The sequence below is a fragment of the Lepidochelys kempii genome, chromosome 3 (genome assembly GCF_965140285.1).
Source record: "Lepidochelys kempii isolate rLepKem1 chromosome 3, rLepKem1.hap1, whole genome shotgun sequence".
In the NCBI taxonomy this organism is placed as follows: Eukaryota; Metazoa; Chordata; order Testudines; family Cheloniidae; genus Lepidochelys; species Lepidochelys kempii.
Window position 1 is genome coordinate 68,830,370 of NC_136382.1, and position 72,089 is coordinate 68,902,458.

General features: G+C 41.9%; 1 protein-coding gene across 1 annotated transcript; it reads left to right on the forward strand.

Annotated features, from left to right (window-relative positions):
* Positions 1–12,834: 12,834 nt before the first annotated feature.
* SPACA1 (sperm acrosome associated 1) lies at positions 12,835–38,567 on the forward strand. Its single transcript, XM_073335144.1, has 7 exons — positions 12,835–12,991; positions 19,411–19,467; positions 23,597–23,698; positions 24,088–24,194; positions 25,597–25,732; positions 37,766–37,886; positions 38,191–38,567. The coding sequence occupies exons 1-7, from the start codon at positions 12,835–12,837 to the stop codon at positions 38,501–38,503; spliced, it is 993 nt and encodes a 330-aa protein (XP_073191245.1). The 3' UTR covers positions 38,504–38,567.
* Positions 38,568–72,089: the final 33,522 nt, after the last annotated feature.

Sequence of the window (72,089 nt, forward strand, 5' to 3'; positions counted from 1 at the left end):
GGAGCTCTTTGCAGCCCAGTCAGATGAGCTAAGAGACAGAATCCACTGAGAAAGGGGAAGGAATCTCAGGCAGGTGTATTAATGCATGCGTTTGTTTGTTTTTATAACTTACTGAACAGCCTTGAAATCTTCACCCCCACTCCACCACCATCTCAATATGGGAGCCAACCACATGCAGGCAGGGAATCAAGCAATTGCCTTTTAATGTAGCTGGTTTATTTTAAGTGCATGCATTGACCGTAATAGGTAGAAAACAACACATAGAATACACTGAGCATTAAAAATACATTAGGAAATGCGTATTTTTTGTCAGAAGATAAAATTTCTCATAATACAACAATGCAAATATAAATCAGTGCATTGCGAAGAGAAAAAGAAGCCAATCAGCTGAGCATGCAAATGAAATATTTTTGAAAATACAAAAAAATCCATTGAAGCAATCCAGTAACTGGGCATTCAGAATACAGGATGTTATAGGAATAACATTGTAAGTTAAACATGTAATATAAAAATTAAGAACAGTATTTTGGTTTTCCAGTCCAGAAGTCCAACACAGATTTCTTGCATGCTGTGCTTAGATTCACCATGTCACTGGCAGCCACAAATTTCAGCAGTTGCGGCACATTCCTGTTCTTCGGCCCGATACAAACTTCCGAAACATACTTGCCCAGGTGTCATTATCCTTTCCTACCTGCATATTAAAGAAAAAATGTAGGCCTAAATTGACCCAACAGTGACCTTTTTAATAACAGTGGTCAAAATAAACAGGCAAAGGATCATGCAAATGATTTGATTACTGTAAATCGGATCAAATAAAATAGATAATCTAATTAGCTAGGGATTAAATTAAATAGAAGTCACCATACTGAGTGATGGATTAATTATATTTACTTATTTTTCTTGTACTGCAGAAGAAGGCACATCTCTGTCTTTCTTTTCTTTCAATGCAGCCTTTTAATTAAACAAAATTATTCTTAATTTTTTACACCGGGTGGAGCATTCTTTAAACAAGGTAAATTGGAAGGACAAAGACAACAAATATTGAGATTCAGGTTTAGACCTATATTACCAGGTAAGAGCTTGCCAGAATGGGCAGACATAGGACCTGATTTGCAGAGGTGCTAAGTACTCACTGCTCCAGCAGGCTGCAATGGGAGCTGCAGATGCTCAGCCCTTCTGAAAATCATGTCCTTATGTTTCCAGTTTACCCTTGGGAAAAACAAGCAAACCGGTTAAAGGCAACTCCTAATTTCTGCACCTGAGTTTATCAAGATTCATGTTTATCAAGCCAGATTCACAGTGAAGAATGCTGCAGAGCTGACTGGCATCTAAAGCAGAGATGCATCCTACACTTTTAAAATCTTATCAGAATGTGATGTGGCAGTTCTTAAACCCAGATCACACAAGGGGACATCCTGTTGATTTTAATCTTTTCCTTTAAGATTTTTGATTCTGGAAAATTGGGGGGTGTTTTAGCTTCATCATTATTATCTGTTAATTAAAAAGATTATTGATTGCTTAAATAAATGTCAACGTCCTCTAAAAATAGAGCTTGTCAAATAGTAGATGCCGTTTTTATTTTTAAAATGTTTTATAAATTTCACAATATTTGCAAGGGCTTTGCAGTATCCCACAGTACTCTGTCACAGCAATCAGTATATTTGTTCAGCATATACACAAAGTTGCCTTTTTATATGTTCCTCTGTTTAAAATACCTACTAGTTAATTTAGCGAAAGACCTGCTACCCCCATTTCTCCCACAGCTGTGGGACTACTACGGACAGTCAATCTGTCTAGGGATTTATACTGCACTCATTACCATGGTATATTGATGCCTCCACAGCAGTGGCTATCTGACCAGATATCCAAGGGGGAATTAATGGGCATTAACTCTTGTTAGGTCCCATGCTTTTCCCAACTGCAAGGTACAGCAGCCAACAACAGCATGTCTCTTAGATGCAATGTGCTTCCTGAAGAAGGGAAGCTGCTAGGCAGTGTGGAGGCTCTGGCATCAATGCCTTGATGTGCATTTCTGGCCAGGTGGCAGCATGCTGATATGATGACTTGTGGGCTGGCATTCTTCTTGCTGTACCAGAGAATGGAGACAAGCAAAGCTAGGGGTATTGCAAGCAGTCTGGTAGTGAGGACGCCAGTGAGCACCCATATGAAGTTGGGTGACTTTCAGTCAGGATATAGAGAACAGGGAGATGGAAAGAGAGGACTCAGGCTGAGGCTGGAGTGCTGTGGTGGGTTGTGGGAAAGGACTGGAGGGCAAACAACAATTCATTATTGGGGGGAGCTTGACCAGTATTCTCAATTAGCAAACAGCAAGGCAACCTGACTAGCAGTCTGCCCTAGACGTCCAAGTGAGATAGCTGCCCCGTTATGTGCCATGACTAGAACATAACTAGTGGGGACTTAATGTCTGAACGGGGAGCAAGTTAACAGGAACATCTGAGAGTAACAGCAACAAAAGAGATTAACAGCAAGTTAATTCTCTAATGAAGTCTGTGAGGCTGGAGGTTTCCTTGAGGATTCCCAAGGCTCTGAGGTTTTGCAGGCACACGTTCTTTGCTTCCTCCTCTGAGGTGAACATGTGGAGGAAAATCTGCAAGGTGGTACAGAGTTTCCTGGGCTGTCTGTTCACTTGACAGCTTTTCCACAGGAGGGTACAAAATGGTTGACAGTTTGTCCGCTCATGAGAAACAAAGACAATACAGTTTCAGCTACTTCCTCTGTGACGGTAATCAGAGAGATAAAAACTTTATATAGATCATGAAAACACCCACTGTTACATTAAAAAGACAGGTATTTTAATAAGGGATATAAATCCTACCTGGGGCAGAGACCATCTGTCATTATGTCTGTGCACAGTGCCTACCACAAAGTGAACCTATTCTTGATTTGGGCCTTCAGGCAACTACCACAATGAAAATTAATAATAATAATAATTAATAGCCAAGCACTAACTGACTGAATTAGGAAAAAACTTTCCCTGTGGGTGGATTATTCCATACTTGTCCATTATAGGGATTCTAGCAGCTTCTTCCAAAATATGTTGTATTGGCCACTGTCAGACAGGACTGAGCTAGATGGGTCACTCCTCTGATCCACTTAGGCAATTTCTTGATTCTTAAGGCCACCTCCTTATGCTTTGTCTGAGTGGCTGGGCTTCAATCAGAGGGAAAATAATTTATTCCACTTACACTCAGTGGCCTAGTGTGTGAGCTGTTCCCAGGATGTACATGATCCTTCCGTGTAGCTTTGGGATGCAGGATCCTCTGGAATTAATTTCCTCACTGCCTTTTCACAGTGGAATTCTGAAGGCCTGCTGGTGTTCTGTGTAAATAGTCTCCCTACATGTTCAGTTTACCAGTATTGATGGTAACATTATCAGAGTCAAAAGGTCAGACTCTCTCGTATCCAAGGGGACACCCAATACATGCACATTTCTTGAACTGATCTGTTTTTCAAGATACTCCAGATGTTGTTCTGCCACAGGATTTCCCCTTTAACAGTATTTTAATTGAATAGGCCTGTTCTATTACATATCCCTCAGCTGCTTAATTGATAATTTTTAGAGATATGCAGTCAATAGATTCTTGTTCCTGAAAAAAAATTTTTACAGGCAAAGCTTGCCAAAAGAGTCTTGAGAGCCCAGTTGTCTTGAACTGTTATTGTGATGGTGGCTCTAGTATGATAAAACAACTAGAAAGCAAGAACTAGTCCAGGGATGCACTTTTAGCACTGCTGTAAACACGATTTAAAGCTAGCAGACTAGGCGTTAACACAGTCATTTTGAACAGCTAGTATGTGCATCTGATATGCAACCGTACATGCCAGAAAAAATGTATTTTAAGGCCATAACAATCATGAAATGATTGAAAATCTGTGTATTTCCCTTCACATCCTGCAAACCCTGGCATTTCCTTCATAGATAGGGCCTGAGTTTCATAGGTGCTGAGTACCCACAGTTCCAGTTGAAATCAGTGAAATCTGCAGCTGCTCAGCACCTTTGAAGGTCCATGGCCTTGCTCCCACTGAAGTTAGCAACAAAACTCCCGTTGACTTTTAAGTGAGCAGGATTAGATTATGGGGACCAAATTCAGCCCTCACTTACACCCCTGCAACCCTGTTGAGGATAAAAAGGCTGCACAATTGTGAGAGCAAAATTTGACTCCTAGTTTATGAAGACTTGCAAGCAGTTTTAGTCATGATTTCCCTAAGTTATTAATCTCTCATTCCTTATATGAAATAATGATCAACCTATTGCTAAACTGTCTTTCCAAAGCCAGTGTTCAATGTGCTGATATATTTAAAATATGAAAGTCAGTGGGAATATATGGAAAAGTCTGAAAATATATATGGATACGGTGATGTTTTGGGCCTTTTTTTTTTTAAAACAATTGTTTTTGTTTTTAAAAGGATCGTTTCAGGAAGATACAAGTAGCCAGTAAATAATATAGACATAGATAATCAAATGGTTTACATTTGATTTTGCAACTATAATGCATGACTTACTGAATTAATTATACTGCCCCTCATGGAAAAAAATCTCACTTAAAGTCCACCAAAAGCCACCAAAGCAGGAAGTGTGCCAGCAGTAAAGAAGGAGCTGTGGAAGATCAGTGATAGCTACTCTAGTAAGCAGGGGCAGGTGAGCAGAGTGATTGCCCTGGACACCAACTTCCAGGGGGGCACCATACTACTGTGCTGCTTGGCTTCCCCCCCGCTCCACTGATTGTCCGGCTCTTGGTTTTTTTGTTTATTTTTCTACTGGAAGTGGGCAGGGGGCACCGAAAATGTTTTCCTCCCTGGCCAGAAAAATGGCTGTGGCTGCTCCTGGTAATGATAGTTGAAAGCAGGGATGTGAGAAAAGCAGCAGCTAAGAAAAACTGTACCCATCTGTGGCAGGTCAAGCAGGTAGCTGTCAGAATAGAGCAGGAGGGAAGACATTGCCTGACTTTTGCACATCAGATGAGGTACTACATGCTGGTTTTAGTCACGTGAATGGGGCTTTACTCTTTGAAAAGTTTCCCTGAGTTTTGTCTATAGTGCTGATTATTGCTGTTCAGAAATAATAAATTTGTATTTTTGGTTTTGTGATGTCTTGGGCAGGCTATGATATATTGGTCACCATTAAAGAGTCATTGCTTATCAACAATTACTATACTGTGGCAGGATACCATGTTTTCTTCCTGTTCTCAGTACAGCGAAATAACTGTAGTATCTCATATACCACAGTGTACCGATTTCTGATTTTTGTAAATGACAACAACCATACATAAGACAAAAAAATGCATGGCAGGTCTGACTATGTTAGGATTTGAATGTAAACTGCAGAAGGAACAGAACTGCTCTCCCATGAGAGGGAATCTGAGCAGAATCTCAGATACTTTTTCCTGAAATGCTGCCAACAGTGTGTTCATTAACTACTTATGGATCTGTAAAATAAGTAGAGCAATTTCCAGCTGAGAAAAGCTTAGCTCACGTTTTTAGTGGCTTGGGGGAGATTTCCATTTAATTCTCCTGCTAAAGCCTACTGACCTGTCTGAGTCTCAGCTATGGTAACATATATAAAGTACGTGCAGAGCAAGTCCAATGACCAGCGGCCAATTCTTGCTCCCATTGAAGTCAACTGAAAAATTCCCATTGAGTTGGGGATGGAACTAGGACTGTGTCCTGAGGTGTTCTGTGGTCTCTCAGTGCTTACAGAGCATGCAAAAGCTCTGCTTTATTCTGTGTATAATTTCAGCTGGCTGTGCATAACAACAAGAACTTCAGGCAGTGCCTTGCCCAGACTCTATGGCTGGAAAGCTCAGTCCTTAAAGGCACAGGCTGCACCACCACATCTTTCTTTCCTAGTAAAAACTTATTAACAATAACAATTAAAGAACCAATATTAATATAACATGCGGTTACAAATACTTATAACTAATCTAATAACTACACTTACTAATAACATTCAGTTAGTCATTGAGGTGCCCTGTATTTGGACCTGCAGTGCGCCCCTGGAACCTCAGAACTACTGCTGTCAGGAGGTGGCCAAGCCACTTAAGAACATAAGAATGGCCCTACTGAGTCAGACCAAAGATCCATCTAGCCCAGTATCCTGTCTTCCGACAGTGGCTAGTGCCCAGTGCCCCAGAGGGAATGAACAGAACAGGTAATCATCAAGTGATCCATCCCCTGTCACTCATTCACAGTTTCTGGCAAACAGAGGCTAGGGACACCATTCCTGCCCATCCTGGCTAATAGCCATTGATGGACCTATCCTCCATGAATTTATCCAGTTCTTTTTTGAACGCTGTTATGGTCTTGGCCTTCACAACATCCTCTGGCAAGTAGTTCCACAGGTTGACAGTGTGAAGAAATACTTCCTTTTATTTGTTTTAAACCTGCTGCCTATTAATTTCATTTGGTGACCCCTAGTTCTTGTGTTATGAGAAGTAGTAAACAACACTTCCTTATCTACTTTCTCTACACCAGTCATGATTTTATAGACCTCAATCATATCTCCCCTTAGCCGTCTCTTTTCCAAACTGAAAAGTCCCAGTCTTATTAATCTCTCCTCATATGGAAGCCGTTCCATACCCCTAGTAATTTTTGTTGCCCTTTTCTGCCCTTTTGCCTCACTTTTTCTGGTTGTTTTATGTCCTTGGCCTCTGTTGTCTCAATCTGCTGTAGTTGTTGCCTGTCTGAGACTCTTTGGGCAAAAAGGCAGGTCCAGTGCCCAGTATCATCCTCCTTTTTGGGATTTGGAGAAGGTGTCACCATAGTATGTATCCACCTAAGGTGAAAACCTCATATGACTGTAGGGCAACCTACCTCTTGTGACCCCACTATTGATTGCAACCATTGTTTCCCAACATAGAGACACTCATCATCATTTTCATGAAGTGGTGGCAGCTGCCAGGACCTCAAATCACATTGATTTTTTTTGTTTGGCCTTATCTATCTCTATACAGCTGCAAGTCCCCAGAGACTGACATCAGTTTCTAACAGTGCAGATGTTCTTGTTTTCTGTCCAACAAAATTTCAGCAGGTAACAACCCCTGCTTGATTGATGTTATTCTGTAATTTAACAGTGCTAAATACAGCTCAGTGTGACTCCACAGTTTTTTTCAGTAGGTGCTTTATTATTTTGATACTGCTTCCCACCAACTCATTGGATTGGGGATAATGGAGACTAATGGTTATATGTCTAAACCTGTACTTCACTACAAAATGCTTAAACTCATTCCCACTAAACTGTGTCCCATTGACTGATACTACTATGCCAGGTATACCATATACTAGCAAAAACAGATTTGATAGGCACAATCACCTGTTTAGATGTAGTATCTTCTAGTAGGACTATCTCAGGAAAGTGAGAATAATAGCTTAGGGCAAATACATAGTTTTTTCTAGCCAACATAAACAAATCCATGCCTACTTTGCTCCAAAGTGCCATTTTTTTCTGTGCCAACAGTGTGGTCTCTTTCACTTGACTGGGCCTGTATTTTTAGCATATGTAACAAGCCTTAACAGCTTCCTCTATGTTGCTGTTCATTTGAGTCCAGTATAAAATGGCTCTGTTCAATTTTAACTGGCTGTGTGTAACAACAACAAGAGTTTCACAGCACCCACCCACACTCTGGGAAGCTCAGCTCTTAAAGGCACAGTCCGCAGTACCACAGGTCCCACATGAGATATCCCACTAATTCTCTTAGTTTAAGTTTATTCTAGTGTTTGGTCCCCTGTTGATAGATACTGGGGAGCAAATTCAGATGTTGGAGTAAGTAGATACAACTACTCAGGCTTCAACAGAATTGCATATGCTTATCCCAGGTCTGATTATGATCTAATATCTTGGTATGTTACTTTTTTCACATTACTGTAAAGTACTGAAATTTATTTGAAATAATTTATTTTACAGGAGAGAGTACAAATATGTTGAGGACATGATTGCAGATTTCCAAACAATAATATTAATAATAAAAAAAAATCTGCTCTGTTATTGATCCAAATGAATGTTGAAAACATTACTGTGGCAACAATTCTTACTTCACGGAAGAAGCATGGCATTATCTGTGCATAGGAATTAAATAGGAAGAGGTGTTTTTCAATGTGTTTCCCTCTACCCACCCACTACAGATGTGCTGACCTTGTGACATCAGCTCCTGCTGCAGGAAGTGTCTATTAAATAAAACGTAGGGAATTATTCATTGGCTTGTGCCCAGTGAATCAAGAAATACTACTGACCTCCAGCACTCTGTCACAGAAGACAACATGGTATGGAATTCACATTTTCTGAAAGAATCAAGCATCTTTCTTGCATTTAAAGCCACCATATTTATCACTGTGAATAAAAGAGACATGTTGACAGGTCCATGTTAGTGGTGTGTGTGTTTTGGTTATGTGCAGTTACAAAGCTATGAAAACACCAATTATTAGCTAAAGAAACTCTGTGAGACATCCCTGTTTGTTGTACTCTTTATGTGAATGAGTGAGGATTTAGGGTAAAAATACAAATTGTTTTCATTCCCTCTTCTAATAGTGGCCATAAGCCTAACAAAATAAGCAAGAAACTAATTTGCATTATGTGGCTAAATAGGTCTGTCACATACAGCCAGAGCACTAACCAAGAGCACTAATGAAGATAGGGATATTTATAACACTTCACAAGCCTTGTACTTCCTGAAGGTGTTAACTTTACTTGGGGTGCATCTCTTCCTCCTCAATACCTATGTGGGCACATGTAAGGAAAATACAACTCTGATCACTGGTGTAACTCCTGCTTCTATGATCCTGGAGTGGTGGTGGCTGCTATGGGCCCAGGAAGACTACTTCCCCCCTTCCTATAACTGGCAGGGGAGAGAGAAAGTATTACGTGACGTATGGTGCCAGTGATAAGAGCAGAGCCTGGAAGAAAGCTTCCAAACACCCATTCCATTGCAGAAATGCTTCTGTTGCTGTCCTGGTGCTGGAGAGGTGAGGAAGCAGTTGCAATCTCTTTCAATGATGTTCATCTGCCGGCCCCTTTCCTGTTGGGGCAGCCCAGGGTGCAACTAGCCATGGGAGCAGTACAGGTAGGTGTGGCAAACCCACTACTTGGCAATCCACTGTGCTCCTCCGTGGAGTCACTAGCAGAGTGAGTAAGGGGGGTGAGGAGAGCAGACTCGTGCACACTGATCTTATTTAGGAGGGACACCCTCTATTTTTGAGCAAAAATTTTAGCTTTTTACTTGGTCCCTTCAAAAAGCTTTCCTACGTCTGTGTATTTCATTGGAGTTACGTGGTCTTATTTTAATTCCATTGTGTCCTCATTTATAACTTTCAAATGCTGTCCTATCTGGAAGGGGTGAAAAATAAGGAGGATTGGAAAAGTGAGAGACAGCATGGGGAATAGTTAGACACAAGTTTATGGAGAAGGACACTCAGTATTTGTGGGGGTGCAGTGCAGAAATGGAATAAACTTCCATACTAAAGAATAATATTGACATAAAGCACGTTAACTAGCCACCCACTAGTTCTCTGCAGTTTACTCTGTGTCCATTTAAAAAAAATCTGTTTTTTGGTAAGATCTTAAAAACTGAGCTCCTGTTTACTCTGTGTGGACATTAAAAATCCACTTATGTGAGAGCCATGGTTTTTCCTCGCCACTGTCTCAACATTGTCATTTGTTCTATGCACCAGTTGTTTTCTGTCCTCCACACCAGAGGTGCATTGCATTGGCACTATATTGTAAAGTGCTTTGAAATCCTTCAGGATGAAAGAATCAAAATGTAGGGTGGGAGATGGCCTATTAATTCATCTAATATATCATTTCATTGCCTACAGAGGATTATTCTTTATTTCACATTTAGTTACATTTTTCGAAACTAGTTTTAAAAGTTCCACTGAGTGGGACTTGAAGCTATAGACTATATCCTTATCATTCTGACAATATAAATGTTGTATGCAGTGTTGTTGTAGCCGTGTTGGTCCCAGTATTTTAGAAAGACAAGGTGGGTGAGGTAATATCTTTTATTGCACCAACTGCTGTCAGTGAGAGACAGCTTTTGAGCCACATGGAGCTCTTCTTCAGGTCTGGGAAAAGTACTCTGAGCATCACAGCTAAATGCAAGGTTGTCATAAATATAAAGGGAAGGGTAATCACCTTTAAACTCTCTCCTGGCCAGAAGAAAAATCCTTTCACCTGAAAAGGGTTAAGAAGCTAGGATAACCTCACTGGCACCTGACCAAAATGACCAATGAGGAGACAAGATACTTTCAAAAGCTGGGAGGAGGGAGAAAAACAAAGGGTCTCTGTCTGTCTGTGTGATGCTTTTGCCGGGGACAGAACAGGAATGGAGTCTTAGAACTTAATAAGTAATCTAGCTAGATATGTGTTAGATTATGATTTCTTTAAATGGCTGAGAAAATTAAGCTGAGCTGAATAGAATGAATATTCCTGTCTGTGTGTCTTTTTTGTAACTTAAGGTTTTGCCTAGAGGGATTCTCTATGTTTTGAATCTAATTACCCTGTAAGGTATTTACCATCCTGATTTTACAAGAAGTGATTCTTTTTACTGTTTCTTCTATTAAAATGGTTCTTTTCAAGAACTGAATGTTTTTTTCATTGTTCTAAGATCCAAGGGTTTGGGTTTGTGGTCACCTATGCAAATTGGTGAGGATTTTTACCAAACCTTCCCCAGGAAGTGGGGTGCAAGGGTTGGGAGGATTTTTGGGGGGGGGGAAGACGTTTCCAAACAACATTTTCCCAATAAACCCAGATAAATGTTTGGTGGTGGCAGTGGAAGTCCAAGGGCAAAGGGTAAAATAGTTTGTACCTTGGGGAAGTTTTAACCTAAGCTGGTAAAAGTAAGCTTAGGAGGTTTTCATGCAGGTCCCCACATCTGTACCCTAGAGTTCAGAGTGGGGAAGGAACCTTGACAAAGGTGGAACAGATTGTTTAGCTGAGTAGTTAGCATATATTCTGAGGGATCACTCTACTCTTTCCCAGATCTGAAGAAGAACTGTGTGGCTTGAAAGCTTCTCTCTCTCACCAACAGATGTTGGTCCAATAAAAGATGTTAACTACCCACTTTCTCTCTCTAATATAAACTATGAAAGTCTTATGCATTTGATGGAATGGGTAATGCCTCTCCACCCATCAAATCAAACTCTTGCAGTGCTCTAAACTCCCCAGAGTGAAATTCCTGTCCCTATCACTATAGTAAATGAGAGCCTACCAAGTATTTTAAAAAAGTAATAAGCTTTCTCCCTTCCTTCCTTCCCAGCCTATAGGATAAATAGCTTCATCAGTTCCCAGGAATTTTATTTGTTTGCTTGTTTATGTTTGTGCATGTGAGTGAGTGGCTGTTTTGTGTATCTATATGTGTGGGAAGAATTTATTAGGGGAAAGCTAAATTGAAATAAGATTTGCATTTAATTCTGAAAGGGGCATGAACTCTGCTCATTCTTATCTCTTGCAAGAGTTAATACCATAGTCTTGGTCCAGCTTCTTTGAAAGTTCTATCTCCTTCACTCATAAGCCTTCTCCTATTGTTTGAGTTTCATCATTCCAGCAGAACGTACATGTCAATGGAGGTACTGGTCGCTGAGGGAGACACGCTTTTTTAAGTAGCTTGGGCCAATTCCAGACAAGGTTTTGAGCATCAGGACAGAGACCATGAACTGCACTCTGTTCAGTGTAAAGACCAGAGCACTAGGGACACGTGTTCATTGATGTTAAGCAGCTGGACTGCAGCATTGGGTACTAGTTGGCCAGAATCCCCATTCTCCTCCAGAACTGTTGTTTTGCACACCTGCTAACTATATTGTTGTCATCTTTCTACCCCAGATGTGACTGCATTTCAGCAGGGCTGCATGTATGTAGCTTGTAAAGAGCTTTGGGATACTTTGGGTTGACAGGTGCTATGGAAAGGTAAGATACTATTGTAAGTAATTCTATTAGGAATAGGCCTGAAGCAGAACACTGAATCCAAACTCTCTTCCCCCTGAAGTTTGGGGGAGTGCTCTATGGGTTCAATTCCATATACACATTTTGTTACTGAGGCCTATCTGTAATGAGTATCCTCAACATTCAGGCAGTACAAAGTTTGTGGTCCACATTTTCAGAAAGTAGGGCTTTGAGGTCCATGCACACAAATACAGGATTGATGCCATAGATGCACATACAAATTAGTGCACATACAAATTAGTATTTAAGCATCATGCTCTCATTTGGACAAATTTAAATCCTCAGTGACTTCAGAGAAAGTTAGTCTGAATCTGTAACTCTGAATAGAGCCTGGCCCCTACATGTTAGGGTGGGACTGAGAAGGAGGGCTGCTCCCGGTGCTGTGACAGTCAGATGGCCCTCGGATCTGGGTGGCTGCCTGGGGAGAAGGGGCAGCAAAGGTGGCGTTGCTGGGGTGCTCTGAGACAGAAACGGGATGTCTGTGGGTGAGGTGCAATGGAAAGGAGGCAGAGAAGGAGGGTCTGGCGGGGGGTGCCCAGCCAGGAGGGAGGGGCAGAGAAGGGTGGGAATGTTTTTGGGGTGCCAGATGGAGAACAAGGGACAGGGGAGGGGAGTCGGGGGCGGGGACTGAGGACAAGGAGGATGGAAAGAGGGTCTGGAGGGGGGGACCATGCAGTGGCGTGGTGGTCGGGAGGGTGCCTCCTGGCATCATCACGCAGAGGCGGGCGCGCGGAGCCCGCCCCCCGCCTGGCTTGGCGGCAGCTCCGAACGCAGAGCCGGGCCTTTGTGACGCCTCAGGGGTTGCCGGGCTGCGGCGGCCGGTTCCGCCGGGGCGGCTCGGCGCTGGGCTCAGGACGCGGGGGCGGCCACTCGGGGCGCGGCGGAGGATGGGGCGGCGGGCGGCCGGGGACGCGGGGCGCCTCGCCCTGCGCCTGGGGCTGCTCCTGAGCCTGCTGGCCCAGCAGCCCGGGAGCGCCAAGAACGACAGCGGCTCTGCCCTGGAGCAAGCCGCGGCGGAGCCGATAGTGCAGCTGTTAGAGCCGGGTGAGGGGCGGGGCTGGACCGACGGGTCCCTGCAGGGTGGGCTGGACAGCAGGGTCCTAGGCAGGGTGGGGGGGGGGGTGTCAGACTGGGTGAGGGGGGGGGTGTCTGTGGGGTGCCAGGCAGGGTGAGGGGATTTCAGGGGGTGCTAGAGAGGATGAGGGGGGGTGTCTGTGGAGTGTCAGATTGGGTGAGAGGGGGTGTCTGTGGGGTTCCAGGCAGGATGAAGTGATTTCAGGTGGTGCTAGAGAACATGAGGGGGGGGGGTGTCTGTGGGGTGCCAGGCACGGTGAGGGGATTTCAGGGGGTGCTAGAGAGGATGAGTGGGGTGTCTGTGGGGTGCCAGGCAGGGTGAGGGGATTTCAGGGGGTGCTAGAAAGGATGAGGGTGGGAGTGTCTGTGGGGTTCCAGGCAGGGTGAAGCGATTTCAGGGGGTGCTAGAAAGGATGGGGGGGAGTGTCTGTGGGGTGCCAGGCAGGGTGAAGGGATTTCAGGGGGTGCTAGAGAGGATGAGGGGGGAGTGTCTGTGGGGTGCCAGGCAGGGTGAGGGGGTATCATGCAGCGGGGATGGTCCCTGGGTTTTGAGGGCAAGCAGGATTTCCCTGAGCGTGCTAGGAGTGGGGAAGTGCAGAAAGGCTCCCTGGCCCCCTTTACCTTCACCAGGAAGGAGCTTGGCTCCCCTGGTGCATGGATAGCAGGAGAGTAGTTCATATCATATGCCAACAGTGGGAAGATGTCCTTGTTCATTCATGATTTATCGAGTCACAGAGTTTCTAGGGCCCTCCTAAAGGGGGAGCAAGGTTTTTGCGAATACAGACTAACACGGCTGTTCCTCTGAAACCTAGATTTACTTGTGATTCTTGTAGCTGAACAGTGTGGGCTAAAGGAATGTGTTGGGTATACGTAAACTCCCTCATAGTCTGTTAGTTCATTGAGCAATGAGACACCTAAGTTCACATCTAGTGTGTCATTAGACACAAGGCCAGCTATATAGTGAATTGTATTCCTTCCTTCAGCCATCTGAAAGTGGACTTTTCCTTTTACAGAATTTCATCTGTCTCATTGTCCAAATAGGGTTATCTTATTTTTCCTTACCACATAATTTTTCATACTGTGTTTATGCCATTTCCCTGCTCAGATGTAACCACTCTCAGTGTCATTACAGAAATTGCCTATCAGGCATCATGAGGGATCAATGCAGCCAGCTGCTTTGACTACAAAACCTGAGTTCCAGCAATCCTGGAACTAGAAATGAGAGTGTTGAGGTTACCCCCTGGACGTTCAGGCCTCATGCAGCGTAGTGGAAAATATTGCTAATAAGCCACAATAAGGGTAAAACATTTAAAACATGAATGAGTGACTTTCTCTATTAGTTCACTTCACAGGCATGACTTGGACAACCTCCACTGACATTCTCAAATAGGATTTTTAAGTGTTTATCAAAATGTATTATGTGCATCCTGTGATGTGACTTGTAATGAAAAGAGAGAATAATGGAAACAGTTTCTGCTCTGCATCGTTTTTACCAGGATTACAAATGTAGAGAAGAACCTGAGATGTCTATGCTTTGCTGGTACTAATTGCAGCCCTATGACTGGAATGTGAAATATATATTATTTTAGCATAGGCTCATCTCAGTTTGTGTGAGGTTTGCATTATATATCTCCGATTAATGCTAGTGGAAGTTATGTACATAAATCTCTTTGTATAGGGAGGATGCTATACCTTTTTATCAGTGTCTGATGCAAAATGAAAAAGGCATACATAAATGTATGGATCAATAGGTTGTTTTTTTTTCTGGGGAGAGTTCTCAAATTTTAGATTGGTTTAAAAAATCTAGGGAGGAAATGCAAGTAAAAAGGTGAGATTACATCATAACAGTGAAATGTACAGTATTATATCATTGCGTCTGCTCCTGTTCCACATAAAGATTTTGTTATTTGTTTTTGTTTTTCTTTGTTGTTTTTTTTTCAAATTCACTGACATCAGGATTGAGTCCACTGATAATTATTTCTGATTGGCATGCTAATTTAGAGTCAATCAGTTTTCAGTGACTAAATATGTTTAAAAGTTTAGTTGGCATAGTATTTGAAAATAAAAAAATCCTTTTTTTAAAATTCAGAGTTATTCATCTCTTATGAACAAATTACTATTGTAAGTTTAAAAACATAAGAATGACCATATCAAGTCAGACCAAAGGTTCATCTAGCCCAGTATCCTGTCTTCACACAGTGGCTAGTGCCAGATGCTTCAGAGGGAATAAACAGAACATGGCAGTTTCGAGTGATCCATCCCCAATTGTCCAGTCCAAGCTTCTGGCAATTGAATGTTTAGGGAAGCCCAGTACATGGGATTGCATCCCTGACCATCTTGACTAATAGCTATTGATGAACCTATCCTTCATGAGCTTATCTAATTATTTTTTTGAATGCAGTTATATTTTTGGCTTTCACAACAGACCATGGCAACAAGTTCCACAGGTTGACTGTGTATTGTGTGAAGATGTACTTCCTATTTTTGTTTTTAACCTTCTGCTTTTTCATTTCATCTAATGACCCCTAGCTCCAGTGTGATGTGTTATGTGAAGGGGTAAATAACACTTTCCTATACACTTTCTCCACGCCATTCATGATTTTATAGACCTCTATTGTATCCCCCCTTAGTCGTCTCTTTTCTGAATTGAACAGTCCCAGTTTTTTAAATTTCTCCTTGTATGGAAGCTGTTTTGTCCCCCTAATCCTTTCTGTTGCCCTTCTACGTACCTTTTCCGATTCTAATATATCTTTTTTGAGATGAGGTGACCAGAACTGCAGGCAGTATTCAAGGTGTGGGTGTATCATGGGTTTCTGTAGTGGCGTTCTGGTATTTTCTGTTTTATTATCTATCTCTTTCCTAATGGTTCCTAACATTCTGTTCATTTTTTTGACTGCCGCTGCACATTCAGCAGATGTTTTCAGAAAACTGTCCACTATGACTCCACAATCTCTTTCTTGAGTGGTAACAGCTAATTTAGACCCCATCATTTTGTATGTATAATTGGGATTGTTTTCCGATGTGAATTACTTTGCATTTATCAGCATTGAATTTCATCTGCCATTTTCTTGCACAGTCACCCAGTTTAGTGAGATCCTTTTGTAACTCTTCGCAGTCAGCTTTGGACTTCACTATCTTGAATAATTTTGTAACCATTGCAAATTTTGCCACCTTTCTGTTCATTGCCCTTTCCATATAATTTATGAATATGTTGAACAGCACTGGTCCCAGGACAGATCCTTGGGGGACCACAATTTACCTCTCTCCATTCTGAAAACTGACCATTTATTTCTACCCTTTGTTTCTTATCTTTTAACCAGTTACTGATCCACGAGAGAACCTTCCCTCTTATCCCATGACTGCTTAGTTTGCTTAAGTTTGCAACAAAAGAGTCATATTATGTTTTATAATAATGCTACTGGATTGCGGGAAGCCTCCAGAGAGGATAGCATAGTTGATATCTGCCCCATAGAGGAAGTTTGCTTGCTTTGGGTAGTAAGGTTGCTCACCTTTTGTTAGTAATCTCTGAATCTGTTGGGTCCCCAGCTGCTCTTAAATCAAGTAGTAGCGGTGACCAAAATCCTTTTTTTCATTTGTATTTGGATGGGAGATTGCAAACCCTCCTTTCAGATGTGACCACACCTTGCCACAGTTGCCAGATCTGGTCATCTCTAGATTGGATGACTGTAATACGTAGACTCTGGGGTAGACACCTTGGGTAAAAAACCTGCAGCAGGCCCCAGTCAGCTGACTCTGGCTCATATTGTGGGTGAGGATGGAGGGGCTGAGAGCTTGGGCTCCAGCCAGAGCCTGAACATCTACAGAGCAATTTTTAGCGCCGTAGCCTGAGTCCTGCAAGCCTGAGTCAGCTGACCTGGCAAGCTGCAAGTGTGCCACGTGTCTTTTACCACTTGTGGCAGTTCCTCAGCGAGTGTAAATTGTGATGGCTCCATTGAAATCAATAGAACTATGACAATGTACACCAGCCAAGGATCTGCCCTCCAATTTTCCCAGTTCTCTAACATGTTTTTTTTCTGTCCCTATGAACGAAAATAAACCATGTTATAATATGGGTTGATCACAGCCACATTTAAATATGTTTACATTTGTATTATAGATGGGATCTTGGAAATCTCCTCTCCCTTTCTATTGTGCTGTGGTGGTTGAGATTAGCCAAAGCTCTTGAGCTAACATCTCACAGATTTAAATGGTGGTTGTTGGGGGGGAGGGGGGTGAAAGGGTGGGGAAGGTGGACACTGAAGGCATGGTGTCTTAAGTTATGGGTCATCTCTCTGTTTTCACGTGATTTTGCATGAGGTGATACTGACAGAACCTATTTTTTCCCCTCCCTTTCTGGTTTGAGAGAGTTAATAATAATGAGCTAAATTGTGAAATTATTCTTTAAATATTGTTGTACATGTATTAAAAGACTGTTCTGATTAGCACAGCTTATATATTTAAATAAATCACAAAGTCATAGTGACAGTTAGGAATAGCACAAGTGTAGAATTATGAAGTTTCATGAATAATGTTGGAAAAGAGGTTATAACAGTTTGATATCAATTTATGCCTACTACCACTGTAGTGTTAATCCCTTACTGTAGAGTAAGGAGGGCTACTTTATATTTGTGTATCACTGACTGCTAGTGGAAAGGACCCACTAATTTTTCAACCACAGAAATGTTATGTAAAGTTTTAACAGCTTAAAAGAAGAGAAATATAAACTTGTATTACTGAATTAACATAACATTTTGTGTAAAAGAGATTCCAAAACAAAAAAAAATGAGGAATAGAAAAAGTAAACTTTGCATTTATGGTATTTATTATCATAACAACATATTTGGAGTAGGATACACTGATTATGTAGACTTGTAAAAACAGCTAAATAAATCTTCTTTATCCCTTTGCATTTTAGAAGATTAAAAAGATGTATTGCCTGTTTAATGAATTGTTTTAAAGACACTGCATAAAGTTGTTTAATTCCTCTATTGAGCAGTTACTTTATCTTAGCATCCTTATAAACATTCAACTTTCATGCTAATATTAATAAAATATATCATCCATATTTGAATCCCAGATGGAGATGTGAACCTTTTGCTTCTGCATATTTTGCGAAACCCATTTCCTAGTCTGAGAAGTACCAGAAAAATGGAAGAAGCCAAATCATAGTGGTTAAAACCACAAGAATTAATTAAAAGACTGTACCTGGTTGATTCATCGCTTGTGCTGGCTGTCTAAAGCTGACCTTAAAGTGTGATGGAGAAAAAAATCATGTGGGAAGGCTTGCATTTGCCAAAAAGAACTAGGAAATGAGTTGATTGAAATATTGTTTACAGAGAATTTTGCTTAACTCTTTTCATAGATATTTAGGTCAGAAGTGACCATTATGATCATCTAGTCTGACCTCCTGCACAACGCAGGCCACAGAATTTCACCCACCACTCCTGCAAAAAACCTCTCACCTATGTCTGTGCTATTGAAGTCCTCAAATCGTGGTTTAAAGACTTCAAGGAGCAGAGAATCCTCCAGCAAGTGACCCATGCCCCATGCTACAGAGGAAGGCGAAAAACCTCCAGGGTCTCTTCCAATCTGCCCTGGAGGAAAATTCCTTTCCAACCCCAAATATGGCAATCAGCTAAACCCTGAGCATATGGGCAAGATTCATCAGCCAGATACTATAGAAAATTCTTTCCTGGGAAACTCAGATCCCACCCCATCTAATATCCCATCACAGGCCATTGGGCCTATTTACCAGGAATATTTAATTACCAAAACCGTGTTATCCCATCATACCATCTCCTCCATAAACTTACCGAGTTTAATCTTAAAGCCAAATAGATCTTTTGCCCCCACTTCTTCTCTTTTAGGGAAGACCTATATTGTGCATAGATATTTTGTACTTCTCAAGGTATTCAGTAAATCAGTGATTCTCCAACTGGGGGTCGTGACCCCTCAGAGGGTCACATGTTATTTTGTGGGGGGGAGGGGGTTGCGAGCTGTCAGCCTCCACCCCAAACCCCGCTTTACCTCCAGCATTTATAATAGTGCTAAATATAAAAAAAGTGTTTTTATTTATAAGGGGGGGTTGCACTGAAAGGCTTGCTGTGTGAAAGGGGTCACCAATACAAAAGTTTGAGAACCACTGCAGTAAACTAATTTAACAGAGTAGATTGATTTATAAGGAAATGCAGAGTATTTTCTCAAAAATGAGATTAAGATTTAAATATTAGTTATTTGCACTTGGTTTTCTGAAAAGGACTAGGGAAGACTTCAATAAGTGACTTTCCTGGTAATTGGGTATTTCCTCCCCATCCCTCTGCCCGATCCCCCACACGCCCTCCAAGCAGGTGTCATTGTATTAGAAATGTAACTTCAGACTTTGTGTTTAGGTCTGAATGCTACAGTATCCAAGGAAGTAGAATTTGGAGTATGCACAGTTACGTGTGGTAAGTAGGAAAGCAGATGAATAAAGCATATTGTAATTTGTTTGGTGGAAAAAAGTGCTAACTCTAGCAATTTAGCAGGTGTAATTTGCTTGCTCTCCTTCACCTCTCATTGATTTCAATTTCCAATAACTATAATTAACAAAAACAATCAAGCTGATTGTCATTAGAAGTTTAGGTCAGATCTGTTGTTTTATTAATTTCACAGCCTGCAAGCTCCTATTTTAAACCAGTTCCCTACATTTATTGGCACATGAGCTGCCTTCACCAAAGTAACAATTTTCTCTATTTGTGAACATCTGTGAGATGTTCAGAAGATGAAAGATCTTCTGATGCATCTCACAGATGTCTTCCCACATACAGTATTGCCAGCTCTATCAAAAAATCGCTCATCTGCAGTAGTCTATTCTATATTTCACATTTATATAATTTATAAACTACATAATAGAAAGAAGAGGTATCCTGGAGAAAGATAGGATGAAAATTCAGCACACAGAATGTCAGAATTTTTGCTTCACCCATCTGATGAAAACTGGACATGTTGCAAAGAACACATCTGTGGTATTAGAGTGGTGATAGGGGCTGGAATGGAGTGGCACTGCATTGCTTAGAAAATACCCATTTAGCAGAAGGTTCAGAAATAGTATTGAATTTGTTTTGGACAGAATCTGTCTCTCATAGTATCATAGTACCTGGGAACAAGAAGGGAGGAGGGGAACCACCAGCTTTCAAATCAATTAGTCTGTTCCCCAGCCAAAATGGTATTATTTCGTACATTACATTCTCTAGTATTTTTTTCCTGACTAGTTCTGAATGTCGCAAATGATGAGGCTTCCACTACTGCCCTTGGGAAACTATTCCACATGCTAATACATCTTGATCTCAAAAAGTCTTTTTTTCTGACATTCAGTTTAATTATGCCCTTTCTTAATTTAATCATTTACTGCTGGTTATACACCTCACTTCTCCTCATTATGAGCCATCCTAAATAATCTCATTTTCTTTCATGCTTTCACCCTTAAGATATTTAGAGACTATTATCATGGCCCACCTCTTCAGTGGACCTCTCAGATGTCCCTCCACTTGAGGGACTTAACTCAGTTTAGTCCCGAAGTTACCTGTGTTCCCAACAAATGTGATGTCCCTTCACTTTTATTGATGTCAGTTGTTTAAATCCTAAATGAATAATCATCAGTTAGAGGTTGGATGAAGGATTATTTACACTAAAGGGTGTTCCCCATAATTTTGAATTTGGGTATTATTTTGTGTCCCTCATTTTGTGTTTCAGTCACACATTAGTTGGGTGTTGGCAGGTTGAAAGGTACTCCCTCCAGTCCATCCAGCCAAATGATACACATTTAACTCTCTTAATCTTTACTTATAAATTCATCCCTACATCTCTCAGTAATTTTTGTTGCTGTTTGAACTGCCTCCAGTTTCTCAATATCTTTCTGGTAATGTTATGGCAAGAATTCGATATACCTGACGTTGTAATACCTCACCTTATAGAGAGATCACAAAGCCTTATTTCTTCATAATAATGATGCTTGTTAATATTTTGGTCAATTCTGCATTAGTCTTTTTTGCTGCTGTGTCCCAATACATTTATGTCTAATTTTTCTGTCTGCTATTACCTCTAGGTCTCTTTCATCATTTGTATTTTCCTTCCCACTGATGTTTACTTTTTGTATTATTTTTCCCAGCTGTATTATTAACTTGCATTTTTTCAAGTTCCATGTTTCTAATCTTTCTAATTCAACATGACCATGTTTCCGTCCAAGTTAATTTGAATAACTCTTTAAAATAAGACTTCATTTTACAGGTATTGCAGTAGATTAACTTCTGCAGAGTTGGCAGCTGCTAATAGGGAGGGGAAAAGGGAAACAAGTTTTCTGGGAATAGAAGACAAAACTGGTCAAAATGGAGAGGCAGGGGAGTACTGAATTGGCCTGTAGGTCTCAGGATGGGGTTCTTTTAGTCAACTCTTTGACTTTGATAGGGTGCCATAGTTTTAATATTCAGGTAGTTAAAACAGGCATGTTCTTTCCTACTAAATGTGACCACAGTTAGCTCAGCATCCAGATTTTTTCAAACAAGCCATTTTGATGTTCACAGGTTTTCTGCTCACTCCCCTTCTGTTTTCCCAGACAACAAAAAGACCTAGCTCTAAAGTAAGAGGAATGTCTTTAATAAAAGTGTCAGTTCATTGTCATTTACACCTCTGTCTCTGCATCCTTGAGATGAGACGTTCTCAGCAGTGGAGAATGATTCCTGTTTTGTGACAGTTTCAGTAAGTGTTGTGGTCTCACTCTGTCACTTGAAGTATTGTTTCATGAGCTATATGTCATCTGTGAAATATTCTAAAATCTATCAGTGTGTATCCTACACATTTAAAGGAGGCAGATACATCACAACAAATTATTCTTCACATCAGCGGGGTTAATTCAGCATTCAAATCAATTTCCCATTTATCATACTTCAGGAGAGTTTTAACTCCCCTTTTCCCATGCCCCTGCAGTTTAGTAAACAACATGCTGCTAGAATAATGGCAATTTCTTCAGTGTTTACTGGGCCTAAACATACTATTCCCTCCACCCCCACACCCTATGTCATTTCAGTGAACTGTGTACACATTGTTTGGCAAAAATAAATATAGCATTTGTTTTGAATTTGTAATGGTTAAAATGAGGCAGTGTTCCCATTGAAATACTGATGTTTGAGAGTAAATACATTTTATTTAATGGAATTTTATACAGACATTTCCCTTAACCTTCAATATTTATGATTACCTACTTCCCCTCCTTATCTTCAGTAGGACCCTCCATGTCTTAGGTGGAGTTATGAGGGTCACAATGAGGAGGTCTGAATGGGATTCACTTCAGAGCCTGTCAGTGTTGTTCCTTAGCCAGTCAATACTGGTTACTGTTCAGTGATTCAAGGCTCTCCTTCTAAGAGGATCCTATCCTATGAGGTGCTTAGCACACTCAATCCCTGTTGACATCAGTGTGAATTAAAGGTGCCCAGTACACTGCAGGGTCAGGGTCAGAGTGGGAAGGCTATCTCTACCATGCTCCCAGCACCAGCTGACTTGGGCACTGAAAGGCCATGTTCATGAATACTGCTAGTCAGCTTTGATGTTTGATTCGCTGTTTTGTTTTTTAGCAGTACACAGAATATTTCTGTTTATCCAAAACCCTTTGTGTTATCTGAATCCCTTCCTTGTCCCCCAGCATGAGATATAGGAAATACATGCTCTCTGTAGCATGTATATTATGCAGGGGACAAGAAAGGGGTTCAGTAATATGGGGGTTCATAGAATCATAGAATATCAGGGTTTGAAGGGACCTCAGGAGGTCATCTAGTCCAATCCCTTGCTCAAAGCATATCATAGAGCAGAGACCCCAGCCAGGACTATAAGGAGGTATAGTAGGACTAGCTCTGTCTACAGGGGAGGCCACTCTGCTGGTGAAAGACTCCTGCGGTAGCACAGGGAGTCCTCTGCAACCCCATTGTCATGGAAGTGAGTGAGTGGGGCTGTGACAGCAGTGCTGCAGAGAGAGGTCCCTTTGCTGCTGCAGGCCCAGTGATACCCAATCCCTGCAGGCACAAGGTGTAAGATGCGTGGGTGGGGAACCTGTAGTCCTAGTGGGACAGAGCAGAGACCCCAGCCAAGGCTGCAAAGAGAAGAAGTAGGATGAGCCCTCAGTCTCAAGGGAGGCCACCCCGCTACTGGTTCCTGAATGGCTCCTGCCCTCTGGATTATCCAAACAAAATCCGTGTCCCACATGCTTTTTGGATAATCTGGAGTATACTATATAAAGTTTAATTGTATTTTGAATTCTTCTAAAAGAAGTTTAAGAATGACTTTTTAAAAATGTGACATGGTTACTCTGAGGATCTGTGTGTTTTAAAGGACCTTAGGTGATGAAAGTGGGCAAAAGTAAGTGTTCTCTGCCAAATCTTAAGCACACATATTGCATAGCCTTGGCAGAAGCTCTGAGAGGGTCTGTTTCTCCTAATGTATGGTAGATAAATTAGTTTAGTATCCAATATAAAGAGGGAGAAGGCAAAAAATGTTGGAAGAAAAAGAAGAAATGGAAACTAAAACATATTTTAAATATTTTTTGCAAAGGTATTGGCATTCGAGAAGTTATATTAACCAACGGGTGCCCTGGAAGTGAAACAAAATGTATTGTTCGTGTAGAGGAATGCAGAGGACCAGTAGATTGCGGATGTAAGTAGAATCCTATGATATAGGAATTTAGAGTGAATGTGTTTATTCAAGGGAAACATCCTTATTCTGTGTGAGTGTGGTAGAAGTGGAATGAAATGATTGCATTCTATTCTCTAATTACCCCATTAGGCAATCTAGTAACATTTCAGAACTCATTTCTGTACTGATGTGTGTTTGATTTTAAGTCGCTGTAAAGTACATTTTCTGCACTTATTTTCTATTTTGTAGATATGTATGTAGTTCTAAATATTAAGCCAAACTGCAGATATTTTAAATGGTTTTAATTGAAAGAACAATTTCAAAATAACATTCCTTGATTAGGTAAATTATGAAATGTATGGTACATACAGAGGTGTTATAGATGTATCTATTAAAATTTTCTTCCACAGGGGGTAGACCAATTTCTGAAAGCCTTGCAACTGTGAAGATCCCATGTATTTTTATACCTCCAGAGAATCGATTTACATATCTTTGGAAAATGTTAATTCCAGACCAGGTGAGCAACTGAACCTCACCTTGTGCAGGAGAATGATGTATTCAATACTTTTACCAGCTGCTTCAACAATCTCACGCAAACTCCTGGTTTAATTCTTTTCTTTGCGATCATAATACAAATGAAATCTTTCAGTTTTTCTTTGACAGTCAGATGGCACAAGAGCTTGTGTGCCCCACTACTTTGTAGAGCTCCAATTTTCCTTTATTTAAAGTAAGCAATAAGTTCTGTAATGTATTTTAGAAGGTAACCTTTTTTGTTCTTACTTGAGTAAATAAATGCAAAAGGTAATGCACATTAGAAAACATAATCCCAACTATACATACAAATGATAGGGTTTAAATTAGCTGTTATCACTCGACAAAGAGATCTTGGAGTCATTGTGGATAGTGCTCTGAAAACATCTGCTCAATGTGCAGTGGCAGTCAGAAAAGTGAACAGAATGTAAGGAACCATTAGGAAAGGGATAGATAAAACAGAAAATATAGTGCAAGTATAGAAATCCATGATACGCCCACACCTGGTATACTGCGTGCAGTTCTGAGCACCAATCTCAAAAAAGATATATTAGAATCAAAGACGGTACAGAGAAGGGCAGCAGAAATGATTAGGGGTATGGAACAGCTTCCATATGAGGAGAGATTAAAAAGACTGGGACTTCTCAGCTTGGAAAAGAAATGACTAAGAGGGGATATCATAGAGGTCAATAAAATCTTGACTGGTGTGGAGAAAGTGGATAAGGAAGTGTTATTTATGCTTTCACATAAGATGAAAACCAAGAGTCACGCAATAAAATTAATAGGCAGCAGGTTTAAAACAAACAAAAGGAAGTACCTCTTCACATAGCGCACAGTCAACCTGTGGAACTCGTTGCCAGGGAGTGTTGTAAAGATCAGAACCGTAATGGGGGTCAAAAAAGAGCTAGATAAGTTTGTGAAGGATAGGTGCTTCTATAGCTAATACGCATGATGTTCAGGGATGAAACCCCATGCTCTGAGTGTCTCTAGCCTCTGATTGCCAGAAGCTGGGAGTGGAGGACGGGATGGATCTCTTGATAATTGCCCTGTTCCATTCATTGGCATTGGCCACTGTCTAGATGAACTATTGGCCTGACCCAGTATGGCCATTCTTATGTTCTTAGAACTTGGGTTCTCAACCTGGAGGATGTGAACTAGTGTCAGTGGGTCATAACCATACTGCCCTACTCCTTTGGTGAATAGGAGGGGGATTCTGCCTAGATGTGATGGGGTTTTGGATAGTGAGGGAGAGATCCTGGTATGGAACTGATTGAGAAGTGCTTGAGTAGAATAACCAGTTTTCCATATGATTTTGATATAGATCATTTCCCCCTTATAAAGCTATTCGAAAAAAATCCATTTTGTCTTTTTTTTTTTAATATGGATAGCAATCACTGATTCTTCCTAATGATTCGGCTATTCTGGAGGTACACAGGGATACCCATCCAGTAGCTTTCCAGTGTGACACAAAAGAAAATAATGAGATAGTTGCCTCTGTAAAATATACAGTATATACAACAGATGGTAAGTACATAGTAGCTTTTAAACCTTTTACAAGATATTGCTTGTGTTTAATGAGTAGCTATACGCCTTCATGAGACTGTACTTCACCTTAGTATCAGAGCAGGTGCTCACATACTATAATAATGAGTGCCATATAAATGCTTATCAATAAAAGACGAATATAAAAGAAATCACGGCTATGGAAAATACGAGGTTTTGATGGTAGCAATAAGTAATTTCTTAAATTTATAGGCTAAAATAAATTATTTCTGTTCGTCCTGTTAATTCATTACTATGGCTTGGTCAATCTGCACAGATCACAGGTGTCTTCTCTCACTGCTAGCAAAAAAGCAGGAAAGGCAACCAGTTAAATGGAAGCAGCTCTACTCCAGTTGGTGGCACCTTGTTCTCTGCTTCTCAGCTCCCCTCTTAAATTCCCCAGTGCAGTACAGAAGTAGGAAGACAACCTTTTGAATTTTAACACATTTAGGTGCCATCTTGAATTTATTATGCATTCTGGATTTAGAAAAGCTTAAAATTAAAAAGAAGATTTCATAAAATGGTTCATCTGCAACAGCTTTCTTCCCTCTTCTGCTGCAGGTAATTTTTGCTTGCATTGTCAGGAGAGACAGCAGTGGTCCCAGTTGCCTTTCAGATTCAGAGAGGCCAGCTGGAGACTCCAGTCTTCCCAATCAGTAGAAAAGAGAGGGGACCTTATTCATGTGGACAGAATCCCTGTCTGAAAAAAATACGGATTCAGATGGACCTAGAGCCATGGAGGACTATTTTATTGAGGAGAATGAAAAGAGTCTGGTTTAAAAGTGTGCTGCCAGCAAGACTGAATTATCCAAATAAACATTGTAGAGGAGAGGGCATGGGACTGGAAACCTCTTGAAGTCCCTTATTTTTCTACTCCCCCATGGTTTCATGTCCTTCTGAAGCGACATTTAATTCATGAAGGAACTCTGCTCACATAGGTAAGGTTTCTTCTCTTTTCTTCTGTAGAGTATCCAGAATTTTTTTTTTCATACTTAAATCCATCAGGCTCCCGCAAAACTTCCAGAGCTCTGGCTTTATCAGGTTATATTCTATCTCTGAATTCCATTTGTAGGAAGGAGTGGTTACCTTTGACCCTGATCAACACAGCACTTACTCCTGTGTTTAGGTTTAAGCACTTGAGTAGTCCCATTTACTTGGAGTCATGCTTGAGCTTAAACACATGATTAAGTTGTTTACTGAAGGAGGGCTAGGCTGAGGTCCATCCAACAGAATGTCTCACAGGGATTACGAATATCTATTCAGAAATGATTGGTTTGGCTATGCAATTATAAGATTCTCAGCAAAGCCTGGCTCCAAGATCTACTGCCTCTGTTCCTTGGAAAAAAAAATAATCAAGTTCCACTCTTCGGAAGACAATGGAAAAAGCCTATTCCATGCTCAGTGCCAAACTGGTTTCCTCTAAATCTGCTCTAAAGCTATACAGACTGCCAGTGGATTTTCTGATGAGTGGCTTACTTCACCTAACGTGCATGCAGCTGTTATGACCTAGAAAACTGAAGGTGGAAGAGATCATCAGTAAAGTAATTGATTGTGAGTTATACAGTTCTACAGAGACCTTTTTCTTCTATAGCCAGATCTGCTGTCTGTTGGCTTTCTGAGATCCAGCAAGATCAGGATTTCTTCATGTACCTCTCCAAGGGGATCAGAACTTTTGAAAGGTCCCTTTTGCTGCTAAAAGCTGTAGAGATATGCCACAGGATTCCCTGTGTTTAGATGCAGACATTCTTAGTTCTTCTCTGATAGTTTGCAGCGCTCTGTTGCTCAGACTCTGGAGGGGTGGGGGAGGGGGAAATGTTACTTCACATATTAGAATGCTGTCCCTCCCACGCCAAAGTTGAAAATATATTTTGTAGAGAGTTTAGGCATTACTTTATCAGACCTCTTGAACAAGAAGGTATCTCTGCCTATTTCAGAAAATCTAAACCTTTCTCCTCAGAGTGGATCCTTTTCTTTGCCATCTGTTAATCTCCAGTGAGGTAGAGCCTTAAAAGCAAATTTTTTGGGGGGGGGATGGGGAATGAAGAGGTACAAGGGGCAGAATTGGTCATTTTCCAAGGCCAATTACAAGGCCAAACCCTTCTTTTCAGCATCCATATTTAACTATAAGGGTTTCAGACCAGAATGGAATTGGCACTAGGGGAAGGGTCTCAGGCTGATTTTGTCCCAGTGGATCAGTTTTACTTAGGATAACAGTGGACCTTGTTCAGTATCTCCTAGAGTTACTTCCTCAGATTCCTCCAACTAAGATGATGTTTCACCTTCCCTTCGAGGCATTTGAATCCATAGAATGTAAGTTTCTATGTAGTCTCCCTTGCTGTGGTAATGGCCACTAGTAGAGTGATTTCAACACCTTCTAGATTGTTCCCTTACATGCTATTCCGCAGATATAGGGTTCTTTGCACCTTCCCTAGTTTTCTTCCCACAATGCTTTTGCCTTTTCACATCAATCAAGATATTTTCTTGCCCAGTTTTTGTCAGCAATGTAAGACTAGGAAAGGGACTATTTGGCATACCCTAGATCTAGAGAGCACTCTTAAGGCTTGCTTGAAAACAGAACCCTTTAGAAAGCTGAGTTTCTTTGGGCCTGAGCCAATTCCCATTAAAATCAATGGGTGTCCTTGGTTCCCATAAACCTTAAAGGGCATTGGATTGGGCCCTTTGTTCATTTCAAGGGCCCCAATCAGTGATTGTCATTGAAAAGTATATCAGGAATCATACAGAGTACCAGAAGTGCCTTGTGTGGCTAGGGTCTACCCAGGTTGTCTCCTTTTTTTCCCAGTAGAAGGAGGTGAAGCCTAAGTAGATGACCTATGGCATGTGGCTTTCTGGTGATCTGTGCACACTTATCTGAAGCATTGCCAGCTGAAGGGTCTGGTTTTGACCGACACAACTTTGTTCAGTGGGTACTCAGCGTGGCTTTTCCCTGAGAGGATCCAGATGTGTTCTTGGAGAGAAGTGAATAGGATCATAATGGGTGTTTTCCAATTCCTTCCACTTCCTCTAGAGAAATGGAGAATGAGCTGCAAGGCTGGGGAAGGGGAGTGGAAATGCTTCAGCTTGGTTGGTTGGGTTTCCTGCTTGTTGCTGCCAGGGAAAGGAAAACCTTGTGCTGATCAACAGTTATAAAAAACAAAATGAACAGGTAAGAGGAAAACTTGATTGTTCTGGCCTCATTCCACTCTCTTTTCCCTCTTTTTGACTTGTATGCTTGTGTAATTTGAACATTACGGCCAAATTCTCAGCTAGTGTAAATAGGCATAGCTCTATTGGAAGAAATAGAGAACACTGATTTACACCAGCTGAGAATTTGGCCCCATACAGGTATAAGCATTTTTTTGTTTAAAACATGTAGCATGATCTTTTTCACTTCAAATTTTAGGATATGTGTTAGAAAGCTGGAAGAAGTATGCATTTTGCAAAAGGGCAGGAAGAGACCTGTAGGAATTGTTCACACACATATTCCAAGTGGCTATATGAAAGAACTTGGTGTAATGTAAAGCTGCCTATAGAGAGATTTCATTTGCACTTCTCAGCAGATTACCATAGTTCTCACTGACCTTCTGTTGAACAATAATAATGCTTTTTCACAATGAGCTGTCATCACAAATGGGCTTTTCTTCTTTATTTTCAACACAGTTCCAGACTGATTGGTTCTGTTCTTCTTCTGTAGCATCCTGGGGACAGAAAACCATTACTTGTTTTTCCTTCAGTAAACATTATTATGCCCATTGCAAGGAAAAACCCACCCATTAGGAGTTGAATTTTCCATATGTCCCTCTTATCAAATCACTATCATGAGATACAGTAAAGAATTTGTTCATACTCCTTCCTGTTATGTTGTTAAGTTGCTTTTGAAGACTCCAGTGCCATAAGGCAGTTTATTCATGTTTTCTAATTATAGTTCTGTAGGGAGGGAGGATTTTGCGGGGGAAGGGGTGAAGACAGAGAATGATTTTCCTCATGGTGCCATGTGAAGGGAGCCAGTCTGCCAAAATCCAGACTGTGCCCCTTGTTCCATCACCCTAGTGAGTGTGTTTATTGGCACCAGCAGTGGAGGAGGGGGAGGCAGCAGCTTGTCAGGCATCAGAAATGGCACGTCACCCACGTGGGCAGTAGGTTGTGCTGAGGCACTTCTGCAGCCCATTTCTCATGAGTTCAGTTCACTTCCTATTCAGGCAGAGGCTGCCTCTTTCTAACAGACTACTCTACAAAGGACATATTACATATTATCATTTTTTCTGTTGCATTATATAGTAATGAAATAGGGAATCCCAGTGACCATATTTGGAATTCCTGGTCTTTGTGTGTGTGAGAGAGAGAGAGAGAGAGAGTCTGCTCCCACATCTGGACATGCACATGCATTTTTAATGTGTAAAGAGTCTTGCAGATGATCTAAAAGGGGAACAAAGATATGTGCACCAGTAGTACATACGTACAAAAAAATCTGACTAGGGAGTAAAAAGTGCATTCCTATTTAATGGAGCAAAACAAACAATATATACTTAGAAAGCTGGGTCTGAAATTAAGTGAAAATAATGCATATATGCTGCTGAAGTGTGTAAACAAATGGTCAAGCATTCTGCTTATAGAGAGAATACTGTTTTATCATCTTCATCTACAACATCATGCTCTAGGAACAGCTCCAACTCACTGAAAAATTTTTTGGGAAACAAGGTGCAGTGGCAGTTCTTAGAATGATGTCCCCATGGGTGATCTACTTGTAGGTGTGGCAGCACCTCCTGCACCTGGGATCAGAGATCTTCATCAGCTGTGCCTGTTGGACTGTACATGCCCCCCCCACATGCTCTGAGTGGGACGTATATATAGCACTGTGCAGTCCGACCGCCCCCAGTTCCATCTCTATTGCCTTTGGTCTGGGACGGAATCCGCAGCAGAGCCCGCTTCCCCTATTTCCCTCACTAGATAGTGCCTCACCTGTTGGTGTAAGGCAGTTTGTATGTTCTTCTCCTTTCTTTCTTCTATCTAAATATATATATATATTTTGTTTTAATATTTCATAGTTATTTCACAGCTTAGGTTTCCATTTCTCCACTTCCCGCCCTTCCCAACTAGGAAGCCTTTTCCTTTCACCCTTTTGCCCAGATCCCCCGAGTTTAAGAAGTGAGTTTCTTGTGAGGCCACCTTCTCGGTAATGGATGGACATCTGCACTACATTCGCTGTCTGGAAGAGGGACACGTCCCACAAAAGTGTTCCCACTGCCTTGGCCTGAAACCCAGAGCCAGAAAAGACTGAGACATTAGATTAAAACTTCTCATGGAGAAATCGCTGCAACTGGCATCGGACCCGGGCCCAGACTTTTCCCTGTAGAGGCCCTCACTCTCTGCCAGGTTGTTTGCCTATCTTCACTCCCATGTCCCTTGAAAAGAAAGTCTTTTGTTTCTCACTCAGATGAAAATAAATGGGCTCCCTCCTCACACCTTGAGGCATATCCTCCCCAGCAAGGTTTGTTGCCTCAACATTGTTTGGCAGGGACAAAACTCTAGGGCCCATCCGAGTACCTCTGGTACTGATGCAAAGAAATGGTCTAAAGACCCTAACCGAGCAGATCTACAGCCCTTGGCACTGTTTCCGAGCTCTGGGGGACAATATAGGCTGACTTCAGGAGCTATAGCACCAACAAAAATGACGGCACAGGCACCCTTTTGGACACCGACAAGACCGTCAATACCAAGCAAACCCTCGGCACCATTGAAATCATCTGCACTGGCCAAGGCACCAGCCAAGTCAGCAGCACTGGCCAAATCATTGGCACCATCTATGGACACTTCAGGGGAATACACTCTTTCTTCGGCATTGAGTCACCCCAGCACTAATGATGCTTTTTCCCCCTCCACAAGACTTTATGTACCCTAAAGACCTGCTGGTATCTGACACTTCTGAGTCTCCACTCCTTTGACCTCCCCCCACTTCCACCCTCCTCTCAGAATGCACATCACCCCTACTTTTCTCTGCCAAGGATGGCACCTCCCTTCCCCAGCAATGAGGAGGAGGAAGAGGAGGGCTCAATTGCTTCCTTGTCTCACCACCAATTGATCTCTCTTCCTCCAACGCAGCGGCTCCTGACACAGGACACGTCCTCCATCCCAATCCAAAGGTGCCCCATCTCAAAGCCTGGCTCCTCCATGGTTCCAGGATTTGGAAGTAACCTGTTCAGAGGCAGTCAAACAAATACTTTTAAATAGTAGGTGGGACACAACTAGTCACATATATGTTCACTGAAGGACTAGATTTTAATGCTGGTGAGCCTCCCCTGGACTTATCCTGGACCACATGCCAGACCTTAAACAATCAGATCTATCCACCACCTCCATTCAGGTACACTTGGTGACAATCACTGCTTTTCACTGCCACATAGATGGTCATTCTGTCTTCACACATCTGCTCACCAAACGCCTTCTGAAGGGTCTCTATAACCTTTATCCCCACATAGGAGACCCGACCCCTGCCTGGGATCTTGTCCTTGTCCTACGTTCTCTGACTAGACCCCCATTTGAACCAATGGCAACCTATTCTTATGTGCATCTATCAATGAAAATGACCTTCCTTGTCACCATCGCTTCTGCCCGATGAGTTGGTGAAATTATGGCCCTTATGGCATGTCCACCATCCACACTATTCTACAAGGACAAAGTTACACTACATCCACACCCGAGATTTCTACCTAAGGTTCCAACATCTATCCATCTCAACCAACCTATACAACTTCCTTGCTTCTTCCCAAAATCTCACAGTAACCAACAGGAGACAGCTCTACACACACTGGACATGAGACAAGCATTAGTGTTTTACTTGGACAGGACTAAACCTTTCCGAAAATCACCATGATTATTGCTCTCCACCACCAAAAGAGTCAGAGGCACAGCTGTATCTAAACAATGCCTTTCAAAGTGGATTTCGCAGTGTAGACCTTTATCTTATGAACTCCACAATTGACAACATTCTACCACAATCAGAGCACATTCCACATGTTCATTATCCACCTCGATAGCCTTTCTCAGTAATGTCCTCATTGCTGAAATTTGCAAAGCAGCCACATGGGCATCAACAAACACTTTTGCCCATCACTATACTATTATGCACGATGCCACAGCAGACACTTTCCTAGGATATGCAGTCCTATTATCGACAGTAAATGTTGCTCTGAAGCCCCAGCCTTCCAGTTAGGGGCCCTGCTTTCTAGTCACTTATAAGTGGAGCACCCACAGGGACATCACTCCAAGAAGAAGAGAAGGTTACGTAACCTGTGCAGTAACTGAGGTTCTTCGAGATGTGTGTCCCTATGGGTGCTCCATTACTTGCCCTCCTCCCCTCTGCTTTGGAGCCAAAAAAAATATGCTCTTGGGCAGAGAAGGAAGTGGGGGCAGTCAGACTGCACAGCACTGTATATATGTCCTGTTCACAGCGTGAGGGTATGTGTGTGTGCGCATGTGCGGTCTGATGGGCACTACTGATGAAGATTTCTGATCCCAGGCGGAGGGGATGCTGCCACATCTACAAGTGGAGCACTCATAGGGACACATATCTTGAAGAACCTCAGTTACTGCACAGGGTGAGTAACATTCTCATTTGATGGGTTTCCTTTGGCTAGAAGTTGGGTTGGAAGAGAAAGTGCTCCAGGGTTGATGTGTTTAATTTATGTAATTATTAATCTATTTTTTAAAAAGAAGTGACTGAATAAATTAAATCAACTCACTGAGCCAGCAAGTTAGAGCGCTATAAAATGTAAGTGCAGCCAAGCCCTAAGGGCCTAATCCAAATCCCTTTGGGGTGAATGGAAAGATTCCCATGGACTTCAATGAGCTTTGGATCAGAGAAGTGTTTGGCCCTGAGTATTCAGTTACTCATAATATGTTGCTCTTTCATACTGCAAATAAAATTAATGTGTTTGTTAATTTGCACAAAATCAGATTTTTACAGAAATTCCTAAAATATCTTCCAAAAATGTTTGTATTGGTTTGAGGCTACACTGACTTGTGCACAACTCACTTGAGACTTTTCTTTTTATAATTCTCCTATTAACCTAAATATTCTCACTTCTTCCCCCCTAAAAGCTGTTTCTCCTCCGGCCCCAATCCAAAAGCAATAACTTTGGAGAGTCGTTGGGTCAGGTCATGAGTTTTGATCTAGCCTAATTGTGCTACCCTGGTGACAGAAAGGGGGCAAAAAGCAGCTGGATCTCCCTAGCCAGGAAGTCCCAGGCCTAGAGATAATGTTGCTCCCCTTGCCCAACCCATAGAATGGGGGCCTGAGAAGGGGTACGGCAGAAGCATATTGCACTCTGGCAGTCCCCATCTGGTGGATAGCCCTTTATAGAACTGTAGGGCTGGATGGGATCCCAAGAAATCATCAAGTTTGGCCCCCTGTGGTGAGGCAGGACCCAATAAACCTAGATCACCCCTGATGTGTTTGTCCAACCTGTTTTTAAAAACCTCCGATGATGGGGATTCCAAAACCTCCCTTGGAAGCCTATTCCAGAGCTAATTACCCTTATAGTTAGTGATGTACTAGAATCTAGACTACTCTGAAGTACTCTGGAGTTGTCACAGAACTGACCCAAAATCAGACAGCTACAACTGCCTCATTTATGGCTTCCCCTCTCAATTTAACTTAATGGAGGCTTAAGTGCAGCTGAAAATCTGTCCTTTTCTTTTCTCTTTTCTTCAATACAAACAAACAAAACAAGAAGTTTCACTTGAATTTACCACACATTCCTCTTTCAGTCCAGAAAAGCATGATCAAAGAATCAACAGCTACATTGAAAACATATGGCTGTGTAAAGGTTGGAGACTTATGAAATATACGTTGACAGGAGTGGAGCTATTTGAAAATAGTAGTCAGCTTCTAAGATGTTTTACTAGAGTATTCCTATTAGAGCATTTTAAAGAATATTCTCCTATCTCTACTTTTAATAAACAAATTATTTTTTTTTCAGAATTATTGGAATAAATATTACACTGGCTCAATCAGTGGATCAAGGACATACTGAGCCATGTCCTGCACTGCTCATTTTGGCAAAACTCTCACTGATTGTAATGGCAGTTTTGTCTGAGTGATGAGTACAGAATCAAGCCAGTTGCATTGCTTTAAAATACTCTTAAAGTGCTTTTTTGTGATACCTGAATCAGTATTTCCTCAGAGTAAAATGCTTGATTGGACATTCACTTTTCTCTCTGTTCTGCTTGTATTTTAATCATATGTGCTAGCCTTGAAGGCATCTCTGCTTGTGTTGTCTGATAGACTACTCTAGTTCGGGATTATGTGGATCTGCCATACGAAGCAAAGGTGAATTGATCAATACTGGATGAACTATGAGATACTTCCTACTTCTCATTAGCAGACTCCCCTGTTGCAGCCTGCAAATAGAGATATCCTTAGAGCATCATAATCGCTTATTACTAAGCAGTAAAATAAAAAATCTAAATTAATTAAATAGCAAAATTGAAGTTATTTTTAATTAATATCCCCCCCATCATTCCAAAATGTCACAGTCCAGCATTTAAAATGAAGCTACCTAAAAACAGTTAATTAGTTTAACCTTATCTGACAATTTCTATATGCAGAACAGGTTTCAGAAGTAGCAGCCGTGTTAGTCTGTATTCGCAAAAAGAAAAGGAGTACTTGTGGCACCTTAGTTTCTAAGGTGCCACAAGTACTCCTTTTCTATATGCAGAACAGTTAGTTTTGGAATTTCCAACCAGTCTAGTGATCATCCCTGTCAACCCTGTATAATGCAGTAAGACCATGGGGATTATAAGAATGATCTATGATTTAGGCATAATGAAATCATTACTGCTGTGGTGCAAGAAAATGGACTAGAGGGCCCATTAATACTCAAGTGATGCTATGGATTACTGCAATCACCATGATAATTTTGCATAGCAGTGAATGTCAGGATCACACCCTGTGCTTTTAACATATATGTTGCCAGATAGAAATCAATCTGAAATTAAAATTTGCTTGTGTATGTACAATGTTCCCTCTAATTTTTTCCACCCATGGGCGGAATTAATTTTGTTATGTACACCAATATCGAGGTAATGTGCGAATGTGTGCCACCAGTAGAAGCAAAAAACCTAGATATAATATATATATTTTAAAAGTTACCATAAGGATAATTACTCCAGCCAGGACAGGTCAGACATTTTAGAACTCAGTACTCAAAGAATTAAATTTAAGCATAAGAGAGAAATAAAAATTATGAAATGCATAGACTAATCAAAAAAATAAAATAGCACTCTGAAAGAATAAAATTACAGAGAATGTATGTGCTTTGCCGGAAGTATCAAGAAGTAACAACAACAACAATAATACAAGTATGTGTTGGGAGGTGAGTGTGAAAGACTGTGTGTGTATGTGTGTGAAACACAGAAAAAGTGTGTATGTGTGTGTGAGAGAGAGAGACACACACACACACACATCTCCCCTCTGCAGTCCTGGCTAGGGGAGAGGTGCCTCTCTTGTCCCCACCTCAGCCCCGGCTGGAGCTGGGGCCAGGGAAGAGAGGCGTCTCTCCCCACTCGACCTGCACACCCCAAGCTCCCCCAACCCCCCATCATCTCACTACACTGCCTTCACCCTCCACATTCTCCCCACTCACTTGTGTATGCGCCTGCTGGCTGCTGTGTGGCCCTTGATGGCCTCGTGTGCGACCGCGCAGGTGCGCACCTGAGAGGGAACACAGTGCCTGTAGATTGGTGAACCTGGCATGATCAGAGGCGGGTGTATTACATTTCAGGAACTTGGATTGTTATTGGACACTTGTCAACATTTTTGAATAGAGCTGACAGTGTTTGTCCACCACACATTTTTCTTCGCACTGTGACAATTGAATCTCATAAATTAGATGGAAAAGACTTACTAGGTCATCTTCTACCAATGTTGGATTGTTCCTTATGGTTTGTTCTCAAGTATTTTGTCTGATATCATGAAAAATGTCTCAGTTAATGGGGTTGCCAGTACTTCCCTTAGAAGATTGTTCTGGCATTTAACGTACTGCATCGTTAAGAAATATTTTCTGATACCTTAAGTTTTCCCTTGCTCAGTTTCATCCTGTTACTTCTACTTCTACCTCTTTGGTCCACCCAAAACAATTCCTTTCCGTGCTTCATGCTTCAAATACAATACAGTTAACATCCTCTCTTTTATTATTGTTTAATTATTATTATTATTTATTTGCATGCTCCTAGGACCCCCAGCCATGGATCAAGGCCTCTTTGTACTAGACATTGCACAAACACAGAGCAAAGAGTCAATCTATGCCCCGAAGAATTTACAATCTAAGCAAACGATTTAATTTACTTATTTTTTTATTTTTTAAATGTATACAGTCCACCTACCTTTGCCTTAATCTATTCAAAGGTTATAAAAAAAATTCTAAAAAGCAAAATATTACTATTTTACTAATTCTTTTCATAACACCAGCTAGGTGCTTATATATATATATATGCATGCTTTAATTTTTTCCTAATCTCAATCTTTTAATATTTTTAATAATTTGTGCTGCTCCTAATTCCATCCAGTTTGTTACCATGTTTCTGATATTGATGTGTGCAGAACTATGTGCAGTCTTACTAGGGCTGTCTAGAGAAGGACTACCATGTATCTAATCTGCTTGTGATGGGATGCCTCTTTGGACAGAGCTCATAATTGATTTGGGTTCTTATTTCCTTCCATCATATTGCATTGCAAGCACTAATGTAATTTACTATCCCTTACTACTCCTAGGCTTTTTAAAGGCATTATGTGTCTGGTTCTCCATTGCCGTGCATCTTCTATACACACACCTGTGCAAAGTGGGTGTAAAATACTACTATTCTGATTTGGACTAATTTTTTTCACAGGTCTAACTGGCTACACAAGGTTTAAGGCAATGGAGAATCAGGCCTTATTTCTTTTCTATTATTTTCCTTCCATTTAATATCTGTTCAACAAGATGTTTGAGCAATAATGATCAAAGTATTTCTTCTCTTTAGAATTGGAAACAAGAAGATTAAGGAGACCAGACACAGATATAGTTCTGGTGTTTGTCCTGATAACTGGAGTTATTGTTTGTATTGGTGTGATCTTTGCATTAATCTTCATAATTCTTCACTGGTAGGTGGACAGCACACAAATGTAATTTTTGTGTTCTTTGATCAAAGTATAGTACTACTAACTGCAAACCTGACACTCAGATGAGATCATTTAATTTTTCTACACTGGGATATTTATGTTGCTATTGATCAGTATATCTGACAGCTTCTCTTTCTACTAGAGTAGCTTGAAAAGAAGTAGTCTGCAAAGCAGTACCATAGATTATTGATGGGAAGGGACATGATATAGCATATTCTGTGTGAGGTAATGGGAATGTAAGTCTACTTAAGTTTACATTTTTGTTCAATTATTATTTCCATATCAGGGCAGCTGTAAAAGCATTCTGGGCATCAAAAGTTGGTAAGAGCTCCAAAGAAGAACAATCAAGCTCTCAAGGTTCAATGAGAACCATAGAAGAAGCATCAGGAGCAGGATCTGTATTGGCATCAGGATCAAGATTAGCATCAGGATCCGCATTAGCGTCAGGATCCGCATTAGCGTCAGGATCAAGATTAGCATCAGGATCAAGATTAGCATCAGCAACAGTGTCAGTACCAACACCAACAGCATCACATGTAGATACTACTGGACAAGAACAGGAGTCTTTCCATGAATGGAACAATGAAGAAGAGAATTAGAAAGAAAAATAAGGCTAGACTATATTAAAAAATTATCTAAAAACAGATTATAATAAAGCATGTTTAAAATACTCACATAACTAGTTTCAAGAATTTTTTTACATACATTGGGTATATAGAGCTGAACCTTAAAGCTGGTGTTGTAAAAATACTAGGCCACGCTGCCCTGCACCAAAGGGCTGTGCTATTGACTCTGGCTACTAGGCCACGCTGCCCTGCACCAAAGGGCTGTGCTATTGATTCTGGCTACTAGGCCACACTGCCCTGCACCAAAGGGCTGCACTATTGACTCTGTCTACTAAGCCAAGCTGTCCTGTATTGAAGGGCAGCCCTATTAACTCTAGCCGCTAGGCCACTCTGCCCTAGGCACCAGGGCTATTAACTTTTCGCTGATCCTTAGGCCCCAGCATGGTGAGATCAGAGATGGACAAACGGATGGGGTGTACATACACCGCCACAGGGGCCCTTTAAAAATTTGCCCCCCAAATAATTAAAAATTAAAATAAATGTTATGACCAAATTCCTTGGATAAGAGAAATCTCTGAAAAGGGGCCCTGGAAATAACAGTTTTGGTATTTTACATCATAGTGACTTTAAAAAAAAAATTATGACTCATTTCAGATACTCAAGAATGGACAAAATTGGTTCTCAATAAACAAAAAGTATATTGTTTAAAAAAAGAAGCACAGGAAGAATATATACAGAACATAGAATTTACAAACTACTGGACAAATCTGCATATGTGAGCTACGTAGCCATAAAGGTGCAGATCCAGGAAATTTACACTCAACTGGTGAAGAGCTTGTATATTGTGAAAAATGGTGATCTTTGGGTTTTATTCTTCTTAATTTTTGGCACTCTAAAACCTCCCACAATACCCGCTGTCCCAAGAAAATTAAATGCAAAAGTCGAGCATTAAATACGGAACAGTACCTAGCTGCTCCATAGTTAAGGTTGCAACTCACTTTCTGTTACAACTCTAAGGTTATGAGATCACAAGCACTCAAAAGTCAATTTCAGAGTAGCAGCCGTGTTAGTCTGTATCCGCAAAAAAAAAAAAGAGTACTTGTGGCACCTTAGAGACTAACAAATTTATTTGAGCATAAGCTTTCGTGAGCATCCGATGAAGTGAGCTGTAGCTCACGAAAGCTTATGCTCAAATAAATTTGTTAGTCTCTAAGGTGCCACAAGTCCTCCTTTTCAAAAGTCAGAGGTATTCTCCCTCTCTCTCTCTAAACATGTCTTATAATGTCTGCTGTGTTTGAGTAATTTAAATTGTGCTGACACCTTTTTGTTGTTATGTTTTGACAGCTGAATTAATTCAAAGCCCCAAACCAAAATTTTGCTTTCTGCAGGATGTATGCATAATATTTGCATTTCCTCCTATTAGCCATATGCAATGGAAATATAGATGTTAAATTCACAATGGCCTCAAGTCAGGAAAGCACCTATATTCAGGACAGCTTAAGCATGTGTGTAAGTCCCACTGGAGTCAATGGGATTTAAGCATATGGGGCTCTTCTATGTCTGATTTCCAGCTTGAGGAGACACACTTGCACAAGCTCCAATTGAGTGAACACATTCAAAATAGAGAGTAGACACAACAGGATGAGCGCTGGGAGGGTCTAGCCACCCCAAGGGCATTCCCATCCGAGAGCATACTCAGGACAGCTAGTTCCTCCAACCGCTCGTACTGCTGTGGCTACCTTGTATTTTTAGCATGCTAGCTTGATGAAAGCCAGCACAAATATGTCTCCTAGAGCTGGGAATCATACCCCCAGTTCGAAGTGTAGACATGCCCTAGCAGGAGAAGCACAGAACTCAGCCCTCCTGATTCTGAGCTCCCTGTGGGACCAGAGCAGCTCTCAGAGTAGTTTAGACAGATCTGGGCCTGTCTAAGGGTAAGTCTACACTGCAAATGAAGGAGTCATTGCAGCGCAGGCAGATGTACCCACTCTAGCTTTAAGCTAGCTATCTCGGGTAACAATAGCAGAGAAGACATGGTGGCATGGACCCCAGCCTGGGCAGCCACCCAAGTATGCCCCCAGGGCTCCTTGCGGGTTTGTTTTGAGGTGGCCAGCCCAGGCTGAAACCTATTCCATCATGTCCTCAGTGCCAGTTGCTCACATGAGGTAGTCCTCAGAGGACAGCCATAGCTGTCAACCTCAGCTCCTGCACTAGGTGTATTCTCCGGTGGCTAGATCCAGGGCTTTTAGAGCCTCATTTACACTGCTGTTACCCAGCATAAAGGGGCAGGAACAGGGGTGAGAATCTCACCTACATTTAAAGTTCAACATCTATTTAAGTTCTGCGAAGTGATTTCCTGAATGGGGGCCAAATTGATTATGTCATCTTCATTATTTCATTTGCCTTGCATTATCTAGATTTGATTAATCACCTTGCTATTTTTGTTTTAATCTGACAGGATTTAAAATCTTTTTCTTTTCTTTTCTTTTCTTTTCTTTTCTTTTCTTTTTTCTTTTCAAGGATGATCCTTTTGGAATTCATAACTCGTCTGCATGCGATCCACCATCTGTCTCAGAAAATTTAGGATACTTTTATATAGTTATTTAAGTCTTGATGTATGTTTCATTTACGTCTGATCTAATACTATATATGATGGAAATCAGTTTTTCTTTGACAGCTTTACTGGTCCTTGTTGGAAATGAATTTTTTATGTTGAATTGCAAAGATTTTCATTATATTTTATCACTTTATTTAGTCAAACACATTTAACAAAACACTAGGCACTCAAAGCTTTTTCTTTGGTGTTATGCATAGTGGATAACTTAGCAGCATAAATAAAGGTCATTTTTAACCAGATGCTCCATAAAATGAAATTAAAAAAACATGAGTTGAAAACAGATTTAGTTCTCTGTGATTAGCAGTGATATTTTCAGCAGTGTTCTGAAAGTACAGGAGGCAAATAATTTGATTTGTATATCAGCTAAATGTTAAGTCAAATATACAGTAGTTTATGCTGGCTATGCAATTATTTTTTTAGAAATAGTAGAAAGCCTGAGTTCTGCAATTTACTTATTTTTTTAAAATATATGGACTATTTTTCAGTGGTACTGAGCACCCTCAGCTTCCACTCACTTCATTATGGGCATCTCTTTAAATTAGGCCAATTCTGTGCACTTGTGTTTCACTACTAAGTTTCACATTAGCTGTCTAGAAATAATTTTGGGTGAATAACTGGATCAGAGTGCACAGACTGGAAAATGTGCAATTGATTATTGGAAATTCTTAAGCAATATATGTTTTGTACTGTATCTACCCTAAAGATGTGGAACAGACCACAGCTCAAATTAGGCAGTCTAATGACCATTTTGAAGAGAGTGGGGCTGTAACCAATGAATTCTTAAGGGTAGATTGCAAACGTTTTGCAGGAGTGACAGTGTCTTACTGAAAAAAGAAAAGGAGTACCTAGAGGCACCTTAGAGACTAACAAAAGGCACCTTAGAGACAAACAAATTTATTTGAGCATAAGCTTTCGTGAGCTACTGCTCACTTCTTCGGATGAATGCTAAGGTGCCACAAGTACACCTTTTCTTTTTGCGGATACAGACTAACACGGTTGCTACTCTGAAAAGTGTCTTATTACGTATTTGCACAATAGGGCTCTGATCCAGACTGGGCCTTCTGGATGTTACCACAGTCTAAATATTAAATATTAATATCTACATACTGTACACAAGAATCAATTAAGCCCTTGGGCTAAAACTACACTGTACTATATATGGAAAGTTCACAGTCTTATTATATGCAGGGCTGTTAGCACTGGCTGCTGTTTAGGGTGCCCAACACTTTCCATTATAAGATCCTGTTTTCAGATTCTTATAACATTGTTAAACTTCGACTGTTTGAGCAGAAGTTTTCTATGCTGGCCGTCTGCCTTGGCTGAATTTTTGGGAAAATGTTAGCCAAATGGTTCAACCATTTCCGAGAACGAAGCTAGGGAAAATATCTTGTTTTGCCCACATTAAAAAACTCTTGAGATCTTTTTGTTGCACAGCTGTCACACCCCCATACTTTGGATCAGGAACTTGAAATTAGGCCAGGTATGGCCTTTGTGAAAAGGATGTGTCTTTTGCCATTCTCATGAAAATCCCACCAAATAAAATCAGAGTTCACAAATGCTCAGTAGAGATTTATTAGAATTTAGCTAAAATTTCTGAAGATTCTGTCCTCACTGAACAGGCTTGAATCTCTCACAAACCGTAGTGCTGATCAGAGTGTACACGCTCCATCCCCACAGAACAACTGAGCATGCTCCATGCCCCCACAACTCCAAGGGCTGCTGACCCGACTATGCATCCACCTTCCCTTTGTAGCTCCTATGTGACTGGACTAAACATGTGCCATCCCTACTGCAACTGAGCATGCTCCAGCCTAGTGCTCTGGGGGCTCAGAAAAATTAACACTGAAGTCTCTGGACTGGGATGGCGCCAGGCATTGGGACTGAGAGAATGGAGCATGTCTCGTTAGTGATCCACCCTTCTGACACCCGGGCAGCGTGGATGAGAAAGCTGCCTGATTCAAATGCAGAGGGGACAAAAGCCAGATGAGGAGGAGGGAAAGAAGGAGATTGGGATGAGGAATCTGATGAAATTGGGACTGGTGGAGGTGAGAGGAGAGACACTGTGACAGGGAGTTGAAGTGAAAGAGACTGGTAATGGTTGATCAAGGAGACTGGAACTGGGAGGGGGAGAATGGGACTGGCTGGGCAAGAAAACTGCGAGTTGTGTTGGGAAGGGCAGTCTGAGACTAGTTGGATGGGAAGGGTCAGACTGGGAGCCATCGGGTGCGGGGGAGTCTGGGAATGTGAGGGACAGGAGGCTGGGACAGGGAGCTGCGGGAGAGAGGGAAGGCTGGGAGTGATTGGGCAATGAGACTGGAACCGGTGCATCGTGGATGGTGGCAATGAGACTGGGATTTGTGAGGGAATGGCTGAGGAGGGGGAAGATCATTGAGATTAGGTGAGGGACTGGAGAGAGGGGGAATACTGGGATTGGCTGGGCAAGGAAAAGACAAGGCACAAGTAGGGGAGGAGAGCGAGATCTGACAAGGATCTGGAGTACAGGGGGCAAACTGTGACTGGTTGGGCAAGGAGCCTGGGACATGGAGTTGGGGTGGTGGTGGGGAAGTGAGACTATCTGAGAAAGTAGCATGGGACAGGGCATGGGGACAAGGAGAGGCTGGGAGTCACATGGGGGGGAATGGGAAATTGGCCAGCGAGCCCGAGGGAGGAGACAAGGAATGACTGGGCAAGGTGATTGGGACTGGGATGAGAAACCTGAGGAGTAGATCCTGGGGCTGGGTAGGTGAGGAGATTGGGATTGTGGAAGAGCTAGGCCTGGGACAGAGAGAGTTCAGAAGGCATGGGGCAAAAGGGATCAAGTTTAGGGGAAATGGGCAAGAGTCGGTGCTCATTAGAGTGCCTTCCCCTCCAGAGTCTAGAATGGAACCCAAGATTCCCAAGTCTCTCCTTTCCTTTGCTGTCCGCAAATATCTGTGAAGTTTGCTAATAAAATGTGAGTCTTACTCTTCTAATGCTGGTCCATATAGAGGTGACAACCTACTATTGCTAACTCTGTTAGCTCAAATGGCAGAGGTCTGCATGGTAGTTCTCAAGGTACCAGTCCCGCTGATGATCCATGCGGGTATCAGTATGATGCCACATGATGGAATTTCGTTTTTTCAGTTTGCTCTATTAAAAACCTAGGAAATTATGCATAAAAACTATGTTAAAATACATTATGAAGGTAGAAAAGCCAAGAATTCAAAAGTTAGGAAATGTCAGACTTAAAGTTACCTGTGCAACCTTATTTTGGCCTCCTTGTGCATATGCGTTATGGCACATGGGCTTATGGATTAGTCTGGGGAAGACACTCCCTGCAGAAAAGGCAACAAAGAACAAAGTTTGAAGGTTCTTATTAGAGAGGTGGATAAAAAAGCAATCAAATGTGATATGCTTGACAGAGCAGAAGAAGCACGGCAATGGGATGGGGTACACAAGCTAATAAGTGGAGAAGGGCTTAAAAGGTACATGGAACAAAAATCCTGATGCCATTTAAGTCAATGGGAATTTTGCCATTAGGTGCGGTGGGGGTATTATTTCACCCTAAAATCTTGAATATGATGTGATGGTGAATACACACACACACACACACACACAGACACACACACACATTTACTGATAGACAAGTGTGTATTTCCTTGTAAATAGTTATAAAACACAACCTTTTTTAAGTTTTAAAACCTGCAGACTTTTAAAGTTACAAAAATAAGGTTTCAGAGTAGCAGCTGTGTTAGTCTGTATCCTCAAAAAGAAAAGGAGGACTCGTGGCACCTTAGAGACTAACCAATTTATTTGAGCATAAGCTTTCGTGAGCTACAGTTCACTTCAGCTGTAGCCTCACGAAAGCTTATTTAAGTGAGCTGTAGCTCATGAAGCTTATGCTCAAATAAATTGGTTAGTCTCTAAGGTGCCACAAGTCCTCCTTTCCTGTTAAAAAATAAGGTAAATCTCTTGTTTCATGAAACGTTCATTAGGTCAGTTATGTAGTTCTTTCAAAAGACCATCAGTCTTCCTGGTCTAAGTGACCCTCGCAGCAGTTCCCCAGCCAGTGGAAGTTAAAATGTCAGTTCTCTTTGAATATTCGAAAGGCAAGTCATATATAATTAAATCTCTTGTTTTTATTTTCCAGTGTTGATTTATTTCAGTGTGTTTTATTCAGGCCGCCTGTGTTTTGCACAGACAGCACTTACTAGTCTCAGGGGAAGACATTTTTGATTTCCACAGAAAGCATGAAAAGTCAAAGTGCATGGAGTCTAAGGCCCAAAGGGATTATTAGATCATCTAATCTGACCTCCTGTATACCACAGACCATTACATTTCATCCAGGTACCCCTATCCTGAGCCTAATAACCTGTGGCTGGCTAAAGCATATCTTCCAAAAAGGCATCCAGTATTAATTTGAAAACAACAAAGAGAGGACAAATCTCCTACCTACTCCTACACTCGTTTGTACATCCAAGGATTGCATTAGCCCGTTTTGCCACAGCATCACACTGAGAGTGCGTGTTCAGTTGCCTGTCCACGATGACCCTTAAATCCTTTTCAGAGTCACTGTTTTCCAGCACAGTCCCCTGTTTTTTAGGAATGGCCTGAATTCCTTTTCCCTAGATGTCTAACTTTACATTTAGCAATATTAAAACACATTTTATTTGAATGGGCCCAGCTAACCAAGCCATCCAGTTGGCTCTGTATGATTGCCCTGTCCTCATTATTTACCTCTCTGCCGCTTTTTGTGTCCTCCACACAAAGATTTCATCAGCAGTGATTTTATTTTCACTTCCAGATCTCTGATGAAAATGTTGAAATGGGTCAGCCTGGTACTGATCCCTAGGGAACCCCACTAGAAACACGCCCATTTGATGATGATTCTTCACTGACAACTACTTTTTGAGATTTGTCAGTGCAGCTAAAAATTAGCATTATACAATGTCAGTAGAGCACACTGGCTAACTAGGGCTATGTCTACACTGCACTTTTGTCGGTAAAACTTTTATCGGTGAAGGATGTGAAAAAACACACCTCTGGCCGACAGAAGTTTTACCGACAAAAAGGCCAATGTGGACAGCGCTTTGTTGGCGGGAGACGCTCTCCTGCCGACAAAGCTACCGCTGCTCATTGGTACACAATGTAGACGTAGCCTAAGTCAAACACCTTACAAAAGTGTAAGTATATTATATCTATGAACTTACCTTTATCCACCACACTTTCAATGTCCTCAAGGAATGAAATCAGCTGTATTTGACAAGACCTAAAACCATAAAACCTGTTGATTGGCGTCAAGTATATTTCTGGCCATTAATTCTTTATCAGTTGAATCCCATATCAGCGTTTCCATTATTTTAATAATTTCTTTGTAGCTCTTCATGGCCACTACTCCAACTGAGGGCACCCTAGCCACTGAATCCACATGCATGAGGATTCAGTCTCCTTTCCCCGCCTTGTCCCAGTCCTCTTTCCCATGATGCCATTGACATCAGCAGAGTATCTTTGGGGGGTGGGGGGTGTTCTGCTGTCCCAATACTCACTTGCACATGTAGGGGTTCCATGGTATATAGATCCTCAGGAAATTCCGCTCCCCTGATAATGGATAGAGCTGGCTGAAAAGGGGAAAAATACTTCACAAAAATTTTCAACGTTGTTTCCATTTCAAAGGGTTTGAAATGGAGCAATTTGGCACTTTTTGGTGAAATCTTTTTCAAAACATTCCAAATTTTCAAACTTGTGAAATTTCATTTCTGCCCCGCTTCCCCCCCCCCTTTTTGGCCCATGACTGCAATCAAATAAATCAACCCCCAGCTTGCAGGGCTCTATTCCTTCCCTTCTCGTCACCCCACTTAGTCCTCTTTTTTTTTTTAATTCTTTTCAAAATTTCCCTAATTCTTGAAAAGTGACAGTAGCAAAAGGAAAAGTGAAACTCTCTAACGCTGCTAGCCCGAAACTTTTCAAGAGTTAGAATAGCCTTTTGCCACTCTAGCTTTCCAAAAGTAGAGGAAGGTTTGAAAAGTTACAGTGGGAAAAAGAAAAAGGGTGTGCTGGGGGAAGGGGTGTAGTCATTTATTTTATTGTACCCAGGGGGAAAAGAGGGACAAGTCAGGGGAAGAAACAAAAATCAGAAGCTTCAGAAATTTCAGTTTACAAAAACGGAAATGAAACAAACAAACAAACAAAACATTTCAAAAAACCTTTTTCTCCCCCAGGGAAAAAAAATAACATTATAACATTTAAAATAAATGTAAAATAACATTATAACCAAATAAAATAACATTACAACATTTAAAATAACATTTTCCCTTCAAAAAATTCATTTTCAACAAAACCCCATTTCTCAGCAAAAGTTTTCAGTCACAAAATTTCAGCCAGCTCTCCCAATGGGGGACTTTCATGGTTTGTGAGAATGAAGCATAGCAGTAGTTCGGAGTCCTCTGTGGCAGCTTTCCCTTTCACAGTGAATAAAAGTAGCAATCCTTGTGACTGCAATCAGGAACTTTAAATATTGAGAACATACCACTGACATGCCTTTTCTTTTGATTGTACTTTATACTGAAAAAAGAAGTGGGGGAGGGAAGCTCTTCATTAGAGTGTCTGCTGCCACGGCCCTGGTCACGTCAACGAATTTCTTTACACTTGAAGTTATGCAGGCTAATTAATCAGATCTCCTACTTGGGATGCAAGTGAGTCACCTTGGGGAGACAGGGAGGATTTTTTTCCTCTCCTGTACAAAACTGCAGTGTCGGCTGGTGTGACAACAATGTTTTCACTTGGGAAGCACCCACAGGGCTCACTCAAAACAGGAATATTCATGACATTTACAAATCTATATATTAAACAAATAAATATATAAGGTAGCCACAGCCATTTTTATATGGGTGTCTTCATTAAATAGACTGAAGCCCTCTCTAATTTACTCAAATTGCATCCTAAATCCAAGCAATAGCTATGTATAAATTTAAATGTCCTAAGCTACTATGTAGTCTTGCTGTGAGATGTTAAAAACTTGCTGCATTACACCCTCGAGGTTGCTGCATTTCAGTGGTGGGTGAAGCAATTGCTGGGTTTTAATGTGTGTTTAGGTTTCTGAAGTGCTTTGCGGGTCCTTGGGTCTGAAAGCCACTGTATAAATAGGAGATCATTATCACGCAGTGATTGGTGGTATAGACTCTATGTTTATAGAATATCAATTTGGGGTTATTTTCATCGTTGCTAAAAGCTAGTACCTCTTTTCTTAAGCATGATTTGCACAAGCTATATGGTGACAGAGCCTTATTTGGATCTCACTTAGACTTGCTTTACACTTGTGTAACTCCATTGCCTTCAGAGCAATTTCTGTGGATTTACTCCAGTATAACAGGGCGAAATCATTCCCACAGAATCCTGGAAGGAACCTGGCTTGTGTCTCTGTAACAGCTTGTAATTTCAACTCGGATTCTGTGAGATTGGTTCGTCAATGTGACATGTCAAAATGTTACCAGGAGAATGAATTATATCTATCACTCCTCATCTCTCAGAAGCCACATCCTTCTCTGGAAGACCGATTCACAGGAGCACTTGAGATGTGAATTGTATTGGCAGAATTTTCAACTGTGAATGAAAGCATGTAAGTGGGATGCCACATGCAAGTACTGGAACAGAGTGCAGAATACCTCTTTTTAGTTGTCTCTTGTAAGTGCAAGTTTTATCCACCTAACTATGATGCTGTCTCTAACCTACACCCAGCTGCCTTTGGCCCCAAAGTGCTGTCCTCCCAGCTGAGTATTGCCAGGACATAGAGATGGCCAAGCTGTGTTCATGTTCCATTAGCCAGGTCCCTTATCCTGAGGTCCAGAATAGATGGGGGTGGGTTGGGTGCCATGACAACAGCAATATGCCACCCAGGGATTTCCTCTTACTAGTGGAATCCTCCATCAGCCAGTTATGCAGCCGTGGCCAGGATGCGGTTGTCTGTCTGAGCGTGTGTTGTGTACTTGCATAATAGCACTGATAGCAATGCTTATACACAAGAGAGTCACGTGCTTTGTTGCTTTGGCAGGCCAAGTTCATTGCTCACACCAGAGACTCCTTACATTTCTTCACGGTTCCCTACAAACTCTCTGTGTGCCATCCTCCCATCCCCCTCTATTTTAGGGACACCTTGCACCCCTCCCAGTCTCCCCATAGCAGGGGTTCTGCATCTGCCCAAATCCCTCCTTCATCACATGCCAGCATCTATGTATGTTCCCTCCCCCATACCATTGTCCCCATCGTCCTTCCTCATGCGAGGGTCTATGCATGCCCCCTCATTCTTCCCTTCTACCAGTTCCCCCTTTCCCACCACTGTACGGGATCTGCAGGGATTCTAGTTTTCCTTGATAACCCCCCCCCAAATTCTCTGATAAAAACCATAAAAAATCTGTGTTTTTCTGTGATTAAAATGAAATGCTGAACTTTAGTTTCACCAGCCACAATATATATATCAGTTGAACATAATGTTTTATTGATATATTTACAATTTTAAGCCTACCAGTTCCATCATTCATTTTAATAATGTAAGATTAATAGAACTGCAATTTGTATTTCTTACATCTACCAAACCCTTCTATGTTTGTATTGTATATTTTTAGAAAATTGTTTTTTTTTTCAATGCAGAAAACCACACAGTAAATACAGATCCTATAGGCTGAATATGTTCACATATAATATTTAAGAATTAAAAATAAACAAATGAATAATCAAGGAGTGTGTGTAACCAACAGACAGAAAAAGCCAGCTTTACACCAGTGGGAAGGGAAAAAGCCTTCATACAGTTTAGCAATAGAAGAATGGTCTGTGAGACACCAATAATGATATTCTAAGGACAGTATGCCACATGAATAAAAGATTCTTATATTCGGCTTAAGTAGATTTAGGATAAACCTTACGAAAGTGTCTGAGTGACTTGGGAGCCTGGAAACATATTTCAGCCTACCACTTAGAATATATAATCTGTGTTTTTGCTACTAGTTATTACCACTGTATAGTCTGATTGCTGACCAGCAGGGATCTTAGTTTTCCATGATAAAAAAACACAAAATTCTCCTATAAAAACCAAAAATCCACATTTTTCAGCTATTAAAATGAAACACGGAACTTTGGTTCCCCTAGCCACAAAATGTATACGTATCAGTAGAACACAATGCTTTATTGATATATTTCAGGTTTTAGAGTAACAGCCGTGTTAGTCTGTATTCGCAAAAAGAAAAGGAGTACTTGTGGCACCTTAGAGACTAACCAATTTATTGGAGCATAAGCTTCTGTGAGCTACAGCATCCGATGAAGTGAGAAAGCTTATGCTCAAATAAGCATTAGTCTCTAAAGTGCCACAAGTCCTCCTTTTCTTTTTATTGATATATTTACATTGTAAAATGCTGGAATGATCTAGCATTGTTTCATTGCTGTTATCGATGGCGCTGCTGTTTCAGCCTCTTGTTTTCGTTTCTTGTCATATAGCTTATGTTTAGCGCTTTCCATGTGTTCTACAATTGTCCGCCTTCGAACATAACCTAAAGTCTTGCTGCAAACAGTGCAGAACAGCACATTAACGTCAACGTGAAGTTTGTCCTTGCCAAACTCAGTGACATGGACTTTAGGGGTGATTTTTCGTTTTCGGCATCTTTTCATAACTTTAATTACTCTCGTCTGGAGGCTGAAGTGAAATCTGAGATGCATTAAAACACAAACCCCTATACGCCTTCGAGTAACCTCTATACATTTGAAGCAGTTTACTGGAGAACGTTTAGCTACGTACATCTACAGCGCATTCAAAAATCAAGCATAAGGGGGGGAGGTTGTGCACATTGGATAAATAACACTGGTACTTTCAGTAAAATATAGTGAATGTGTGTTTTTATTTTTTCACAAAATGCAAAAACTAAAGATTCTCAGTAAAAACGCAAATTCTACTTTTTTTGTGTTTTTCCACGGCAAACGGATTTCTAGGATCCGTGGTGATCTGTGTGCACCCTATTTCCCCTCCACTACATGCTCTATGGGCCGTCCAATTCCCCCCCCAGGGCTCCATTCCAGGGTCCCCCTTCCTTGTACCCAGTGTTCTATGTGATCCCATCTCAGGAGCTCTGCGTGGCCCCCATTTCCCCTCTTCTCCTCCAATCTTCCTCCCCTCCAGTATGGGAGATAAATTATTCAGGGTATCAACATTTTTAAACTGTATTGGGCGGATAGGCAGAACTGGGATGACGTATTATTAGGCTGGAAGGTGTTATAGTCTGGCTCTTTGATCTACAGTGAATTTCAGAGCTGGATAAAGCCGATGTGTGCACTAACAAGATACCAGGGACTCTGAGCACCGCCCCCCCCCCACTTCCCTCTTCTAGTTTTCTGAATTTTATCAAAATCAGTAGGGTTCTGACCATTCATGCCTAAAATGTTTCTTGACTTTTTGGAATTGATTGGATGTGGCGTTCAAAGTTATCACATTAGAGAAATAAATGCTGTCGAGTTGAGTGTAAGGCCGTGCAAGCTCAGCCAATGACGTTAAAATGAGCCTCTATGCAAGACTTTACAGACTTTGTCCGTCTGATTGTTTCTGCCACTCTCCAAGTCTGATTCACTCCTACATATGCTAGGTATGTGCAAGTGAAACCTCCCTGATCCAGTAGGTGCTGCTGTGCCCCGAAGGACACCCACAAGGAAAGAGAATAAACACAGTGATTGGTACCACTGCCCCCCAGCTGGGAGAGGGCAGCTGTAGACCATGGTTGAGGTTTCATAGCGGCCAGCTGGAAGAAACTCCCAAGGGAATGGATTGAATCAGCACATTCCCCACCTCCCTTACTCATGCTTCCTCCACAGCCCAGTGCCATCAACTGCTTTGGCTGGCTGTGTGTTCCTCTAGTGAAGGGAAAGGAAATGTGCTGTGTTGTCACTCCCCCCGCACCCAGGGCCTGGGCAGGTTTTCTTCTACTGGGGATTCTTCACCCTTGGTAACAAGAGCAGGCAGCTTCTAGGACCTAGGGGTGACAGTGGACGAGAAGTTGGATATGAGTCAGCAGTGTGCCCTTGTTGCCAAGAAGGCCAATGGCATTTTGGGATGTATAAGTAGGGGCATAGCGAGCAGATCGAGGGACGTGATCGTTCCCCTCTATTCGACATTGGTGAGGCCTCATCTGGAGTACTGTGTCCAGTTTTGGGCCCCGCACTTCAAGAAGGATGTGGATACATTGGAGAGAGTCCAGCGAAGGGCAACAAAAATGATTAGGGGACTGGAACACATGAGTTATGAGGAGAGGCTGAGGGAGCTGGGATTGTTTAGCCTGCAGAAGAGAAGAATGAGGGGGGATTTGATAGCTGCTTTCAACTATCTGAAAGGGGGTTCCAAAGAGGATGGCTCTAGACTGTTCTCAATGGTAGCAGATGACAGAACGAGGAGTAATGGTCTCAAGTTGCAGTGGGGGAGGTTTAGATTGGATATTAGGAAAAACTTTTTCACTAAGAGGGTGGTGAAACACTGGAATGCGTTACCTAGGGAGGTGGTAGAATCTCCTTCCTTAGAGGTTTTTAAGGTCAGGCTTGACAAAGCCCTGGCTGGGATGATTTAACTGGGAATTGGTCCTGCTTTGAGCAGGGGGTTGGACTAGATGACCTTCTGGGGTCCCTTCCAACCTTGATATTCTATGATTCTATGATTCTATGATTCTTTGTATCTGAATAAGTAGTCAGATACTAGCGTGATTTTGTTTGTTTTGTGGTATTCTGGGTGAAGAACTGTTTGAGAAAAAGATCTTCAGCTTCAAATTCTTTTCAATGCAGGGTTAGTAGCAGCTGTGATAATTGCCCACTATTCTGGGAACCTCTCATTTATCATATTATCTCCATGTGACCACTTCTTACAACTGGAGCCTAATCCTGGGCTCTTTGTGTACCCAAAGATTGTATGAAAGCCAATGGGTGCTCAGGGGTTGCAGGGGCACGTGTCAAGCTGTTAAATATTTCTGTAATATTTCTGAGAAAGATCTTGGTATCATCATGGATAGTTCTCTGAACACGTCCATGCAGTGTGCAGCGGCAGTCAAAAAAGCAACCGGGATGTTAGGAATCATGAAAAAAGGGATAGAGAATAAGATGGAGAATATCTTATTGCCCTTATATAAATCCATGGTATGCCCACATCTTGAATACTGTGTACAGATGTGGGTCCCCTCATCACAAAAACTTGCATAACATACTGGCATTAGAAAACGTTCAGAGAAGGGCAACTAAAATGATTAGGGGTTTGGAACGGGTCCTATATGAGGAGAGATTAAAGAGGCTAGGACTTTTCAGCTTGGAAAAGAGGAGACTCAGGGGGGATATGATAGAGGTCTATAAAATCATGGGTGGTGTGGAGAAAGTGAATAAGGAAAAGTTATTTACTTGTTCCCATAATATAAGAACTAGGGGCCACCAAATGAAATTAATGGGTAGCAGGTTTAAAACAAATCATAGAATCATAGAATCATAGAATATCAGGGTTGGAAGGGACCCCAGAAGGTCATCTAGTCCAACCCCCTGCTCGAAGCAGGACCAATTCCCAGTTAAATCATCCCAGCCAGGGCTTTGTCAAGCCTGACCTTAAAAACCTCTAAGGAAGGAGATTCTACCACCTCCCTAGGTAACGCATTCCAGTGTTTCACCACCCTCTTAGTGAAAAAGTTTTTCCTAATATCCAACCTAAACCTCCCCCACTGCAACTTGATAAATAAATAAAAGGAAGTTCTTCTTCACACAGTGCACAGTCAACCTGTGGAATTCCTTGCCTGAGGAGGTTGTGAAGGCTAGGACTATAACAGGGTTTAAAAGAGAACTGGATAAATTCATGGAGGTTAAGTCCATTAATGGCTATTAGCCAGCACAGGTAAGGAATGGTGTCCCTAGCCTCTGTTTGTCAGAGGGTGGAGATGGATGGCAGGAGAGCGATCACTTGATCATTACCTGTTAGGTTCACTCCCTCTGGGGCACCTGGCATTGGCCACTGTTGGAAGACAGGATACTGGGCTGGATGGACCTTTGGTCTGACCCAGTACGGCCATTCTTATGTTCTTACTTCACCTAGTTAATGTAGTGGGTAAAAGCCTAACAAGTTGAAGTCAATGGGAATTTTATCTGAGTAAGAACTAAGAGATACAGGATCTGGTCTCTAAAAAGAAAAATATTTGCCAGATAGGTTCACACTGACCACTATGATGTGATCTTATAATAAAGAGACCCGAGCATAGGGCCTATGCTTTTGTTCAATGAATGGGAGTTTTACCCTAACTAGGATAAAGATTAGACCTATATCATATACACACAGAGAATGGGGGTGGGGTGTCAAGTTAAGGTCTACATGAACCATGACTCTGAAAGTCATGACTTCTGGGGGCTTAAGATATTAATATTAGTGCATTATAGTTTTATTGCACTTAATATATAAAAAATAAATATTTCTTTAAGGGTCAGTCCACATATGTATAGCTGCAAAAAGCTAGGTTTAAATAGTGCCAAAATGGTGACATGTCAGGAAATGTAAAGTTAACTTGATACTTAAACATTAACTCATGGATCTGACTGTTTGTTATTCTTCACAAAAGTCAGGAAATAAGAAGAGTGTTAGACTTAATTTTGAATATCCTGGCCCTGGCCGTGTGGTGTCTCAGAGATAACATTCTCTAAACATTATGTCTTTAAAAATTTAATTTCCTTCTTATTTCCACATTCCTGTTGCTTTGACTTTCAAGCTTCTGTTATGTGTATTCTCTTGCATCTCAGCCTGCTTGCTATTCAGTCTCTCTCTCACATGCAGTCTCTGATTATTTACACTATGCATTTACAATTGTTCCTTTTTAACCTTTTTTTCCAGTGAAAGGTCTCAATTCCCACATATATGGCTCGCTTGCACCACTTGTTTGAAAGCAGAGAAGTGAGGATACACTAGGTACCCTTGAAAAATCTGTATTTTTCCTTATGCCTTTCCTTAACCCCATCCTACTGAAGATTTCCACTTCCCAACATCAGCATATCTTTGGCAGGAGCATCTCTGAGTCCTCTGCCTAATACACCCTCAAACAAAGAAGAGAAATCTTCTGCACAGAAGCAACAATTAAGACCTCTCAGACCAACCAGCATAAGCCCTTTGCTGCAGCATTACCAAGATTACCTCTGAGGTTTCCAGCTCCTACTATATCAAAGACTCCAGTTTTGCTGTTCTCCCTTCCAATGCACAAGAGTTAGGCCCCAATCTTACGATGAGTTGTGTGACTGGAGAACTGCGCCCACAAGCAGCCCCACTAACGTCAATGGGGCTCCACACAGGAGCATGATTTGCCCACACAGAGCTCATTGCAGGATCAAGAATTTAGTCCTTAAATAGTTAACATGTGATGTCATGGATGACAACGCTTTTGTTGTCCTTGGGAGTTTGGCTCACACAACATGACAGAATCATATTTCACACCATAGTTGTTTATTAGGTTGCTTCCTTGAACACTTCTTCAACGTAATCTGTGCATTATTCTTCATTATTGGAGTTTTTCATGTACAACCCTTTTTAGTTATGCAAATATGACATCACCTGCTCTCCTCACATTCCCTTATGGAATCAAATTCTATTCTATATAATCATATTCCTTATAGAATCAAATAATATCACATTTTACAACAAAAGTGCTTCTATTAATTTTCAACCATGTTTACCTTCTTCCTCTGAAATCAAAAACAAAATAAGGTAAGTGACTCAGCATGTGTTGAAATTATTTTCTAATAATGGGTAGATATTCTTGTTTATTATTTATGTGCATATAATTCAGAGAGAGCAATTAACATCTTAATGAAATCTTTACATAGAATAATAGGGGCTTTTATGAAAATGGGATTGTGAGCATGATTTGTTGCTTCTAGCAAACAAAACATAATCAGATTCTGTTTAACAATGTACAAACCTATTAACATATGAAGAATGCACTCAGATAACATTAGCATTATAACACAAGATAAGAACAAGCTTAACTCAGTCCCTTTTCTCCTGGTGTTGCCGCACAGATGAGACCAAACTCCACACTGCAATTAAACACCCACCTCTAGCCTGCGTCAGGTGACTCGGGTTTGCGGGGCTGAGGCTACAGGGCTGTTTAATTGCAGTGCATATGTTCAGGCTTGGGCTAGAGCCTGAGCTCTGGGACCCTTCCCCCTTGCGTGGATGAGTCAGCTGACATGGGCCAACCATGGGTGTTTTATTGCAGTGAAGACATACCCATTGGCACTTTTGAAACTTTTAGTCAAGCTTTAAATCTGGACAGGTTGAATTCCCCCGCTTTGATCTGTTATGTCACAGCCTCGGTGTTATTTACGCATCAAGACCCAGTTTTTCAAATATGGGTGCCTAAGTCATACTTACGCACCTAAGTGAGTCCAGGAATAGAGCTGGGTGCAACTTTTCAAAGAAACATTAAGCAAAAAAGGGAGATTCAGTGACCCAGATTCTGTGACATTGAAACGTCACCAATTGTTCTGGTCAATTTTTAAGAAAATATTCTGAAAAAAATGAAACATTTCAATGACATTTAAAGAAAGGAAAGGAATTTTTGAAATGAAAAGGAAAGATGTTAAAAATGCTCAAAATCAAAACTTTTTTTTTTTCAGGTCAGATGAAATGCTTCATTCCAACCCAAACCAAAACTTTTTGATTAACTGAAAATTAGAAAAAAATTGTTTTCAGTTTGATGTGGCGATGGGGTGTATAAGCTCAACACCAGGGAACCAAGGGTTAATGAGCAGCTTGGGGCCCAAAAGTCCCCACCCAGTCACACCTGCTGGGTGTGCTCACAATAGAAACCGAGCTGAAAAGGGAGTGGCCCAGCTCAGTCAGCATGGACAGAGCAAGGGAGCAGTCCTATGCTGCTAGCTCCTGCAGAGAAACTAGCAGCTCTGCCCTGGCTGTGACTTTGGAGGGGCAGAAGCCATGGTAGGAAGTGACCCAGGAAATAGAGTTGGTGGCATTGACCCCCTATGCCACATAGCCAACCTGCTAGTCACAGTGCCTTGTGTTGGAACCCAGGTTCCCCTACTGTCAGCCCCATTGACTCTCATCACTGGGCAACACCACTGTAGACTCTCACCATGGGCGGACAGTGCCAGAGTCAGACCCAACACTCCTCAAAATGAATTTTTTATCATTATTATTTTTCTGAATTGCCTGTGGACTGAAAAAATCTGTTCTTTCCCCCATGCTAGCTAGGAAAACACATTTAGTGAACTTGTGATTCGAGATCCATCAACTAATCCTACTTAGCACTTATGTAGTTGTGAAGTGATGCATGTTACATCAAAGCTATATACAAACATTAAATAGTTAATCCTCACAACAACCCTGCGAGAGGTGGGTGAGGCAGAAGTTAAGTACTTTGTCCAAGTTCTCACAGCAAGTCACTGGCAGATTTAGGATGTAGATTTGGAAGTACTTGGCTCCCAGCTCTGCTTCACTGATACTGCCCTGAGAAAATGGGCTATGGTTTGACCCACATTGACAGGTTTTTAGCTCTAAGCAGCTGCTTGTATATTATTTGAAACATCCCTTGCTCCCAAACAGGCTTCTTTAGGAAGCAATTCAGAATTCACCCGAATAAAGTATTTAGTAATGCTATTCCAGTGATCTCATATTTACTGTGGGTATGTCATGTGGGAGAGGTAAACAACTATAGGGACTAGTCATTATTAGACAAGAGCCCTATCTGTCATTAATTAGTTATACAAGTGGTGTGAAACCCACCCCTCCCCCAATATCACATTGAACCTTTAATATCAAAAGTGGTACAAAGCCACCAAAAATAAAACTCCTTCTCACAAGATCTGACCAAGATTTTGGAAAACCACTAGCTTAGCTATACAAAGAAAACTAGTGGAAAACAGGGATTCCTTCCAGAGGTATCTTATTGTTTCATGGACTGTATGTTTTATAGTATGATGTTATTTTTATGGTGGTGTGTCAACATGTGTTGGTTTATGTTCATCTCTTTCCTTTTAGTTTTGGAGTGTATGAAAAAGCTCAATCTGCAGAAGGTGGCTTTTGGCAGCATCATAGAAACAGCAGTGGGTTTCAGGGAAAGATCAGATTCAGAGTGTGTGCTGCTAACATAATACTCATTTGATGTTTCACTGGCTGAATATGTTAACTTTTGGTATTCTGCTGGAAAGTTGTGGGGATGTGGCAGTTCTGTGAAACTCAGTTATTTTTCTACCATGTCTCTGGACACCAGACACTATAAATGTGTTTCTGTTTTACTTAAATCTGGATTACTTTTTGCTGTATGCGCCTTGATGCTCAATACAGGCTTGCCTCTGAACTTTGAGGATGCTAGCTATTGTGTTTGTGGATTCTTAAAGAGAGAAAATTTTCCTCAAAATAAATAAAAAGTACTTTTTCTCTTGAGTGTAACTTACTGCAGGTATTTAAACAATACCCATGATTAATTATAGTTTCTCTCCTGAGTTTATAGGAACCTAATTGAACTTGCAGTTTTTACTCTTTGAAATTTATAAGTGGATTCCGGAGAGCTTCATATTTCCGAAGAGCTTCACAGTTTGTCTTCCAGGCCATATTAAATATTTACACATAGGACCAAATCCAGCCTGCTCAGTGCAATGATGTGAAAATGATACAGTGAGGTGATGCCACTGCCAAAGAAATTCTGCTAGCCAAGGTAGCATCCCACTGGATGGTCTGGCTGTGCCACAAGAAGATCACTTCGTTGCTTCTTTAAGCAGGAGTATTGTGCACACCCTCGGTCTGCTGGCTAGTGCGTGCCATTGGTGGCTGTACAAGTGCCAGTTGGTCTGGGGATCTGGACTCACCCCAAGCTGCAGAACAAAACTCCCATAGGGATGCTGTCAGCAGGATGCCATAGTAGCTGGACTCACCTAGTGCACTTCTGCTGCTTGTGTGAAGAGATAAATCTTCATCTGCTCCCTTTGTGCAGCATGGCAGGAATTTAACCAATTTCTATATAAATGGGTCTATCATATCAGCAGTGTCTCTTTCTTTCCTCCCCCAATAACTTTTCCTCCAGCAACTTACAATTACAGTATTCTTTCTATTACCATTAAATTTAATATGATCCATCAAGTAGTCCCACAGGGGATATCTTTCACTTTGGATTTATCTGCTAATAGACACATGGTAGCAGATGATGGCTCTATTTTCAATAAGATTGTTAATTAAAAAAGCACTTTCATCACACAAGTCTGACAGTCTCCAAACATACATTTATATTTCCCAATTCCATTTGAACATCTTCACTGTAAATTACTGCCTTACCGGTCCCAGTTTCTACAGTCATTTGGACTTCCAATGGAATCTATGAAAAAAGACATGCATAATTTGATACATTTCTTCTTATTGACTAGCTTCTGACTCATCACTTGATCCAACTGTCTTCTGAATGTTTACATACCAATTCTTCTTAGCTTTATAGAAATTAAAATGGAGGCCGGATCTAGGTCTACCCTCTGTACATACCCAGCTCCCATTTAGTTGAATAGATTCATAGAGTTTAAGGCCAGAAGGAACCATTAGATCATCTAGACTGACCTCCTAATATCACAGGCCATTAAGTTTTACCCAGTTTATCCCTATGGTAAGCCTAATAACTTGTGATTAACTTGAGCATGCCATCTAGAAATCCATCCAGTCTTGATGTGAAGCCATCAGGAGACAGAGAATCTATAGCTTCCATTGGTATTTTGTTCCAATGGTTAACTCACACACTCTGTTAAAAATGTGTGCCTTATTTCTTATTAGAATTTGTGGATTCTTAAAGAGAGAAAATTATCCTCAAAATAAATAAAAAGTACTTTTCCTCCTGAGTGTAACTTACTGCAGGTATTTAAACAATACCCATGATTAATTATAGTTTCTCTCCTGAGTTTATAGGAACCTAATTGAACTTGCAGTTTTTACTCTTTGAAATTTATAAGTGGATTCTGGAGAGCTTCATATTTCCGAAGATCTTCACATTTTGTCTTCCAGGCCATATTAAATATTTACTTATAGGACCAAATCCAGCCTGCTCAGTGCAATGATGTGACAATGATACAGTGAGGTGACTTCTGATTCCAGTCATTGGTGCTTTTTATGCTTTTCTCTGCTAGATTAAAGAACCTTTAATACTCAGTATTTTCTCTCTGTGAAGGTACACATGCTTTAATCAAGTCATCTCTGGGTCTTCTTTCTGATAAGCTAAACATATGGTGCCCTTTAAGTCTTTCACTATAAAAGGCATTTTCTCCAGCTTTCAAATCATGATTGTAGTTCTTTTCTGCATCCTCTCCAATGTTTTACCAATGGGGTTCACGTGCATGCATCTGAGGGCAAGAGTCAATGCTTTATTATTACATATACGGGGAAGCCTAAACTTGCAAATACCTAATTTTGATTTTTTTAAAAATACCTCCTTTCACCTTACCCGTTTATTAACTAGCCCAAATATAGAAACATTACCAGTATGCTTCATAATACCATGCTATGGGCACAGCTCTGCAGGATGATGAACACTGGGGCCCAATCCAGCAAAGCACTTAAATCCCCAGTGGGCCTCATGAACTTAAAGTGAAGCCTTGTCTTGCTGGAATGGGCCACAGTGCTCAGAACCTTGCAGAATCAAGGCCCTGTGTGCTGTCATTGTTCCATAGAGCTCCCATTGAAGTCAATGGGAGTTTTTCATAAAAAGCAATGCTAGGATATGTGCCAATGTTTAACAGAACACGGCAGAATGGAAAGTACATATCTACGTTGTGAAAAAAGTTGCAGCACACATTCTACATGACATGATATGCTCCAGCCCTTTGAGACTTTCTGTCAGAAGCTAACTTCTTAGTGACACAAAACATGACTTGATAGAAAGTCCAGCCTAAGAGCTGCATGGCCTTATTGTGAGGTGGTGTATGTTGAGGATCCATCATGCATTCACCATTGAGAAACTGTTCTTTCCATGGAAAGATAACTGTGCTTCAAATAACATTATTTACAGAAACAAGGCAGGGGAGGGAGCCGATGAGATAGAAAATCCAGACTGAAATTTGAAAGAAAGAATAATGCCTATTGCATGGCAAGTGCTTTCAGGGAACCATGCAGGAACAAAATCGAAGGCACCCAAGGTACACATCCTATAGTGACCCCTCTTTCAGAGAGCACAGCTGCATTGGGCTGCATTGATGATTTGACCACTTGCAGAGCCAGAGGTGGAGGGAAGGTTGGAAGCATCCTGTCCTACCAGTGGGCTGTGCAATACTTTGGGCCCTGCTCCAGAGTCTTCAACAGCTTCTTCTGGGGCAGAACATAAGGGAATGAGACTCCAGACAAGTTTTCCCTATTCAGACAATGACTGGCCATGCCCCTATATGTACACCCTCCTTCCATGGTGCCTTGTGGAGTTCTGTTCTGCCATGCACGCAATCACCATTCCTTTGCAAACCAACCTTTAGGCCTCTTAGTGGTTTGGGACCCAGTTACCTGCCTCTTTCCACATGCCATCCTACTGCCGCTGAGATCAATGGAGATGCTGATGCAGCAACACCCTCACTACAAATGGCAGGAAGCTGCAGAAAAGAGGTTCTTCAAGAAAGCCCTCTTCTTTGGAGCTTGATTCCCACTGGGGTTGCCAGAATCTGGATTTGTTAGCTTTCTGGTCATGCTACACAATCCCTTCGCCCAGAAATGTGGAGCAGGGAGAGCAAGAGCTTTATGTACTGTTGAAGCATTGAGTGAGGAGAGAAGGTCAGTTACTTTTACTGGAATGACCAGTCTGTTGTTTGTTTTAGTGGTTACATTATTTGAGAGGGTTAATTTTAATTGGTCAGCTTGCCCAGGGCACAGGATGGGCTCCCGTTAGTTGGAGCAATATCTTTTCTACATCTTGAAAGACTAATATAGTCAGTGCACCGGCTGCACTGTAGTGTGCTCTCCCACGCAAAGGGCCTGCAGAATATATACCCTTTAGGCCTTAATAGGCCCCAGTTAAGGCCCTTGATAGGGGCTTAGCTAACAAATAGGGCCTGGTGTGGTCCCTCAACTCAGGGTTGAATTTTACGCTAATGGAATATAGACTGTGACATGGGTTGACTCACAGTACGAAGTGGACCGTGGAACTCATAGGCAGTGCTGGTGTTTGGGGAAGTCTGTTTATTTTGTTGTGCTATTACTAACCTCTTTTAGCAGCACTACCAGGTGCTCACAGCAATATGTACAGCAAGGCCACACAACCAGTGATCTGAGAAAAAGACCATATGGGACCCAGTCAACTTTGGTCATAGCAAATGTCAGAGAGCCACAAATGAGCTTGGTGGTGTCTCCTGCTCCTGGCCACTGGTTTGGTTCCATGCATAGTTTATAGCATCTTAAGTCAACAAGGAAGTCTCCTATTAACTTTAAGGGGCTTTGGAGTAGTCCCTTACCACAAATACTATTCATCTGGGCTTCCCCAACAGATGAAGAGGAATTTTAAAGAAAGCCCCATCTTAAAGATTTATGGGTTAGATCTGAACAGATTTGCCAGAAGTGCATCTACAGGAAGGAACCACTGACCACAGCTTACTTCACAAAGGCATCTCCAGGAAAGCCAGCCTACTCCTCACCCCCTCCTCCCCCCTCCCCCCCCCGCCGCCCAGATGTGCTATAAAATTCTGCTGCTACAAGCCAAGAACATGGCTCAACATTTGTCACTGGTTGTTATTTTTCCCTTCAGAGGAAAAAAAGGTTCTTAAATAGGATTACAGGCCAAGTTAAATCTGTGCAGGAAACACGTTTGTCATTGATGCAATTAAAATGTGACTGGGTGGGCTGAGCTAGCTCACGAGTCTGCTTGTAAACGTGGTGGAGTTGTTTGAATTCACAAGAGCTTCCTTATCAGATTTATTTACCAAGTCTGGTATCCAGGGAACATGGATTTTGAGACAGGACTAGGTATGGAAGAAACATGTTTTTTTTTTTAACTATATGTGCCCCGAGTGCCTCCAAACATTTGTTCTAAAATCAGAGTTTTCGAAAAGTGCTCATTTTTCCAATTCTCATATTATTGTAGATGGGGATTTGAGAAAATAAGAATCACTGAGGGCTTTTGGTACCTAGGGCGCTGTGGTGGCTGCTGTTTGACCATGGTGCCTTAGGTGCAGCAGGAATTGGTATTCCTCTGGCTTTGCCACTCTGACATCCCGATTGGCCATGCCAGTTCCTCCTCCAAAACACATCCAGTTCTGTCTGCTGTATGTGACACCAGACCCTGAAATCCCCAGAGCCCTTGAGTCAGCTGTGGCAGTATCCAAGAAGGAACTGCAGCAGCTAGTGCAAAGGAGTCTTGAGGTATGTCTAAACTGCAGCTACCTGTGTTTATCAGTGCAGGTCGAGAGACCCGCTCACTCTGCTTGAGCTATCACATTAAATATAGCAGCGTGGATGTCGCACCATGGTGGCGGCTTGGGTGATTAGGCCAAGCCCACATGTAGTCCTGGGCCTTGGCTTGGGTGGCTAGGCCACGCAGCTACCCATGTCACAATGTCCACACTACTGTATAAAGATTTCAGAGGGGTAGCCATGTTAGTCTGTATTAGCAAAAATAACGAGGAGTCCTTGTGGTACCTTAGAGACTAACAAATGTATTTGGGCATAAGCTTTCGTGGGTTAGAACCCACTTCATCAGATGCATGGAGTGAAAATATAGGAGCAGGTATAAATACCTGAAAGGATGGAGGTTGCTTTACCAAGTGTGAGGTCAGTCTAACGAGATACATCAATTAACAGCAGGATACCAAGGGAGGAAAAATAACTTTTGAAGTGGTAAGAGAGTGGCCCATTACAGACAGTTGATAAGAAGGTGTGAGTCTCTAAGGTGCCACAAGGACTCCTCGTTATTTTTACTGTATAGAGTGCCATTAGCTCAGGCTGAGCCAGCCCCAATCTGTCTGCCCATGCTAGGAATCACACCTCCCAGCTGCAGTGTAGACATACCCTGGGTTGGATTTGTGACTCAGAGGTGCTGTCCTGACACAGCTGAGCGGAACTAGGGATCCATTTAGCAAGGCAATGAGGGGAGCAGACAGGAAAGGACTCCACCAGCGGAGATGAAGCACAGTTTGTGGTTGTTCTGTTGATGGACACCATTGCCCTAGTTCAGTTCTGGTACCGACCACAGAATGTGATCATATTAACTGACATACTGCAGCACTAATTTCAACAAAGCCCCTGGGAGTGCCCAGCTTCAGTGCTTCCTAGAGTCTTGCCATCCCTTCCCCATGATAAGTATTTTACTATTTAATCATGCTCTCATATTCTGCTTTCTGGAATAGAGATGTTTGTTTCCTTTTTGGCACAAGGTCCCAACAGTAGGGAATATACCAGGACAGCAAAGGTATTTCCAGTGGCTTGAACCTATAATTTCACAGTCAGCAGGAAGGCTAAAGTTTTAAGCAGAGGCCAGCTGATTTAGAGTCTAAGATTAGATATCACAAGCAACTACATAAAACCTCTTGTAATCAGCAAGATGGGGAAGATTGGGAATTAGTAAGAACAACATATGAGTCTGCACTGAATGCGAAAGCTGATTCTGCCCTTTCTTATTATAATCAGAGGTTTTATCATGCATGGAATAAATAAGGAGACACTGTTACTCTGGTTCATAGGGAGAAGAAACTGTAGCAGTATTTTACATGTGGTTAAGAACAAACAAAGGCCGAGCCTTGCCAGTTGCCAAGACCCTCAGTTCAAGTCGTGCCCCAGCATCTTGAAGGATTGAACCCAAAAGGATTTACTGTGTAATGCACGAAGCAATTTAGGCACCTAAACTCCAGAGTTTGGAGCCTAAGCAGGGATGGAGGTAGCCTCCCGGTCCAATGGGTGCACTATAGCTGTAGCTCACAAAAGCTTATGCTCAAATAAATTGGTTAGTCTCTAAGGTGCCACTTGTACTCCTTTTCTTTATACTAAACTTGAGAGTCATGGAAGGGATTTCCCCCCCCACTTCCAGGCTATCAAAGCTCACACCCATACAATCATAACAGGAAGTCACGCACATGCATACCTAGCAATGAAGTCTCAAAAAATCAGTTTCATGATTTCTGTCAGAGCTGGATTAAAGAATCTGGGGGCCAGTGCACTATTGAAATTGGGTCCCCCCCCTTCCTTAAACTAGATGGAGAGGGCCCAAGCCTGTGGGATCACTGCCCTCCTTGGGAATGGGGATGGAGGTCACAGCCTCCAGGCCTATGGAATTGCTGCCTTCTGCGTAGGGATTGAGGGCTTTGCCCTGCATATGGGCAGGGACCTGCTCTCAATCCTGCTTCTCCCTGAGTGCCAGACCTAGCTGCCAGTGGAAGTGATATCCCTGACACTCAACCCTACTCCTGCCTCTGGGGTCTTGGCCTGGTGGGTCACTTCAGGCTTGGCATGCTGATGGCTGCAGTGGCAATGGTATGTTCTGGGCATAGTCAGGATGGGCAAGTTGCTCCCTGTAATATCATTGGCAGGTGTCAAACCTGAATGGCGCCAGGGTGCAATGCCACTCACTCTGTTTGCCCAGCCCCCCCACCCCATCATGACTGTTCTACTGTGGCTAAATATTTCAAAAGTAATTGGGCCAGAGAGCGAGAGACTGATTCTGCAGCCCGGTGCTTGGGAGACCCTTCAGGTCTAGTCCCCCATCTCCAATTACTCTCTCATTCTTTATCCACCGTGGAACCGGTTCAACAGGAAAGGCCCACATCAGAATAGCTCATAGCTCAGTGTTTGGAGCACTCTCCTAACAGGCGGAAGACCCATTTTCAAATTCTCCCCCCCCCCATTCTGGCAGAGAGTGGGAGCTTGAACCTGGGTTTGCCACCTCCCAGACAAGTGTTCAGGCTAAAAGGGATAGGTGGGGGGCAGCAACAGTGCCACCTCCTCCTCTGGCTGTTTTGGGTGGTGCAAAGCAGACACCCAACTCATTCCCACAAGCAGCAGCTAAAGTGCCAAAGGCACCTGACTCCAGGCAGTGAAGTCCCATTTGTGGGTCACAAGGCACCGCACTGCAGCCCAGACTTTGGCACCTATCTCGGTGAGAGGGTCAAGGCTCAGCACACACCCCTGCACCTCAGCACATCCCATTGGCTGGTTTAGGTCCACCTCGCATGCTGGGTTTTGTGGACTGCAGTGTAAGGTGCGTCTCGAGCCCTTTTCATTGCACCAGGAGGTCTAATATAAGAGCTGTCGTACTGGGCCAGACCATGGTTCTGCTTGCCTAGTATCCTGTCTCTGACAGTGGCCCATACCAGAGCTTCAGGGAGAATCTACAGAACAAGGTAGTTATGGAGTGATCCACTCCTGTTTTCTGCTTCTGGTAGTCAGAAGTTTAGGGTCACCCTGAGCATGGGTCTTTGTGGATCGCAGTGCTGTTCCTGTGATTGGATCTTTTCTAAAAGATGTGCTTTAGGAGTTACTTTGGAGCAGTTCTGTGGCCAGTGCTAGACAGGAAATTAGTCTAGATGATCACATTGGTCCTGTCTAGCCTTCGAATCTGTGAATCCAGGTGCTGTGATGCTCAGCATTGGAACACCTAAGTCCCTTCATGGGTCCCATCCTTTGTGTTTTTGTTTGTTTGTTTTTTAAAGGAGGCAGCCCTATAGGGCTCTGTGGCAGTAACTTACCTCTCCAGCACCAAGTGCAGCCACTGCCTCCATTCCCCTCTTCTTACTAGGGTAATTTAGCCCTCCAGCCAAACTCAAAGACTGCTCTCCTTCCCGGGGGCCAGGAAAGTCAAACAAAATGTCCCAAATCTTCATTCCTCAGTCCTCCTTTCATAGAAATCATAGAATCATAGAACAGGAAGGGACCTCAAGAGGTCATCTAGTCCAGTCCCCTGCACTCAAGGCACCAGTATTATCTCTAGACCATTCCTGACAGGTGTTTGTCCAACCTGCTCTTAAAAATCCCCAATGATGGAGATTCCACCACCTCCCTAGGCAATTTATTCCAATGCTTAACCACCCTGACAGTTAGGAAGTTTTTTCTAATGTCCAACCTAAACCGCCCTTGCTGCAATTTAAGCCCATTGCTTCTTGTCCTATCCTCAGAGGTTAAGAAGAACAATTTTTCTCCCTCCTCCTTGTAACAACCTTTTATGTACTTGAAGACTGTTATCATGTCCCCCCTCAGTCTTCTCTTCTCCAGACTAAACAAACCCACTCTTTTCAATCTTCCCTCATAGTCATGTTTTCTAGACCTTTAATAATTTTTGTTGCTTTTCTCTGGACTTTCTCCAATTTGTCCACATCTTTCCTGAAATGTGGCACCCAGAACTGGACACAATACTCAAGCTGAGGCCTGATCTCTCCTTTGGCCCAGGACTTACAAGCCATCCTTTTGCACTGGCACGCTTCCACAGCCTTTTGGCAGAGACTTACAAGGAGCTCCCACTCTCTTCAGGTCTCCTCTAGGCTCTGGCCCAACCACCACCCTTTCCTCAGCCTCTTGGTTATTTCTCTAGGACTCTTCCAAAACTCCCTTTGAGATACCCAACACCAGTTTCTCACTGCTCTCAGGGAAAGCTGCTTCTTATGTCCCCTTGGTAACTAACTTTCCCAGCAGACCTTGCTGTGTCTACAGTTCTATTAAATGGCCAGCACATGCTCCTATTATTGTAGCCTCTGACTGTGGCCATTGTTATAAAGGGCTTGAACTAGGGCCCTCCATAGTTAAGAGGATGAGTTGCTACAGCATGAGCTAAAGACCCAGGCTTGCAAGGTATAAATGACCTATAGCCTTTGTAGATCAGACACAGAGGGACATGTAACACACATCAAGGAGTGGATTACATGAGCACTACACAATCCTGAATGTATTCAACCTGAGGAGTGAGGAAATGCTATGATCCCCATATTACAGATGGGGAACTGAGGCACAGAGAGGCTAAGTGACTTGCCAAATGGTGCACAGAAAGTCTATGGCACAGCTCAACCCAGGTCTCCTGAGTCCTCAGCTAGTGTCCTAACCACAGGAGAATCCTTCCTCTCGTGAATGTGTCTTCCAAGCACAGAGTCAACCGACCGGTGTGCACTCATCTTTTTCCCTTTCATCATTCAACTCCTTCCACTTTCACCCCAGACTTTCCCTGTCTTTTTTATTCCCCCTTACCACTCCATCTCTCCTTGACTCCTCCTCGCTAGGGTGGGGACCTTGTCTTCTGGCCAGCCTGCCTACATCTGCTTACTACTTATAGAGATGGATTTTCTGACTAGATGTCTTCTTCCTGCAGTTGAACTCCTCCCAGAGTCAAGATGTCCCAGCCCCCCTTTCCCGAAATTGGCAATGAAGGCAGACACCAATCCAGCCTATGCGTTGGCTGTCCTTAGCTGAGAGGAAGCATGGTCGAACTGGAATGCAAATCAGAAGAGCCAGTTTCTTTTTTTCCAGCTCTGTTACTGACCTGCTGTTTAAATTTGTGCTAGTCACTTCACTTGCATTTCTTAATATGTGTTTGTATGGGGTCTAGCACAATCAGGCCGAGGTCTTGGGTGAGGTGTCCCCGGGGCACCATAATAATAACCTTTCTTTGAAAAAAATAGTTGTCCTCTTTCCCAGATTCCTTTCCCACTCCCTGGGTTGAGTTCTGTCAGCATCTTTCAAAAGCACTAAAATAATGCAAAAATCAATACGAAAAGAGGAGGAGGAGGCAGATCATTGTAATGCTCAAAGGCAGATTGTGTTACTCAAGCTACATGTTAAAATTCTGGTTAAAGCTTTAACCCTCAGATTGAGAGAAAATGCCTTTATTATTAGTTTTTGCCTGATCAAACTGGATTTGTAGCCGGTAGGTGTTACATATATACTGTGACCATTACTGCGTATTAGATTATGGGCTATGAGCTCTGGAGGCGATGACTGCCTTGTTTCTTGGACTGGTGATGAGGCATTTGGTAGGACCAGATTGTCAGTTTTATTCTTTGAGAAGGTTTGGTTTGGGAGAAGTATTCGCTGAGTGGATAACCCTGTGTAATTCTCTGCGCTACCATTATTGATACACCCTAATCCGCATTCTTTCAGATAGAATACAGGACATGTCAGGGATGTTCACAAGTTCCATTTTGCTTTGCTTTTTTCATTGCTATCCTTAGCTAATGTACTGAGGGACCACTGGGACTTTTCTGGAATCACACTGGGAGCTATTATTATTATCATCAAACCAGTATTATACAGAATCAATCTGCTATGTTTTATAGCTTAGCCCAAGGCTCTGTCCTTCTAATAACTTTGATTCTGTATTACTTTGCTTCTTTTCAGACAGATTTCAGTATTAATTTAATAAAATCCCAGTGTTTACTTAATCCTTTCAGTTTTTCTACTCGGTGTCTCCTGAACTTTCCTATGGAAGAAGGAGGGCACCAAGGAGGTACCTACTGGAGATTTATTTTATCCTCCTGTGCTTAGAACTCCCATAAAGGTCTACTTTAACCCCACTAATTGGAGAATATTGTGGGGCTGCTGGAGGTGGGCCATTTATTTTCTGTTGTTATTTGTATGGTTTTGTGTGCACAATAATCCGTTTGCCCAAGTTTCAGTAAAGATTGCATGAGGCTAAGACTTTTGTTGCTATTCGCTTAGTAGAAAGCCTAAAAACAAAGTGGGCTAAACTAAAAGTAAAAAAGATTGCACAGAGGATGGACTGGCATTTCCTGATTTGACTACATCCAATGCGGTTTGTGAGTTAATGCGTCCTTCTCTATATGTGTCTGATTAGACTGAATTGATACTCACTAATAATATTCTGCTGTGCGTTTTTAGATAAAATTATGATTTGAAGCCCTTGCCCCGACTAGTACTTAATACTTTGGAATCGTTCCATGGCATGAAAGTCATGTGAAGTCTTAAAGGCAATCTTTTTCTGACTCCAGTAATGCGCCAGAGGCTTCAACTCTGGGGACTTGTGGGGGGCATCCTCCTCTGTAGTATTGTGCTCTGAGAGCCACCCCGAAACGAACGATGCTTAAAGCAGCATTACTTAAGAATCTGTCACTTCACCCATGGAGGGACAGGTTGTGGTGAATGGCAGCATGTCCTCGATAACAACCATTCTGATTGGGAAAGGGGCCAGAAGAGCAACAAAGTCTCTGACCTCCCCAGAGAAATAGGGATTCCCTTCCCTATAGAGCCCGGAGAGCCATATGGTTAGGAGATCCTTGATAGAGTCCCAAGCCTTTCTCGCTCCTGAGGGGACAATATGAAGGAATATCTGGGGTTGTTCACATGTGGAACTTGACCAAGATAAACTATTCCCCAATATCTATTCCAAAATAGCTCCCCTATGTCTGCATGTGGACACTGTATTCTGGCATAAAAGTCACTTCATTCCAGAATAATTATAGTGATTACAAAGCACACTAAGCCCTGGGCACTTTCTGGTCCTTCTGAGCATCTTCCTGAAGCTATCTTTATGATGCTGGCAGGCCAGGTGCTAGCTCATGCCAAGGCCCCTAGACCCCAACTGAACACTGATGAATGCATAGCTGGAAATCAGTCTGGCTCACCTGTGTATTAGTATTGGTAAAATAGGTACTAGCTTTATAAAAATGTGTTTAGTGTTTAGACTTCATGAAGTGCTTGTAGGATGCTGCATGTACTAATCTCACTTATAAAATCTGTACCCCACTTTATAAGGTTATATTAAGTGTTTCCATTGTAACTCTCTGCAACTCACCAAACAGGAAGGTGGCATTAACTCATGTAAATCCTGGCTTCCTACAGAAGGGATTAGGGCCTGCCCAATAAGAACGCCCATTGAAACCAAATGAGCCAATGTGAAACACCAAAGAACAAAGACTGTGTTAACTGCATTCCGCTCTCCCCCTCCCCTGCACCCATGAAGTGGAGGCCTGTGTGTGAACTCCTCCCATCAGTTTGAACTCTGGGAGGAAGGGAATAAAAATCCCCAAGAAGAAGAAACTGGGGCTCTGCATTGCTTGAACTCTGTGGGGGAGGGTGAAGATTTCTAAGCCTAAGCAAGAGTGCCCCAGGGCTTGGCCTGGATTAACCTATACAGCTCGCACATTACAGCAGCTTCTGTCATCTTTTGGAACTTAAGACTGTAGCTCGTTTGTGTGTGTATGTTTACTTGCTTTAATCTTGTAAATAACTCTCATTTCTTTTTCTTCATTAATATAGCTATAAATAGTTTATTATAGGATTGGCTACCAACATTGTCTTTGGTGTGAGATCTAAGGTGCAATTGACCTGGGGTAAGTGACTGGAAGTAACCTGAATTTTGCTGAGATTTTTGGTGTAAGGGACCATCTATCACAAAGGCAGGCTTGCATGGGTGGCAGGATAGACTGGGGTACCCAAGGGGACCATCTGTGACTCTGCATTAAGGCTGTTGCAGTGCCTGAAGTGTTGATACTTGGTTGGTGAAATCTAAGTATAGAACACACACAACCAACTTGGGGTTTCTGGCCCGGTTTGTAACAGGGTCCCCTGAGGCTTATACTCATGTTCATGGGCCACTCCAGGCATCTTGACAATCTCCATGCCAGTTTACAATTTGTCTAAGTGGCGTAGCTTTATATTTTAGAAGGGGAGGAGTGGGTGGAAGGCGGGCAGGCCAGGAAGTTGAACTAGTTGAGTATGTCAGGTTTATATTAGCTTCTAAGTGATCTGCTGAACCAGCTTGGCATTGTTGAGTGATGGAGTGCAGTTGGAGGAGGATCTTCAAATTGAAATGTCAGTGAACTATACAATAGGTGTTTTAAGGTGTTACAGTTCAGATGAGACCTAAAAAACAAGGTGCCGACTATTTATGGTTATTAGAGATTACACGGGCCTGACTTTTCTCACCTAAACTGGTTTTGCACTGGATGTAAGTCCACTGGCATCAGTGGAGGTATTCTTGAATGACACCAATAGAGGTGAGAAGAGTCTCATGGTTTTTGTTTTTTGCATGAGTAGGGCTGTTTATTGGGTGTTCAATTCATTTTCTAGCTTTGATGATTACATTATTTCTGAACTAC

Coding starts and splice junctions, on each gene's coding strand:
- SPACA1 (XM_073335144.1), top strand. CDS start 12,835: ATGGGGCGGCGGGCGGCCGGGGACGCGGGGCGCCTCGCCCTGCGCCTG. Junction 23,699..24,087: donor AGGACCAGTAGATTGCGGAT/GTAAGTAGAATC, acceptor TTTCTTCCACAG/GGGGTAGACCAATTTCTGAA. Junction 37,887..38,190: donor ATCTTCATAATTCTTCACTG/GTAGGTGGACAG, acceptor TTTCCATATCAG/GGCAGCTGTAAAAGCATTCT.